The sequence below is a fragment of the Triticum dicoccoides genome, chromosome 6B, assembly GCF_002162155.2.
Source record: "Triticum dicoccoides isolate Atlit2015 ecotype Zavitan chromosome 6B, WEW_v2.0, whole genome shotgun sequence".
Taxonomy (NCBI): Eukaryota; Viridiplantae; Streptophyta; class Magnoliopsida; order Poales; family Poaceae; genus Triticum; species Triticum dicoccoides.
In genome coordinates, this window is record NC_041391.1 from 698498638 (window position 1) to 698570726 (window position 72089).

At 46.6% G+C, this 72089-nt stretch overlaps 1 pseudogene; it reads left to right on the forward strand.

Annotated features, from left to right (window-relative positions):
• The first annotated feature begins 21787 nt into the window (after positions 1 to 21787).
• On the forward strand, positions 21788 to 23035 carry LOC119321545 (annotated as a pseudogene).
• Positions 23036 to 72089: the final 49054 nt, after the last annotated feature.

Genomic DNA, 72089 nt, shown 5'->3' on the forward strand with positions numbered 1-72089 from the left:
CAATCCATCCCTAGGATGACATCCAATCCTTTATTTTCCAACACAATAAGATTTGCGTGAAACTCCAATCCTTCGAACTCAATGACCACATTCTGACAGTAATTCTGAGTAACTTGCTGAATCCCAGGGGACTTGATGGTCATGGATTTCTCCAGGGGAAGCATCGAAAAATTATTTTGCAAAGCAAAACTTTTTGAAATGAAAGAGTGAGAAGCTCCAGAATCAAACAAAACCATTGCAGGTATTGTGTTGACAGGAAACGTACCGAGTACGATATCCGGAGCATTTTGTGCCTCCTCTTTGGTTACGTGGTTCAGATGACCCTTCCTGTGGTTATTGTTGGGATTGAAATTGTTTCGCTTGGGCGCGGAATTGTTGCCGTTGTTCGGCTTTGGGGTTGAATTCCTTGGCTTGGGGCACTGTTTGGCATAGCGCCCTTCTTCTCCACAAGCGTAACAAGTAACGCCGGGGCGATAGGTGAATTCCTTGTCCCTTGCATGAAAATTCTTGATTGGGCGTGAGACATTGGATGAGAATTTGTGTGTCCCACCCTTTTGAAAATCTGTCTTGCTTCGGTGATTGCGAGCATGATTAGTCTGGTCCCTTTTTCGCTTGCGGATATCTTCCAGACTGCGTCTCTCATTTTCCAGAGTAATGGCTTTGTCTACCAGTGTTTTAAAATCAGGAAAAGTGTGCACGGCCAGTTGCCATTTAAGCGCGGGCGCCAGACCGTCAAGGAATTTCTCCATCTTCTTGATTTCAGTCATACGCTCTTCATTGGCGTAGCGGGACAATAGAGTAAATTGACTGTTGTAATCTGACACTGTCATGTTCCTTTGTTTGAGGTCATCGAATTCTCTCTTCTTGATTTTCATAATACTCTTAGGAATGTGTGCACCACAGAAACCTTCCTTGAAATCATCCCAGGTTATGTCATTTTCGTTGGGATGCATGTGCAGAAAATTCTCCCACCACGATGCGGCTGCTCCTGTGAGATAGTGCGGAGCATACAATACCTTCTCGGGGTCTGAACATTTTGCAATAATTAATTTTCTCTCCATATCTTGAAGCCAGTCCTCGGCTTCAAGAGGTTTGTCAGTGTGAGAAAATGTTTGAGGACGTGTCTTCTGTAGCTCAGATAACTTGGAATGCTGTTGATACTGTCCATGATGATTTCCCATGTTGATGACTTGGTTCATCATTTCCCGATGTTGTTGCTGACTCTGCTCATAAAGGTGGCACATTTGTGAAAGTGCCGATTCACTGCCCTGTTGGTTTGACTGTCCCTGAGTGAACTCGTTGCTGGGTGGTGCATCATAATTTTCCTCTGGTGGAATTGGCATGGAGCGAGTCCAAGGACGAGACATTTTTCACTCTAGGGAAATATTTTTGTAAAACTCATAAGAAAAGCGGAAAGAGTCGCAAAAACAAATCCATAAATGCATAAAGCTGGCAAATAAAATTAAATAACTCAGCTTACTTAAGAAAAACAAATCGACTTGATCACGGAGAAGGACTGCTCATTACATATCTTACACGCGGGCGGTAATTATACAATACATCACTCAGGACATGCGTACAAAATACTGACATGTTATTTAGGCTAGTGCACTTCTCCAGATCCTACATGATGCGCAAACAGGCTATTTCTCACAACCTATGTACATATCTTACAAAGCGGTACATTACATGGCAGCTAGGCGTACTCAGGCAGAAATGTTGACGACCTCCTTTGCCCTGCCGAGGGCGAGGCGTAGCGAGGTTGGGGACTCGACTTCCTCCTCGCTAATGGGCTCCATACGTGTAGTGTTGCGCAGAGTGGACGGAGCGGTTGCTAGGGGCGGAGCAACACGTACAGGAGTGGGCGCGAAGGGTGGTGCAGTGCGCGCTGAAGTGGGTGCAATGACTTGGTTGAATTCTTCGGTAGAAGGCAGGCGACGAGTAGGTGTATAAGATGTTGAGGACGAGACCAAAGTCAGTGGCGGTGCGATGGGTAGGAGCTCCCTCCTGTTTGCAGCACAGCCATGAACTGAGTCCATGCGGATAGCTACGAAGTCATCCACCAGGTTGTCGAAGGCTGCCTCCAGGGCCCGGAGATACTCAATGAGCATCTCAAAAGCCTCGTCTCGTTCTCCTCTGGGGCAGGAGTATGCGTAGTGACAGGTGTAAGGCACATGGCATGGAAGATAGCGGTAATGACGAGTCTTCATCACGGGAAGGACATCCCTGAGGCGAGCTATCGCCTCACGGGCTGCCATCTGCATAGCATGCCTCTCCATAGGCATGGCTCTACCCACGAACTGGAAGCGGCGTAACTCACCACGCCCTCCCTTGAACTGCACTGCGGCTTGGTGCATGGTTAGACTGTCGTTGACTCGGTGCTGGCAGAGTGTGAAGACTGGGCGCACGGATGGCCCCATCGCGACCTGAACGATGAAAGAAAGAAGCTTGACGAACCCATCGGGCACGTTGGCGAAGGTCTAAGACTCGCAGCTGTTGTCGGCCATCTACAAAAGTAGGCAAAAATTCTGCATGGTCAGATCATAAATTTATGCTGACTCACAGAAAATGACTACAATTGCAAAAATATAAATTAGCTCTATCATGCTAATAACCAATTAGCGATCGCACCTAGTGGCTTCGTACAGTCAGCCTGGCTCTGGTACCAAGCTTGTCACGACCGGTTTTCCAATAAAAATATTTATTGAGAAGCCAAACTTTTGAGTCCAGTATGAGAGAAATCCTCCTCACTGGTAGACAAATTCTTGATACAATAAGCCAGTAGCATAAAATATATTACAGGGTCGAACTACGGTTGCTCAACCAAATTATTACAAGCATGCCAATAATTATACATAATGGCGGACATGACACAGTGGTGTGGAGACATACTACTGACTCGAGGATAGGGCGGTGGTGGAAAAACACAGCGGGGAGAGAAATACAAGACTCTAAGTCTGTCATCTCATCGAGCGTCGATGTGAGGCTCGATGAATTTATTTGGTAGCGGAAGCAGATATAAAACAGTGACCAAATCCAGGGTCGCACGAGACTGACTGGGACTCCTCTAGGTGTCGGACTCGCTATCAAACTCTTCATCCATGAGATCGCCTTCGTCAGCATCTGGCCAAAACAACAAGCCAGTGAGTACTTTGAAAGTACTCTCAAGACAGTTCGGACGTAAGATATAACAAATGCATGCATGGATGCGTCAAGAATAATTCACCAATGTACATTCAAAAATTAGCATAACAAGGTAAGAAAAAGGGAAACGGCGGTAGTCCGCCTGAAATCCCAACAAAACATAAATAACTACCGATCGGGTGTCTGAAGCGACGCCTCGAAAGGTGAACAAATAAATATAAGGAAATGATGCCACAGTCGGGCGTCTTAGAGACACCACATAAAGGGCTTTAAAAGAAATACCACAGTCGGATGTTGAGGCGACATCACAGAAAGGGCTTTAAAAGAAATGCCACGGTCGGACGTCGGGGCGACATCACAGAAAGGGCTTTATCAGAAAGTAAAATACAACAATGCCACAGTCGGACATCTGAGCGACATCGCAGAAAGGGCTTTAAAGGGAAATAAAATACAACAATGCCACAATCGGACGTCTGAGTGACATCGCAGAAAGGGCTTTTATTCACAAGTAAATATACTCATAATAAACATTTAATTCATAAGAATAAATGGGTTAGTCCATCCACAGGAATAATCATTTAACCGGAATTAGCACTCATGCGAATCACCGGAGTCTCTGCCATCAAAACTGACATTTGATTAGGATAAGATAATATGAATTTGGACATGGAATAGATGATTTGGAGGAATATATGACTCTGCAGAGTTTGTACAAAATTTTTCCCACAGCCAACGGATTTCCGTAGTCACGAAGGACTAGTTCCGTTTACGGTATTTCGGAAGAAAACACAGCTAACCAGTACACACCCATCCTACCTCTCGATGCTAGGAATCACCCTAGACATCGTCCAAGAAAAACTTTTGAGACGGGGAGATCACAATCTCGAATAGCATGGGATCAAATTTATATACGCGCGCTCTAAGGGGTGCCCCCCTCTCGGTCCCAACCGGAAACACCCATGCCCCCTGACCGGATGACTAGCTTTAATCCAGGGCCATGGAACCATCATAACGGCCTCTCCTTTTGTTGTGTACCAGAAAAGCGGTTTGCAACTTACTAAACCATATTCCTTGCGGAAAACATGTGGTAGTACAGGGAAGGAAATGAGAGGAACTGGACCGATACGGTTTGACACTGAAGTCACATAGTCCGGCGTAAGACTGGCATGCTACGACACTGCCATCTCACCCATCCTCATGCCAACACATGGCCATTCATACTCACATCCATCCACTTATGGATCATCGAACTCTCTTACCTCATTATCGCATAAAATAACGTTCATCGATATGCTTCTCAACATGCCATAAAACTAACTAAATGCAAAACATGCCAAGACACTCATCATATCAAAAGTTCAAACATGCTTGCCTGGTTCAGAGTAGTCGGAGCCTAGCTCGGTGAAGTTCGCGGCTCCGTCACCTCCTTCGGTATCTACGGTATAAAGAAAATATATGCGCTATCGTAAATACCAAGGAGTGCACAAAAAGTATTCCAAATATTTTTCAAATAAATCTGATAAAAAACTAGACAGAATTTTAAAGAGAACAGAAAAAGAATCAATCACAAATACTTTCCTGTTTAAAAGTTATAAGGGTTTTTGTCCAGGGACTCATTTGTAATGAAACAGAAAGTTTCTAGGGGCTAGCTTATAAAAACAGAAAACGCTTCGGCAGAAACTACGCCAACCCAAAGGGGAAAGCGCATTTTGCCCAAAGGCGCTTCCAGAAAACGTTTCACTAGAGAGAGCAGAGAGGCTGACGTGGGGTCCCACTCGTCAGGTTTGAACTTCAAACAAAAGGGAGAACGGAGCTCGTCGGCGCCCGAGAGCCGCGGTGGTCGCCGGCGGCGATCCACGGCGAGGCATGGGGATCGGAGGGTACCTCCGTGCTCAGGGCGCCATTCCGCGTCGGTTGGTGGTGGTGGTGGTCGCCGGCGAGTACCACGTCGACGGCGAGCTTTGCTCCGGCGGACGGCGGCTCGGGTGGTCGAGGGACTCGTCGAAGAGGGCTGCAGAGGTCAAATTGAAGAGGGGGTTAGGCTCCTGGTATCTAGAGAGGGTAACGGACGGGGTTTGGGCGCCGGAGATGGCCTCACCGGAGTGAATCGTGGTGGAGGCCGAGGCGGATCGGGGCGGCCGGAGTTGGGGGAGGAGACCTCCTCGAGGACCTCCTAGTGGCCTGGCGTGGCGTTGGTGAGGAGTGGGGATGATGCGTGCACGAGGTTGAGCTCGGGGGCCCTTTTTATAGGCGGCCCGAGGCGGTTGCCGTGAACGGGGATCTCCGGCGAGTGATTACGGCGGTGCCGGGGATGTGCAGTGGGATTAGGGGCTTGGGCTTCGTCATTGAGGTCCATCGGTCCCATTTAGGTGCTAAACAGGCTGGGATTTGGTGTTATGGGTGAGCTTGACGGAACGGGGGTGGCGCGGCCCGTCGGCGGCAGGGAGCACGTTCCGTGCCTGCCGGGCCACGGCGACGGTGCCACGGGCGTGCGCTGGCACGGCAGGGACACGCGGAGAGCCAAGGGGCTTTGGGCGGCGCTGAACGGCGTTCTGCCGTGGTGTGCCTTCTGTCGGCCGCCACAGGAGGTCCCGACGCCGCAGAAGACGCCGGCGAGGGCGTGCCAGCGCGCCACCGACGCCAGGAAGGCTCCACGCACGCGTGTGAAGCTCCGGACAAGAGGAAGGGGCTACGAGCATCGAGCCAAACGCACTGTCTACGCGTGATAGAAACTGACGGACGAAAACGACACTGAAACTGAATTTTTCTGAATTTTGAACAGCAGCAGTGCATGCAAGGTGTTCGACAGAATGAATTTGGCCTCTGGTGATTTTTCCTTGAGCTGATTTTTGGTGGAGTGGCTTCTCATTGCTCAAGTAGGCTGCCTGAATTTTGGTGGAATTTTTGGAGGAGTGTAGATATGAATTTCATCAAATTTGGCAAATCTGGTCCAAACTTGCAGAGACTGAATTTTAAAAAAATTGAAAAGAGGAGGAGTGGATCAAGATGGTTCTGAGTTGTGGGTACAAAGGACTAACCAGGAGAGTTGGTTTGAGGTCAAAACTCAAATGCAAAAGGGTACTTGCTATGAAAATCACTCAGGCTCCAAATAATTTTCAGAATTGATTTGAGAGGAAAAATAATTAGAAAAAAAAATCCAAAACTTGCTTGGATTAGTTGGGACAGAGAACTTAGGTTGATCACAAGGTGTGGGGGAGGTTTTGGAGGGGTTCTATCACATGGGCAAAAATGCAAAGTCATGGGTGGTTTTCAAGATATGAAAATCCCAAATTTTTCATAGAGTTTCATTTTAAAAGAAAAAGATTAAACTCCCAAAATAAATTTGAGAGAGAACCAACAGAGAAGAAGTTTCAAAAGATCAAACACCAAAGTTTGAAAAAATAAAATCCTTGCCAAAGCAAAGGAAGTTTTTAAGAGGAAGGTTTTCTGAAAGAAAAATTTAAATGGCCTCTTTTTTTTCAAAGAAAACCACAAGGTTTTTGATAAAAACCAAATAAAAATTTTTGGAATGTCACAAAGCTTTATTGATATCTGTGTAATCAATACACAGTCTCCACTTCCCATTTGCCTTGCGCACCACGACCGGATTGGCCAACCACGTTGGATGGAGCACTCCTCTTACCAAACCCGCTGCTTCCAGTTTCCGGATCTCTTCAGTAATGAATTCTTGTCGTTCCAAAGCTTGCTTTCTGGCCTTCTGCTTGACGGGCCGCACGTGAGGGCAGACAGCAAGGTGGTGCTCAATCACCTTCCTGGGAACACCGGGGATGTCGGAAGCTTGCCATGCAAACACATCGACATTCACCCGCAGGAAGGTGACGAGCGCGTCTTCCTATTTGTCGTCAAGGGTGGAGCTTATGGTAAAAGCTCCCCCCGTGCCGTCCTCATAGACAGAGACCTTCTTGGTTCCCGGCGGTACGGCCCTGGGCTTCTTGTTCCCGCCGGTGGAGCTCTCTGGCACGTCCTCGACGGCAGCGCTACACTCCGAAGAGGTGCGCTTTCCGGATTGGGTGTCCGAGGTCTCACCGGTCTTCTTCTTCTTCTTCCCTCCTGGGGTCCCAGCGGCAGGAGCAAGTGCCCTAGCGGCGGCAGCTGCTGCAACTGCTTGCTGGTATAGTTGGTCAGCGCAAACCAGCGCATCTTTCCTCTCGGAGGGGATGGTGATGATCGTCATAGGTCCTGGCATCTTCAGGGTGTTGTAGGCGTAGTGTGACGTAGCCATGAACTTGGCCAGCGCTGGGCGGCCAAGGATCCCATTCTAGGGCAAGGGGATCTTGGCAACATCGAACACGATCCTCTTCGTCCTGAAGTTCAGGTTGCTTCCAAAAGTCACGGGCAGCGTGACCTTTCCCTTTGGTTGGCTTCTTCCTGGGTTGGCCCCCTGAAACGTGCCCGTCTCTTCGAGGTCTCCATCAGGAATCTGCAGTTTCTCGATCACGGCAGGCGAGATCAAGTTCAGACCGGCCCCGCCATCGACTAGCATCTTCGTCACCTTGAGGTTACGTATTGTTGGTGAAACCAACAATGGCAAGCACCCAACCGCAGTAGTGTGATCAGGGTGGTCCTCAGTGTCGAAAATGATAGGTGTGCTGGACCACTTCAGCGGCCTTTGGGCATCAAACAACGGCTCTGCCGCTATAATCTCTCGCGCCCACTGTTTGAGCCGGCGGTGAGAAGTGTGCAGCGAGGCGCCGCCGTCGATGCACATGGCCTCTGTAGCTTTCTGAAACTCTTGGTCGCCGGACTCGTCATCCTCGTCGTGATCGTCATCTTCTGGCTTTTTGTCACGGCCCCGGGCGGGCCTCTCCTGTTGCTTATCCTTGCCGCAATGGCCCGCCTGGCCGTCACGCTTCTTGTCGGACCCCTCAGCACCGTCTGGGCCTTTCTCCTTGTCCCGCCTTTCATACTCAGCCCTCTGCTTCTCAGCGAGGAGCTCAACCTATTGGCAGTCCTGGAGAGCATGGCCCTTGGTGCGATGGATCTTGCAGTATCGCTTGTCGGAGTTTCCCGGCTTCTCGGCAGCCGCAAGGCCTGGCAGGCGACACACCCGACAACCTCCTTGCCGGGGTCATCTGCCTTGGTTTTCTTGGTGGAGCCGGCGTCTTCGGATCCCTCGACGGCAAGCACGGCTTTTCCTTTGCGCTTCCTATTGCGGTGCCGGCCTTTCTTCGCCGGGGTGGCATTATCCTCATCTGAGGAGTCGGTTTCCACACCGGCATCTTCGCCAGGGTACTTCCTCCCCTCTTCGGCTCGGGCACATTTGTCAGCAAGAACATAGAGTTCTGCTACATCTCTCACCTTGTTCATTGCCAGCTCTTCGCGCATCTTGCGGTTACGCACGTTCTGGTGGAACGCGCTGATGATGGCGGCAGGGTGAACGTTAGGGATATTGTACTGTACCCGGCTGAACCTCTGAATATACTTGCGGAGACTCTCGCCTCCCTTCTGGGGAATGACGTGCAGGTCGCTTGCTTGGCCATGGGCTTGGTGGCCTCTAGTAAAGGCGCCAACGAACTCATGGCACAAGTCTGACCAGGAGGAAATAGAGTCTACCGGCAAGTGCATCAACCATGACATGGTGTTGGGTTTAAGAGCCAACGGAAAGTAATTCGCAAGCACCTTATCGTCGAGGGCTACGGCAGCTTGCATCGCGATGGTGTAGACGCTGAGGAACTCGGACTGATGGGTCTTGCCACTATATTTTTCGCCCACGTCGGGTTTGAAGGTGCGGTGAGTGGACCACTGGAACTGCCGCAGCTCACGGGTAAAAGCCGGACAGCCTACCTCGTAAGGTAGGCCTCCAGGGCTCCCCGGTGCTGGGTGGCTCACAGCAGGCCCTGCTCGCCTATCTGATTGGTGGTGCGCTCCGCGCCGGTGCTCGATAGTGGTTCGAGCGTCTTCATGTTGTCGTTCCCGAAGAACTTGGCGCTGGTCACAGTGGGCCCGTGGGTCGGACGATGCTACGGAAATCTCGTCGCCCATGACGTCGCGACGGGCTGGCGTCCGTGGTACCGGGCGTGGAGGAGGCGAGTGCATCGTGGTCGCGGCACCGCCGGCTCTCCTGCCACTGGTGCGTGGGACTCCGTCGGAGCGTCGACATGGGGGCTCCACCGGACTCGGTTCGTCTTTGCTAGCCATCGCAACAAGGCTTCGGACAGTGGCTCTCCATTCGTCGAGTTTTCCCATAGTGGGAGGGAAATTGAGGAGCAACTGCGTGCGCGCCAGGGCTTCTGCTGGCGTTGGTGGCAGCGAAACCTGCACGGATCGTGACGCGCTTCGACTTCTGACCATGTCAGAAGGAGTTCCATCACGACCCCGCGATCGCACGCCATCTTCACCAGCGCCTCGGCGGGCGGGCAGGTCTTCTAAATCCCGGGAACGGCGCTCAGGGCTCTTTCCGCGGTGATGCCCGGGGTCCTCGGCGTGATTACGCCGTTCGTCGCGCGCCGCTTGAGAGGAGTGCACCGTCGGTGTCAGCGTGGGAGTCTTGGAAGCCCTCACGTCGGCTTCGGGCGGGGTGGCAGCGATCCCAGAAGGCCCCGTGCCACCCGCGGAGGGCCTGGCTCCTTCTTTAGATTTGGCGGCATGCGGCCCGTTACCAGGCGCACGAATATCGCCGCCTCCCAAACTTCGGCTGCTGGGACGGTGTTGGTGTTCGCGAACGGCTCCCCGGGTCCTTTTCGTGACCGGTCCGCTGCTCGCCCGCGTCGGGATGGAATGTCTGGCTCCCGACGGGCCAACCGCCACCGTCATCTTCTTCTTGGGCGCCATGACGATGAAGAAGCATCGAACTAACTGCTAGAGCCGATTCTCACAACTGTGCCCCCTACCTGGCGCGCCAAAGATGTCGGTGCGAGGACGACACCTATGGGATCATGAGAGTCCCTACTACGGTTGCGGGGCGCGGGGTTGCTAGAAGGGCGGATCAAACAGATAGCACACGGGTTCTTCATCCAGGTTCGGGCCGCGAGGATGCGTAAAACCCTATTCCTGCCTTGATGATTTGTTTATCTGTGTTCTTGAGCTAGTAATGGGGTGTGAGGAGCTCCAAAAAGCCGAATCCTCCTCCTGGTCGCCTTGGGCCTCCTTTTATAGAGAAAAGGGGTTGCCACAGTGGCACACAAGAGGTGGAAAGGGCACAGTGATACGTGTTTATCCCTCGCATTACATGACAAGGCGCATTTAATGCGTCGTGCTTAGGTGTCCTTGCTTTATCAGGGGCGGGGAAGAGCCCAGTCTTGTTCGTCGCCGATCCCTTTCGTGTCGACACGCGCCCTGGCCAGTGGTGCCTGTGGCGCCATGTAGGCAGGCAGGTAGCTGAGGTGGCGCAGCGGTGGGTCTCCACGAAGATCCGCTTGCCGCCATGCACGTGCCTTCTGAACTGGTTGGGTCGGCGGCTGCATGCGAATGGTGGTAGAGGTTGGAATTGGCGTGGGACTGATGGTGGCCCTACGGGTGTCCTTGGCAAGGGCCTCTTCGTAGCCCCGGCAAGGGTCTTGCCGTGGCGCCCGCTGCTATCCCTGACAAGGCTCTTGCCGGGGGCCTTGTGGTCCCCCTTGGCTGGGATCCCGCCAAGGGTCGTCATCTTCTATAGTGTGTATCTGATCTTGAATGTCTTCACAAAGATCTGCATGCCACCACGGGGATGTCTCCCGAATCCTTGCCCCACTGGGGCAGTGAACTCAAGGGTGATTTGCTCCGTAGGTATGGGGCGAGCTGCCACGGCAAGGGTCTTGCCGGATTTGCTAAAACCGCCCCCCGGCAAGGATCTTGCCGGGGGAGTCCGCTTCGTCCCCTTCGCTCTTTGTGGTCTTAGTCTTGGCGTCGTTCTGCTTCTTTCGAGCTTCGGCCTTAACTTGGCTCACCTCCCCTGCCTTGCTCGATGCGGTGGCGTCCGTGGCTCGGACTGCCCGTGCACAGTTATAGGGGTACAAAAAGTGTACCCCTCTTTTTGTACACCGACAGGCTACGAAGTGGGTGGTGGGTGGGCTTTGAATTTCTTCATCATCCGCATCCCATCCTTGCTGACCATAGTCCGGCCAGGGCTCTCCTGATAAAGAGAGAGACTTTAGTGAATTCAGAATGTCGCCGAAGGGCGAGTGTTGAGAGGTGTCCGTAGCGGCGAACTCCATTATTGGCGCCCAATCGGATTCGATCGGCAGGGGCGCAGAAGGTTCGGAGTCCGGGGAGGAGTCCGGCACCTTGGAGTCACGGGCTTCGCAGAGGACAAGGCTGGTGTTCGGCTCGATCGCCGTAGAGATTGCAGCCCCCGAGGCGGTGTCCAACCACCTGTCCTCGATTGGCGCAGTCGGCTCTCAGCTAAGGGTCGGAGCGGACACTGGTGCGGCCTCCTGGGCACTGTTTGGCGGCAGAGCTAGATCATGCCCATCGTGACAGTGCAGCGCGCTCGGCTGTGGCTCGAACCCGTCGAAGATCAAGTCTCCGTGGACGTCAGCCGTGTAGTTCAAGCTTCCAAATCTGACCTGATGGCCAGGGGCGTACATTTCGATCTGCTCCAGATGGCCAAGCGAATTGGCCCGCAGTGCAAAGCCGCCGAATACGAAGATCTGTCCGGGGAGAAAAGTCGTGCCCTGGACCGCATCGTTGTTGATGATAGGAGGAGCCATCGGGCCTAAAGATGACGACCCAAAGGAACTCTCAATGAAAGCACCAATGTCGGTGTCAAAACTGGCGGATCTCGGGTAGGGGGTCCCGAACTGTGCGTCTAGGCGGATGGTAACAAGAGACATGGGACACAATGTTTTTACCCAGGTTCGGGCCCTCTCGATGGAGGTAAAACCCTACTCCTGCTTGATTAATATTAATGATATGGGTAGTACAAGAGTAGATCTACCATGAGATCAGAGAGGCTAAACCCTAGAAGCTAGCCTATGGTATGATTATTGTTCGTCCTACGGACTAAAACCCTCCGGTTTATATAGACACCGGTGAGGGCTAGGGTTACACAGAGTCGGTTACAATGGGAAGAGATCTACATATCCGTATCGCCAAGCTTGCCTTCCACGCCAAGGAAAGTCCCATCCGGACACGGGACGAAGTCTTCAATCTTGTATCTTCATAGTCCAGGAGTCCGGGCAATGGTTATAGTCCGGTCATCCGGACAGCCCCTAATCCAGGACTCCCTCAGCCGTCAACAGGCTGAAAGACACACCGGGCCGGAAACTAGCCCAACATTTAAATGGGTCGCTAAAAGGCCGAAAGATGTACATCTTGAAAATTGGCCCATCCATTAAATGGGCCGTTAACAGGCCGAAATCTCATCGGGCCGATATTGAGCCCAGATATATAGCGGGCTGTTAACGGGCTCGAACTAACGATGGGTTGCAATGGTGTCAAATCTTTAGCGGGCCGTTGACGGGCCGAATTGGCTCATCTCGTATGGGCCGTGGGCTTAAATGGACCTAACACAAGTAGGCCTTATATGGGCTGGCCTGCTAATTTTTACTGGGCCGGCCTTTTCACAGGAATGGGCCTCTATTGGGCCGTGCCACGTGTCGACGTACCATAGGCGTCTTCCGTCCAATGAGTGGATGACATCTGTCCCAACAGTGAGCCGACACGTGTTTCCTCCAACCAATGATGATTTTACACATGGAAAATCCCCATTGGTCGAGGCTGTTAACGGGTTATCGGATCCAAAACCAGACCCAATAGCTTAACGGCATTCCGTTACGGTGGATGCCACGTGTCGGTCACCCTTGATGAAAGCACTTCTGTGACGCGTGATTTATCGTCATGGAAGTGGACACTTCCGTGATGATAATTTTGGTAATGTCATGGAACATTTCTACGACAGCACAGGTATGACTATCTTGATTCTGTCATAAATTTGTCATGGATGTACATGCATGACAAAAAATGCGACCTACTGTGACAAACACGTATCACCATGGAAGTGTATTTTTTTTGTAGTGCACTACACGCACGGACGTGGCGTTTCTCCAGACCAGGCTCAGCATAAACCCTCTCTGGGTGCAGAAAAGTGTGCACAGAAGGCACCAAAGTCAGTAACCTTCTATGGGACGGCATACTCAGTTAAAGAGCCACGACACGGTGGCAAGTGTCATGTGAGGCACGTGCGTGTAGGCGCTGGAGGCACCTAATTGCAGTATCTGCAAGCACCGACCCCATTAAAGCCTCTACAGTCATAGGTATCACTCCCTAGATGCACAAAAGTGTGGTGGCAGAGGCATGGCTGCGAAATCTCAGTTGAAGAGACACAGATGTTGAGTCTGTGGATCCACGTCCCTTGTGTCTCTAGGGGAACGTAAAAGCCACTGCTCGTGGCACGTGAGGCACAAGGGTGTAGGCTCCGGAGGCACCGAAGTCTAGCCTCTACAGGCACGTACGATTGTCAACCCTCTGAATGCACAAAATGACAGTGGCAGAGGCATGGATCCGAATACTCGGCTCCGTAGGCACGGGCGTGCATTCTCTGCAACCACAACGGTCATGGCAAGTGTCATGTGAGGCACGTATATTGAAACACCGGAGGCACAGTAATGAAGCCTCTTCGGCACGAGTGTGGACCGAACAGTCACGGCTTATGCAACGTGAGGCACGTAGATGCAGGCGGGCACCAGAGGCACTATTGGGGAGCCACTACACGCACGGGCGTGGTGTTTCTCCAGGCCTTGCTCAGCATAAACGTTCTCTGGGTGCAGAAAAGTGTGCGCAGAAGGCGCTGAAGTAAGGCCTCTACATGTACGTGTACCCACCTTCTTGGTACTCAGTTAGAAAATCACGATTGTGAAGTTTCTAGAGGAAGTCTGAACTCAAGACGAAGAACAGCAGCCATGTCAAGAGACACATGGTTTTATTGGCCTACGAATCACGGACTTGCTTCGGTATTGGAAAGGTTCCTACCGACGAGTTCATTATCAGTGGGAACATGGTACTGTACTAACAAAGTGTCAGTGTCGTGCCGGTAAAATACTCAGAATCTTTTCGCTAAAACATTCAATGTGCTTGAAGGCACGGAAGTTTGCACAGTCACAACACTTTCATTTGCACAGTCACAACACTTTCTGGTCAAGGATTGTTATGGCAAGCTTACAGATGGTAAATACTACAAGGGTTGTCTGTTCGTGTTTAGACAGAATGCACGTTCAAAAGGGTGCAACAACATGTAAACCTGCAACCTTGAACAACTTACTCCAGCTTTGTGTTCAGCAGTCACAGCTGAATGGGTCCGTCAAATCCAGGTATTCAACACACGTGAGTTTTAAATAAAAGAACCGGTGCTTGCATGCTCCTGACAATATAAGGCGAGCATGTTCAGAAGCCTTTTTGTGCCACATAAGATCCTTTTGATGCTTTTCGTAAAATTCTTCTGTGAAGTCTTGGTCGAAATGGTAGTTAAGCCTCATGGTCTCAAGCTTGCTTGCACTCAGAACAAAGGATCTCATAAATTCAATGTTTACCAAGCAGGGTTCATAGTCATCCAGCGTTACTGTCTTCAAACGAAAGTCATCTCGTTTGACAAACGATTGGTGCTTACGACGCCATGTATTTGTTTCTCCGCAATAGAGTCCTCCCTAGATGTACATGAAGAATGAAAATACTTAAGCTCTAAAAACAGAGATTCTATCGAAAGAGCATCCAGTGTAAAGTATTTATTGGTTTTTTTTGTACATATGGGTGTATGTAATACTAAAACATGTCTAGCCACGGGTGTATCAATTTACAGACGAATGTAAGACAAGCTTTTTAAGACATACAATAGAAGTAGTACAATATGCATGTTATGGGTTTTCAATGTTTGCGAGAATCATCACCTCGATAAACAAGTTCTCAAGGCTTTGAAAGCATTGCATCAGGGAAACGGCCACGTCCACTTCAAAACACACCTTGACGAGCAAAGTCTTGACCGTTTGAAGCACTGTTGACAGGCTAACTGCCGGCAAACCCTGTATGGTGCATGCACAACGATTTTAAAAATTGAACAAAAGGTTCTATTACATGAAATTTGTTTACTCGGACAAATGCAGCTGAAAACTAGGTACCTGGATAATTGTAGGGTTACGTGTGACCTTGGATTCAGAGAAAAAATCATGGAATTTGCCCACAATCTCCAGTTTAGGTGCAGACATGACAGTTATCTGCAAGTTGCTGCTGATAATATCGTTAAGCAATTGCTGAAGTGACGGGGCATCCTCTATAACAAGTTCGCCATGTCCACAGTGAATTCCAATGCTTACAAGGTTACGTGAGTTTATTCGTATGCAATGGCTTTCCATATTCCAAGTAAGCAGAAGGCACCGGAGTGCGGGGCGACTAGAGTGGATTATGCTTTCAAGCGAGATGTCTGATATACCAACGTCCACAAGTGAAAGTCTCTTGAGCAGTGGTAGTTTAAGAGCCTTAACGTAACTATCTAGTATTTGGCAAAGAGCAAAGATGGCAGTGTGTAGGGAGGATGCAAAGCGAGAGAAGGACGCCGGTGCAAAAGGCGCGGATGATGGTTGTGTGAATGGTCGTATGACACACTCTCTCACGAAATCTGGGAACGTGTAATAGAACTCGAGCACCTAGAGATTGTTCAGTTTGTATGATTTCAGCTAGGCGTCGACGGCCGAGGGTCTGGACTAGAGGTAGCATGCTGGTATGCAGAGACGGTGAACTGCGCCCCCATGGGCGGAGAGGATGGCTTCCGGAAGGGTCGTATCGTTAGTGCCAGATTTGCGAGGGCACCGAGTTCCGAAGTGCCTTTCACGGGCGAGCTCCCAGGTAGGAGGCGCCACGGAGATTTTCTCGATACGAACTGTTTCTAGAGGCTTAAAAAGACGAGTGGCAGGGATCTCACGGCAGTCGAGATTCAGAGGAGTGGTGGGCCATAAAGGACGCCATCGACGAGCGAGGATGCAAGTACGGATGCTATCCCTGATGGGGAGACGAGAGATGATCTCACCTATGATGACGTCCGGGAGATCGCCGATGCGGTCGGGACGAGTTTTTGTCCCGTGCTCCTCAGATCCGGTGGGCGGACCCTCACCGGTCCCCGCCGGTACCGCCAAACACCCAGCGGAATGCATCGTCGGTGGCATGAGCCTTGCCCTCTTGGTACGAGAAGCATTAGACTCCATCTAGGAGCGACGGGTGCGGTGGATCTAGAAAGACAGTTTGGAGGATGGAGGTGTTGCGAAACACCATTTATCAAAAAAAAGTAGTAGTATATTTTAAGTGATGTCGCTGCGAGAATAGTGACATCGGACAGTGGCAACAAGTCGGACTCCATGCCTCCAATTGATTCATGCACATGCCTCTCCGAGCAGCGTGTCACTACAAACATACTGAACACGAACGCACGATTGCAGCTCTTCTTTTTGACATGAGACGCACGACCGCAAGTCTTCTTTCTTATATGGCACCGTGCCTCCACTTGCTCGACCAACGTGCCTATCTGAGGACACGACTCAGCTGAAATAATGACAACTGGGAGGGACGGCCGAACCCTCTTATACTACATGACCGTGCCTTCACTAACTTCACGGTTGTGCCTCTCTTACTACACAAAGTCAGCTAAGTTAACCAAAGCATAGAGGCATGACCATGAGTCTTCTTAACACAGGACTGAACCTGCACTAGGTTCATGTGCCTCTCTGAGCAAACATGTTGAACCAAGAGACACACCCACAACAACAACAAGAAGAACAACCAGAACAACAACAACAGTGACAACAACCACGTTTAGGATCGCATCTGCTTTCAGTACCATAGTCTGAATAAGAATTTCAACTGATAAGTTCTATTAGGCATGTATTACGAGGATTTGAACTGCACTCATAGTTTGAAATAACACACGTACGATACTTAACTTAATACCATAGTAGTTCAAATTTATGTGGTCTAAAGACCGGTGATCACAAGTGAGAGCAAGTCCTCCCCGCGCACAGTGTGCCACTCAATACTGATGAGTACAATGCAATCAACTATTAGCCTAGCTGCATTTGCAAAAGCAGAAATCCCGTGATCGCCATCCTTCCATCTTTGTGTATACAGTAGGTGCCAGGCAAATCAATGCTGCTGAAAATTTGAACAAGCGTGATGCTGCCCTTGAGAGGCACATATCCAAGCTTCATCCTAAGATCATTGGTAACAATAGCTGGGATTTTCTGTACAATAACAAATTATTCTGGCATTAGATTACGAAGACACGCATGTTGACTGTGGTTTAGAGAAAGAAACAACGACGTACCAAACGGTCTGTGTGAACGTTGGTGAAACATAGACGGTGCACAAAGGTAATGGCAGGGATGTGTTTAGCATTTAGGACTAGTTTAATCATGCAAGCCATGTCGATATAGGAAAGTTTTATGCCCCGGATGTAGACTGTCTCGTCTATGTAGCTCCTTTTCGATAAACTGAAGCCTTCGAGGGCTAAGTAAATACAACCATGTATTATTCACCATGTGTGAAGCAGTGAATAGAGCAGTTAAAACTAAAATAAACGAATATTGGCTTTTAAAAGGGAAATTACAATTTTAAACTACATTGTGAGTACAAAGAAAGATTTAATACATTATATCACAGAGATTAAGCACATAGATATCAACGGCATGCCACAGTAAAATTATAATAGATAAATGTTAAACCAGAACAAATATTGATAAGTGATCAGAACGTACCAACGGAAGGTTTGGGAAACACTTTGTGACCTCCTCGAGATTCACTCAACATCAAGTCAATCGGAAAGAAGAAATCTTCTGGTTGCAAATCCAATTTTATAATATCACCATAAAACTGATCATAGTCATGTATCAACTTTTCCCATCTAGGTCCATGAAATTTAGACATGTGGTTGCAATCTGTAAACTTAATCTTGTAAGACAATTCCTCAGTAGTGCCGAACACAAGGTCAAAATCTTCGTCTTCAAAACCATCCTCAAAAGCTTCATCTTTCCATAAAGAGATCAAAGAAAGGACCTGGTTCCGGTAGTAGCATTGGACATACTGCATAAAAGTAAAATTAAGACAAAGGTAAATAAATGTTTTACTGATTTTCAGAAAAAAAATGCATGAAAGTGTTTTTTTCCTTGAAATTTCCTGGCTTTCAGGCACGGGCATAGGCACCATCTATGACATTTAATTAAACCTATACAAAACAATTGAACTTCTAATTACATTACATCAAAGCCTATAAAATAAAAACAAGGCATGACTCATAAGAACGAGGCAAAGACAATCAACAAAGATTGGGCAACATCAGATTCAACACTGGGACATTTGAGGTTCCCGCAAACATCACACGCCATCTTTGTCAGCGAGATGTAACAATATGTAAGACTCGGGTTCATTAATTATTAAAAAAATTGTTTCAACACTCCGCTAATGGCACAAAGAATTAGAGGACTATATATCACTGATACACGCTTGTTTCAACGAGTAAGATAGAGCGGAACGAATGCTGCAACGGTGATATCCCTCGATATTAGTGTCTCTGTAAAAAAATGAAAAAACATGCACAGACCTCGTCAAATCTACAAGCTTGCAATGAACTAACTGGAAAAAAATCAACGGTTACCCTCCAAGATTATTCCCCTATAGAACCTCTTAAAAGAGGTAAGATATTAACACAAAAACTAATAATAAAAGGGTAACATAAAACAAGAATCCATCTAAAAAACACAGTGCGGAACGCGTAAGTATTAAGCAAAGGGGAGAAAACTTACTGTATTTCAGAGCAAGTGGGCGAATCGTAGATCCATCTATGTGGACTGTAGAGTGAGGAAGACGAAGCAAGAAAGATGGAAGGAACCAGAGCAGAAGGGGAGCGGAAGAGCAAGTGACTCGGGAGAGAAGACGAACAAAACGATGTAGTTATGGAGTAATTATGGAGAGGGAAGTAATTTTTTGTACTCGCTCGCCAAAGCTGAAACTAGTACTAACAATAGTAAATTGCTCCTTGCCATCCCAGCGCAAAAAAAAGGACGGGTGGGGTGGCTGGTGGTTGGTGGGTCTGGCGAGTAGGTGGAGTATTTGGTCGAGCCGGACCATGTCGAAGTCCTCTCGCTCTCTGACTGTATCTCTTCCCTCTCTCTCTCTCTCTCGCTCTACCTCTCTCTCTCTCCTCTCGAATTCGACGTCACCTACGGCATCACATCTGCTCACATCCTCCGGGCCATGTCGACACAAAAGTTCGGACAAGAGCGGAGGAAGGAAGGCTTGAACTTCCTTGAGCTGGATTTTGATTTCTATGTAGGTGATTTACTGCTACATGAGGAGCGTTGAAATGGGGTTTGTTTTCCAAACAAAAGATCTGAGCTATAAACATTCATGTGTCCTTTTAGGAGAACCCTGATACCATCCAGGACCATGATTTCTGTGGCAAAGAGCTCAACCGTCCTCTCTATAGTGTTCTCCACGATACCAAGCCTCTCAGGTGTGTGGCTTTTGAAGGAAGTGACACGGGGAGGAGGTTCTACGGCTGTTCTGTGAAAATTAGTCACTTTCGAAAATCCGAGCTACTTTCTTATTGAATCAAACTGTTTGTATATAGGACTTGTAGTCTTCCAAAGAAGACTTATTTCTTCTTGTGTTTTCCGGTTGATTGTAGAAAACATTGTGTAGTTCTTTTAGTTTACATAAAAGGCTAAAGGTCACTACTTATTTTACATCACTAAAAACAAAAGAAGTGATCTAGACACTCTCATGTTTGTTTACAAATGGGACTTCTGTTTAATGGTTAGTATATTCTTCAAAAAAATCTCTAAATAACTTGACTTCATAGGTAGCTCCAGATTAATTCAAGCTGGCTTAAAAGAAACTAAGTACAATTATGAAATAAATCCGCGGACAAGGTGGGCGAAGTACCATAATTAGTGTTGTGGGTACCTAACCATTGACGCGCCACATTGCACAAACACGGTTCATAGTTAGTTGAATGAGGTTATGAAGCAAGTATATGTGAACTTTATTATATTCCAGAACTCGTGCAACACTGTAATAATAGTCTTTGTTTATTTTGTTCCTTTTTGTTCGCAGAGAGGCGTGAACTGTGGAGTCGTCGAATGGGTTGACCGCCTGTCGGGGATATACCTCGCGGTATGACCCGGCCGGAGTTGTAACCCGGCCGGGACTTGGTAAACCGGCGAGTGTTAAACCGGCAGACAGTTAAGACAGATGGCTAAGACAAACGGTAAACCGGCGAGTGTTAAACCGGCAGACAGTTGAGATAGATGGCTAAAACAGACGGTAAACCGGCGAGTGTTCAACCGGCAGAGTGAAGACAGATGGTAGCACCGGCAGGTGTTGAGTCAATCATAACCGGCAGACAATGTTAAACCGGCAGACGTTAAGAAGCCCAGGAAGGGAAGTCAAAATAGTGTAAGTCTTAGTCCGAGATGGACTCTACATGTAACCCACCCCTCTAACTTATATAAGGAGGGGCAGGGCTCCCCAAAAGAGACAAGAAACAGAAAACAATCTCTAGGGCTAGATACAACTAGAGGAGAGCCGGTTTACGGCGACTCCCTCATGATGATAATGAGATCTAGCCTCAAACAACATGTAGGGTTGTTACTGGATGATGTTTCCCGGGGCCTGAAGCTGTCTAAACCCTTGTCTTGTGTTGCGTCTCTCGATTCCGCTCAACCCCTCTCAAGCTACCACATAGATGCATTGGCCTCGCGACTAAGTCCTCATACTAAGGACATCTGACGTCTTAATTCCACGATAGTTGGCGCCCACCATGGGGCACGCGCATGATGGTGTTGAGTTCTTGAAGGGATCTCTCCTAGGGATCGAGAAGTTTGCAATTTCCGGATGAAGAGCCGATTCGGAAGGATACGCATCGGCGTCGAGTTCATCAGTCCATAATTATAATCTGTGAGATTCAAAAAGTTCAAGTAAATTAGGTGGCGATATGTTTATGTCGTAAGTCGCCAAGAAATCAGCAGTCGGGTTTGATTGCTATTATGTCAACATCAGCAGTCGTAAAGGGTCAAATCTTGAAATCGTTGGTCAACTTTTCTATGGTTACTTCCACATCGAGACACGCCGACACATAAAGAGGAGAAAGGAAGATTACGACAAAGACTCAGATGTAAGTTTTTTCAAGGCTCCTACGACCCGGAAACAGAGATGACAGCGACCCGGACTCGCAGCCGCAGGCCTCATCCACCGCGACCCCGGACTCGCCTCACCTCGCTGAAACGATTGGCCTGACTCTGGTCGAATTGACCCGATTACCACCGTCCTCGCCGACTAATTCCAGACAACCACGACGCACCTCACCCCGGGCCGCTCGACACGCCAAGCCGCACTGAGCTGCCACATCCTCGTTCCAGCAAACCAAAGTAGCCTTAAACCACTGTGGTTACCTGCAAACTGGAGCTTCCGAGAGCTACCACTCCGCCTTGCTGATGTCCCGGTGTTGAACCGCCGCCAGGTCAAGATGACCCGGCCATAACGTTGCAGCAACGGTCGCCGCCGAGCCGCCTACACCCAGAGCTGTCTCGCCTCTGCCGTAGTAGCTGCAGGCTCGGCTGAGCCTTCCCTTCTGTCGCGCCTATTGATCCGCCTCGCCGGATGAGCGCCAGTTCCAAGCGCGCCTGCCGGCCTCCGTTGCCCCACCGTCAAAGTGCCTCCACGAGGCGGTCCGATGCCTCGGGGCGGCCCCCTTCGCCGCTGCCGTGGTCAAGCTAGTCTGCCCAGCTCAAACCGCCGACCACCTCCGCTTTACGCCATTGTGGAAAGCCGCCAAGTCGACTCCGCCACAGCCTCGCCTTCAAGCTGCGACGGTGGCCTAGATCTGCCCGCCAACGCCCCTGTCAATGGCGGCGCAGACGGCGGCGGGCCGTACATCCCCGCGGAGCTGGTCCCGGACATCGTGAAGCACCTAATGAGCCTGCACGACTTCTTCGCTCTCTGCGCCGGTTGCCGCGCCTACCGCGCCGTCCTACCCACGTGTCGGTACCTGCTCGTGCTCTAGCCGCCGCACCTCCTCGTGCCCCACACCGCCGACCCCTCGCTGTCCCTCTTCAAGGTCCTCGAGCCCGGCTGCGCCGCCTTCTCGCTCGCCCTCTTCCACGTCCCCGACTGCCGCCTCTTCCGCTTCCGCGCCCGCCTCCCCTTTGCCAGGACCGGCGGGGTCCTCACCTCAGACGGCGCCCGCGTCGCTGCCGTCGACGGCGCCACCGGCGAGATCCTCGTCACCGATCTCCTCTCCGGCGTGCAGGCCCGCCTCCCCAGGCCCCCGCTGGAGTACAGCCGCGTCATCCTCAGCGGCGGCTACGTCTTCGCCCCGGTGAAGGGCCGCACAGAGATCCAGTACTGCAGCCTCTGGTACGCCCACTCGGTCGTCGCGTCCTATGGCGGCGACTTTGAGATCCAGGACTGGTGCATCGTCAACGGCGCCCTCTACAGGCTCCTCCCCTCCTGCGGGCTTGTGATGGCTTTGCTCCCCAAGGAAAACACAATGGATCTCTAGATGCTTGGGGGTGAATTCGACGAGGACCTTGACGAGACTCTGAAGGAGGCCGTAGGCGGATCATTGCTGGGGGAGTGCGGTGGCGAGCCCCTGCTTATCTGCAAGGTGGGGCGCATCGATCCGGAATACAAGATTTTCCGATGGGATTTCAATGTGGGGAAGTGGGTGATGACAACGAGCCTAGGTGGGCCGACGTTGTTTATTGGCTACGACGATTTCATCGCGTGCCTTGGTCCAGATGTTCCAGGGATCCGTGCCGACTGTGTGTATGGATCATTGCCATGGAGTGGGGCATGGAGCGAGTATTCTCTTATCGACGGGACCTGTAAATGCTTCCCTGTATAGTATCCAGGTGAACCAGGGGTTGGTTTCGGGAGGCCGCAGGTTTGGGTGCTTTTAAGCTTGTTCTGCGACTACTGAGCTTTAATGGAGTCATGCACCAAGCCGTCGCCCCTGCGGTCTGGTCTACATCAACGTGTCAGCCGGCTTATAAAATGCCGCGGACGACTCGCCCGTCCGCCTCTCGCAGCCGATTCACGTGTCCGCGCCGGCTTACAACGCCGTGGCCGACTCGCGGTCCGCGCTGGCTTACAAACGTCGCGGCCAACTCACCCGTCTGCACCGGTTTACCACGCCGCGGCCGGTTCACCCATGAGTGACTTCAACTTCACCTAGCGATCATCAATTTCATGGCGGATTATTTCCGGCCTGGCGCATCAGGTGATATCCGTATAAAATATATTTTTATTGGTACATATTATTTATTGTCAAAGAGCAGTTTATCTTTGTCTTGGTCTGCAATATTGTTGATGCAGGACAATTGTTCACTACATCAAAATGACGTGGTTAACTCGCCCGTCCGCACCGGTTTGCAACACCGCTGGCCAGATTACTGACGCAAATCATATGGGGCCATTCACAACCCGCCACAGTCGACCTCAAGTTTTCATGGATCCACATCGCGTTATCAAACGCCAAGGATATACAATGAGTGTTGCGAAAATCAGTAACTCGCCACCTTGCTTCCAACTTCAACATATGACAGTGTTCTGCTGTTCAGCTATATGCCGGTTTACATCACGGCCAAGTATGAAGAATCTCAAGCCAACTCCCCGAGTCGTCTTAAGACTCGGGGGCTACGATGACATGACTCAGCAAATCTTGCCAGTTTCAGCAAATTTAAGAACCCCAGGACAATGGAGGAAAAAATAACCCGGTCCCGGAGGCTACTGCTATATTGATGAAAATAAAAGGCCGTCAGAAATATTCTGGCTCACAATGATGATTCCGGTTTACAATCTGGTTCAAAGGAAGTCAGTCTCACTGAAGCTCTCAAATCCGGTTTAAGAATTTCCGGTTCAAAAAGGAATTAACTTCTCGCAAGTTCGAGTTTAAAGGCCGTCAGAAAATTTCCGGCTGAAAATGAAGATTCCGGTTTAAAATCCGGTTCAATGGAAAGATGTCTCCTATAAAGCTTTGAAGCTATCAATATCCGGTTCAAAATCCCGGTACAAGAAGAATTTATCTCTTGCAAAAAGTTAAATGTTGCCGAAGAGGACCTGTTGCCATGATGCACGGCATAAACATGGGTATCCCGCCTTATTGGCTTATCATATTATTGGTTACATGGGGGCTTCAGCTGACAAAGTGGAGTTATGTCCATTATTCCGGCTATCACGCATAACAAAGCTTGGGAGCTTCACACCCAAGGGGCCAAAGAGAGTCTTGTTGCTATGCACAGCTCAAACATAGGCACCCATTGAGCACAGCTCACAAAGTTACTTGGGGGCTCTTTGTGCACTGCAACAAAGAGTTTGAAAGGACCCTTGTAATATGCTATCAAGCACGCCTTGGAAGCCTGGTGTATTCACCTAAAACCCCGGGTTAACCTGCCTTCATCAAGTAAGCTACTCCTATCCAGGTAATACTGGCATGACCCGCCGAACGTTTGACAAGTCAATCTTATACAGACCCTGAACTTGTCAAAGTTAAAACGACAATTGGTTAGTTGGAGGTCCATCTTAAAAGGCTTTGTCAAATGGTTTAACTCAGCAGCCTGGCAGCCCATGAAAAGCCTCGAATTTGGGCCTGGCAGCCCTTGAAAAGCCTCGACTACACGATTTTATTTGCCTTTGTCAAGATTTTTCTCTTTTGTGAAATTTTATGTTGAACCGGCGTCTATTGACCCGGCATGACTATCAGTCATCAAATTAGCCTGGTGTTCATTAACCCGGCTCGACTTTCAACTACAAGTTGTCAGTACATAATCACTTATAATCCGGTGTTTATTGACCTAGCATGGCTTTGAACTATAAGTCGCCAGTATATATTTGGATTGCACCATTGGAATTATGCGCTTATAAATCATTGGGTATATTATTCAAGTAGCCAACATGGCTGGATTTATATTATGGTAATCAATAACCAATATTATGATTGAGGTTTTCAAAGTCGCTTCAGCGCACTGGATATTATTTTATCAATGGGTATGATTTATTCTACAATTTCAGGAACAGTCCCGAGTCGCTACAGGCTTACAACCCGACACTTGGGGGCTACATTATTCAAATATGCAAGTCTCATGTCACTGCAAGCATGCACCATGACACTTGGGGGCTAATGCAAAGTCATTTTTTCCTCACCTTATTGAAGACCCGACTCATTACATTAGAATGAGGCGGCCCTTGGGGGCTACCAATTGTCTCTGTCAACAATTTAAGGTACAAAGCTTTTTATCCATTACATTGAAGGGTCCACTCCTCAGTTGATCAAGCACAAAGGCTCTTAACCTTGTGGACGTGAATTCAAGCCCCATGATGGGGGTTACATCATATGATGTTATTTTCATTGAAATACATATCAAAGTCCCAGCTCAATGTTATCTTACTGAGCCGGCCCTTGGGGGCTACACGTTGCTGTTCAAAGTGTACAAGATTATATTTACAAAGTCCCTGCTCATTATTGCATAATGACCCGGCCCTTGGGGGCTACACTGGTTGAAGTTTTTATGAGCATCAGGCAATTACAAGTCCCATGTTGCTGCAAGCATGACAACCCGACACTTGGGGGCTACATATGTGGAATAATCAATTCTGACTAGTGATTGAGATGAACAACCTGGATTTCTTCAAGATTGTGATATTTATATTAAAGCAAGTCTTAAGCTGTTGATATGCTACCTTCTTAAGACATGGGGGATACAAGTGATAGGCATATAAGAGGTATATTTTCAAGCTAGATGTTAACTACAAGTATGACCCGGTGCTATCAATATTTATAAACCGGTTATCTTGGCAATGATAAACCGGCAAGTTCTACGTCCTTAAACCGGTTGAAGATCAGATGAGTATTTCAAGGACCAATATTGTTTTTAAGCATTGGGAGCATGAATCAAAGGAGTTATTCTTCACAATATATTTTCTATGAGAAACCAATGTCAGCAAGTTGATTATGAAGATGGCATATTAAACCGGATTTTCTAGAAGAAGGAAGTGACAAGGACTTAAGGATGATCAGAGTCAGTTTAACATGGATAAATCCAAATTAAACTGGGGGCTAATGTCGGGGATATACCCCGCGGTATGACCCGACCAGAGTGGACTACTCCGGCCGGGACTTGGAAAACCGGTGAGTGTTAAACCGGCAGACAGTTAAGACAGATGGCTAAGACAGACGGTAAACCGGCGAGTGTTAAACCGGCAGACAGTTAAGAGAGATGGCTAAGAAAGACGGTAAACCGGCGAGTGTTAAACCGGCAGAGTTAAGACAGATGGTAGCACCAGCAGGTGTTGAGTCAATCATAACCCGGCAGACAATGTTAAACCGATAGATAATGTTAAACCGGTAGACAATGTTAAACCGGCAGACAATGTTAAACCGGCAGACGTTAAGAAGCCTAGGAAGGAAGTCAAAATAGTGTAAGTCTTAGTCCGAGATGGACTCTACATGTAACCCGCCCCTTTAACTTATATAAGGAGGGGCAGGGCTCCCCAAAAGAGACAAGAAACAAAAAACAATCTCCAGGGCTAGACACAACTAGAGGAGAGCCGGTTTACGGTGACTCCCTCGTGATGATAATGAGATCTAGCCTCAAACAACATGTAGGGTTGTTACTAGATGATGTTTCCCGGGGCCCGAATCTGTCTAAACCCTTGTCTTGTGTTGCATCTCTCGATTCCTCTCAACCCCTCTCAAGCTACCACATAGATGCGTTGGCCCCGCGACTAAGTCCTCATACTAAGGACATCTGACGTGTTAATTCCACGACACCGCCCATGGCCTGTCATTATGCAGAGGTGCCTACTCAAGCTCTGGGGGATGTTGCAAGCAAAGCATGAAGAGATAAGCAGGCTTAAAATGGATATTGAACAAGTGAACCTTAAGCTCGAGAACCTTGTTGCAGCTGTGGAAAGAAGTAATGTAACTACCATGAAGATTGACAGGCAGAAGAAGCAGATGGGTATCATTGATAAAGACGGCAAGCACATTAAGAGGTCTCTCACAAGTGCCATTCATAATCTTAAGGACGACAAGGGTGATATTAAGCAGGACAGGGATTTTCTGAAGGAGGAGGTGCATAAGCTGAAGGAGAATAGAAGCAAGATGCAAAGCGTCATATGTGATCTTTTGGGGCAAGGGTTTGCGATCACTGATGACCTCCTGATGATCAAGGCAATCCTCGAAGAATGATCATTAACAGTTGCCTTCTTTCAAAATGTTGCAGGGGATACTCGTCTAGTATAAGTTTATGCTTGGACATGGTTACTTGACTAAAGGCATGTATCTCATTTTTTGCACTCTCTCAGAGGGTGTGTGACGGTCTACGCACATCAAATATTGATCTCCTGGATATTTTATATTTCAAAGAAACATGCTGCTAGCGAGGCGCATCCAGAATATTTCGTCTTGCATCGTTCCATGAGGCATGGGTTACTGTAATTTAGCAAGGCACATATGTCGCTTTGGCAGGCTTACGGAACCATGCCTCTGATAACCTGGCACTGACTTGTCAAAGGCACAGTCCTATGTGAGACAGAATCACCGCACTAGCACTGACACACATAAAATCTACAATCTACAGAGTCATGCTTAGTCCTGATGTGGACGCACATCTGCGCCTCCGTGACTCGATAGTTTGTACTCAGACATAAACTCGTTCACGGACATGCGTTTACACTAAAGGCACATACAATCTAAGGTCACTGGGAGCACGGTTTGAGATTAAGCAGAGCCACGGCCATGTGCACTTATAGTCTACCACCAAAGGAGGTAGTGCCGGCCGGTCACTACAAACGCACTGGCTCTCATGCACTAGACGCACGTTCCTTGCAGAACAGGCAATGCAGTGCCTCTTCTCTTCCAACTGTTTTTGTTCCCTGGTCGACTACTGCACAGAATGTTTTTGTAGCATCGCGATAGTGACATAAACTATCAAATTTTCAGAACAGCAGGTGCATAGCACAAAAGCATTGTTATAACAAGCTTACAAAACGGTGCAAAAGGCGAATGGATTGTTTGGTCATGTTTAGACATAACACGGTCTCAGATTGGTGCAACAGCATCTAACTGTACTAGCTTGAGGAACTAACTTCAGCCCTGTGTCCAGCAGCCACAAGTAAACAGATCTGACAAATCCAGGCATTCAACATGCATGTGTTTCAAATCCAAGCACAGATGATTGCAGCATGCTGATAACTTGAGATGGGCGTGTTTGGAAGCTTTATTCTCCCACGGGAACAACTTCTGTAGCTCTTCGTAAAATTCTTGCGTGAAGTCTGAGGGAAAGCGAAACTTAATCCTCATGGTCCCTAACTCTGTTGCATTCAGAATAAAGAACCTCACAAACTCAGTGTTCCTCTCACTCTTTTCATAATCCTCCAGCGTTACTGTCTTTAAATGAATGATGTGTTCTTTGAGAAACTCGCGGTGCTTGCGACACCAAATATTTCTTGCACCATCAGGAACGTTTCCTCCCTGAAAACGCATAAAGGTTGAAAGATACTCAAGGTCTATCGAAGGACAAAATGAACGATAAATTCCATGACCCCTGTCCCAATCAGTTTGCCGAACACTTCCCTAGATACGGATGTATGTATAATAAAAACAAAAACATGCCTAGGCATAGGGTGTATCCATTGCAAACAAAATTTAAGACAAGCTTTTTGAGATGCAAGGAGTGTTGCACTACGCAAGGTATGAGCTTTTCATTGGGCGTGAGAATCATCACCTGAACAAACAAGTTCTCCAGATTTGGAAGGCACTTAAGCAAGTGAACGACCATGTCCACTACATAAGACATGGCCAAAAACAAGGTTTTGACAGATTGCCGCATTGTAGATAGGCTGGCCGTCGCCAAACCCTTCACATAACATAGAAAATAAAACATAAAATTATTACAACAAAAGGTTGGATGACATGAAAATACTTTCTCAAGGAAATGCAGCTGGAATTGTTGTGAAATGTCAGTACCATAAGACCTGTGGAGCCAAGCGACATCCTGAATTTTCCCAATGTCTTTAGTTTAGGTGCAGAGATGATGAATACCTGCATGTTATTGCTCTGGAGATCATGGATCAACCTTTGAAATGAGGGGGCATCCTCGATGATGAATTCTCCTTTCTCACCACGGATGCCGATGCTTACAAGGTTAGGTGAATTTATAGTGATCCGATGCCTTTCTCTATTGCAAACAAGCAGTAGGCACTCGAGTGCAGGGCAACTAGAGTTGATCATGCTTTGCAATGAGAAGTCTGATATATCAACCTCAACAAGCGAAAGTCTCTTGACCAGTGGTAGTTCAAGTACCTCTACATAATGGTCTGGTATCTGGCAACATGCGAAGCTGACAGTGCGCAGAGAATAGGAAAGCCCAAAGACGGACTTCGGTAATGAGGGCGTAGATGAAGAGCATGTGTGTGATAGTTTGACAGTTTTTTCACGAATCATGGAAACAGGTAGTAAAACTCAAGCACCTGGAGATTGTTCAATCTAGGGGACTCAAGCCAGGCATGGACAGTAGAGGGTCTGCATTGGAGGTAGCACACTGGTATACAAAGGTGGAGAACTGCACCCACATGGCTGGAGAAGATGGACTCTGGAAGGGACGAACCATCATCAAGAACTATTTTTCCCTGATGCCAAGTTCCGATGTATCGTATGCGAGCAAGCTCCTCGCTGTAGGCAGAGGCCCTACTGATGATTTTGATATGAACTGTTTCTAGAGGGTTAAAAGGATGTGGGACAGGGATCTCACGGCAGTCCAGATTCAGAGGAACATTGGGCCAAACAGGGCGCCAACGACGTGCGAGGATTTGAGTACGAACACCTTCCTTAGTGGACAGACAGGAGATGATCTCACTGAGGACACCGTCCGCGAGGTCGCTGATGCGGTCCGGACCAGACTGCTCTTCTTGATCCTCGGATCCAGTAGGCGCACCCTCGCCGCTTCCAGCCGCTACCTCCAAACCACCGGAAGAGGTCGTCGCTGATGGCGCGAGCCTCGCCCTCTTGGTGCTCGGGGCACCAGAGTGAACCTCCATCTCCGTCTCCATTGCTGGGATCGCACGGCCTACGAGCGCTGCTATTTTTGGCGTGGATCTGGAAAGACGGCTAAGCGTAACTGGGGTTGGGAAGGAAGGGGAGAGGAGTGGAGGAATCTGTTCAAGATCGACAAAAACAAATGATCGAACTCCTCTCTTTGCATTAGATGAAGTGCTACAGATAGCACTAGAATAGGTGTTTTCAGGGGGCGTCGGTTAGGACGGAACCGAGGCGACTGCATAAAGAAACCGCCGGAAAATATCACTATTAATATTGATATTATTCCCCCCGCAAAATAATACATATTGAAATGATTTGTTTCCTGTTTGAGGAAGGAAACAAGGCACAGCCTTTTAGAATAGGGGAGCACCCTGCATGCCATAGAGGAATGTTCGTCGATCGGAGTAGCAAGAGTAGGTTGTACATACACCATGCTTCTCTGTAGTGCAACGTTACTGTCATTAAGGGCTGCAGAGTGACAGCCGACTGTCCGTGTTACAATTGTTTTTGTTGTAAGATTTTTCCTCCAATGCACAAGGGCGACTTTCGATGTTTAGTAGCGTCACGGTCCTTTACGCATGAAGGCGACTTTCTGTGTGTTAGTGTTTCAGGTCATAGGCACGGTTGTCCAGCCCACAAACACATTGGCCTTTTATTATCCAGAGTCACGTTCGTGTATCTTTGTGTTCCAAATGATTCCGTTGACTCTATAACCAGGAGAGGCACGGTATTGCGGCCCAGACAGGCATGCTTGCGTTTTACGCGGGGTCACGTTCGTGCGTTTATAGCGGAAACCCGCGACAGCCGCCTCATCCTTGATTCAGTGTTTCGGGTTACAGGCACGGGCATGAAGCGCTCAAAGGCATGGTCGGTGGTATTACATAGAGTCACGCTAGCCTGTGACTCTATCAGACAGAGATGCACGGGCGTTTAGCCCATGGAGATGAACCTTTGTCTTACGCACAGCCACGGACGTTTACTCTGCGGGGCACGAGACACAGATTGTCCTATACGAGAGACACTATTTTTTAAAGTGTGTTTCCTTGTATTTAAAAGCATAGATGTAAAGTCCATATAGACACAATTCAGTACCGAGTTGTGTCACGCTTCTTTCTTGATAAAGGCATCGACGTTCGAGGCTATCTCTGTTTCAGTGTCAAGGGTCACAAGCAAGCACGGGCATACAACCCTCAAAGGCATGGCGTGCTATTATATAGAGTCACGCACAAAGGTTTTCTGATTGTATTCCGAATGAGTCGGTGGGCTCGGTCAAAAGGAGAGGCATGGACGTCAAGCCCATGGAGGCATAGTTTGTTCTTACTCGGAGTCACGTTTGTGCGTTTATTACAGAAACCTAATAGAATCGGGCAACTGTCCTTGTTACAATTGTTTTCGTTGTAAGATTTTACCTCAAATGCACGAAGGCGACTTTATATGTTTAGTAGCGTCACGGTCCTATACGCATGAAGAGGACTTCCTGTGTGTGAGTGTTTCAGGTCACAGGCACGGTTGTCAAGCCCATAAATGCACGAAGGTGACTTTATATGTTTAGCAGTGCCACTGCCCTTTACGCATGAAGACGACTTTCTGTGTGTCAGTGTTTCAGGTCACAGGCACGGTTTTCAAGCCCACAAACACATGACCTGTAATTATCCAGAGTCACCTTCGTGTCTCTTTGTGTTCCAAATGCATCCGTTGACTATATTACCAGGACAGGCATGGTCGGGGCACCGAGGGAGGCATGCTTGTGTTTAATGTGGAGCCACGTTCGTGCGTTGATTGCGGAAACCCAACATTTCGACGGGCGTTTCCACCTACTCGGGTGTGAACGCCATGTGGCGCCGCCACGAAAACCCAAGGGTCCGACGGCCATCTCCTCCGGTGACGCTGGTTTGGCTCGTCACCCAAGGCCAGGCTCCGGCTATTTAAGGCGGACAAATGGATTCTCAAAACCCTAGCCACACACTCTTCCCCCCTTTGTCCGCTGCCAGGCCATCCATTCCTCTTGCTGATCTCTATCCTGACCCTCTCCGCCATGGCTGGTCAGGAGGAGACTACTGCGGAACCCGGTGTCCAAACATTGTAGGAGATCCAAGCTGGCGAGGGCTCCTCATTGTGAGTTCACTTTGCTTCCGCTTCATTCGTTTTTCCTTTCCTTCGGCTACTTGATTTAGTAGTGAAACATAAATAAGCCAAACGGAGTCTAGAAACCCTAGCCACATCCCCTTCATCCTTTTGTCCGCCTCCAGGCCATCCAATCATCTTGTTGTTCTCTATCCTAAGACTCTCATCCACTACTATGCAGAAGGAGACTACTCCAGAGCGCTGTGTCCGGTCGCAGCAGGAGATCTCGGCTGGTGAGTGTTCCTCGTCTCTAAGTTCGCTCTGCTTCGGCTTCATTCGTTTTTTCTTTCTGTCGGCTACCTGATTTAGTTGTGAAACATGGATCATTGTGGTGAGCTTCATCCTAATGTTGATGAGGGTGCATCAACCTGACACCTTCTCCTTTGACCAGCTGAATAATCTGTTCAATACTGTGGATGACTTCATCAAGACATCCGCGAAGTTGGACGACGAGAATAGAGCCATGATTGCACATCTTATGGATGAGAAGGCGCAGCTCAAACTTGAGCGCGTTAAGCTGAAGCTGGAATCATACGTTATGAAGAAACAGATCGAGGAACTTCACGCCGAGCAACCAAAAAAGAAGTCTCGCCAGACTAAGTAGACAGCAGCGACCCTGATCCACGTATCTGAAGCTATTAAGCAGTGAACTAAAAGTTTCTTATTTTGTCTCGCGTTACCTCGTGTAGCCAGTAACTTTGATAACAAATGTGTTTTGCTTTCCTGGGTCACGTTCATTCCAAGTTTATGGGTACAGATGAACATTAACATAATGGCCAGTTCTAGAGACGTTGTTTTTAAAAGCACGGACGTGAAGTCTCTGCAACAAAAGCTTTTGAACCAACCAAAGTCATGTCTTGTGCACACATGAAGGCGTGGACATTCCTTCCTTTTGTTGTTTCAATGTTTCGGGTCACAGTCACGGGCATAAAGAGCTCAAAGGCATGGTCGGTGGTATTACATAGAGTCACGCTCTCCTGTGACTCTATCAGACGGAGACCCACGGGCGTTTAGCCCACGGAGATGAGACTTTGTCTTACGCATAGCCACGGGCGTTTACTTTGTGAGACACGGAATGGCCTATGTGAGGGACACTGTTTTAAAAATCTTATTTCCTTGTATTTAAAAGCACGGACGTGAACTCCCTACGAACACGGTTCCATATTGAGCTGTGTCACGCTTCTTTCTTGATGTTAAGTATATTGTTTGATAAAGGCATGGACATCGTGGTTGTTTGTGTTTCAGTGTTAAGAGTCACAGGCACGGGCATAAAATGCTCAAAGGCGTGGTCAGTGGTATTACATGGAGTCATGCTCACAGATCGAGAGGGAGCACGGTCGCCTCTTCCTTCTGCTCCGATGACAAGCACACAACGAGTAGGTGGCGTCGCCGGCGGAGCCACTTTGGACCTCTTGGTACTATGAGCAGCGCATTCCATCTCCACCTCCATTGCTGCCGTGGCGCCGCCTACAACCATTGTTCAGTGAGGTGGATCTGGAAGAGGCACGATAAGAAGCCAATTGAGCCATACTGTAATATTAGGCAGAATCATGTTCATGCGTTTATTGCGCAAACCGTACATTTCATTAGCTGTACGGGCTTGAAGTCTCTGCAGCCACGGTTATGTGCGTTTGTGACTTTCTGTATTTCAGTGATAAGGGTCGTAGACACTAGCGTCAAATCCACAAAGGCATTGTGTGGTATTATATAGAGTCATGTTCGCTTTTGTATATTCTCCGGATGATTCCGTCGACTCGTTTAGATGGAGAGGCACGAACGAGAAGCCCATGGAGGCATACTTCAGTATTAGGCACAGTCACGTTCGAGCGTTTACTGCACAAACCGGACACGAGATAGACACTTAGGTTAGGTCTTCACTGCGCACGTACAAAAAACACAAGAGCTTAACAGAGGAGGAGGAGAAGATCTCAGAAAAAAACGAGCATGAGGCACAGTGCAAGGAAATAATTCCAGATGTCACCACTGGCGCGCGTTTTTTAAAAGCATGGGCTAGCACTCTCTGCAGCCACGGTTATGTACGTTTGTGACTCTCTGTGTTTCAGTCATTAGGTTCACACGCACATGCGTCAAATCCACAAAGGCATCATGTGGTATTATATAGAGTCATGTTCGGTTGTGTTTGTGTTCTGAATGATTCAATTGACTCATTCAGACGGAGAGGCACGGATGAGAAGCCCATGGAGGCATACTTTAGTATTAGGCAGGGTCATAATCATGCGTTTATTATGCATGGTCGTTTGTATTACATAGAGTCATGCTGGCCTGTGAGACTCGATCAGGCGGAGATGCACGGGCGTTTACTCTGTGAGGCATGGAATTGCCTATACGAGACACTGTTTTTAAAGCGTGTTTCCTTGTATTTAGAAGCATGGATGTGAAGTCCATACAAACACGGTTTAGTACCAAGTTGCGTCATGCTTCTTTCTTGATAAAGGCGTCGACGTTCGAGGCTATCTCCATTTCAGTGTCAAGGGTCACAAGCAAACACGGGCATACAACCCTCAAAGGCATGGCGTGCTATTATATAGAGTGACGCTCAAAGGTTTTCTGATTGTATTCCAAATGAGTTGGTGGACTCGGTCAAAAGCAGAGGCACGGGCGTCCAATCCACGGAGGCATGGTTTTTTCTTACCCAGAGTCACGTTAGTGCCGCCGCTATTCGGGTGTGAATGCCACGTGCCGCCGCTACGGAGACCCAAGGGTCCGACGGGCGTCTCCTCCGCTGACACCGGTCTAGCTCGTTGCCCGAGGCCAGGCTCCGGCTATTTAAGGCGGACCAAGGGAGTCTCGAAACCCTAGCCACACCCTTTTCTTGGACTGTCCAGATCCTCGCCACATAAAGCGGCACTCGCAGGCCGCGCGATCCCGGCAATGGAGACGAAGATGGAGGTTCACTCCGGTGCCCCGAGCACCAAGAGGGCGAGGCTCGCGCCACCGGCGATGCCTTCTTCTGATGGTTTGGCGGTAGCGGCTGGAAGCGGCGAGGGTGCACCTACTGGATCCGAGAATCAAGAAGAGCAGTCTGGTCCGGATCGCATCAGCGACCTCCCGGACGGTGTCCTTGGTGAGATCATCTTCCATCTCCTGTTTGGTGCGCTGTCCTCTGAATTTGGACTGCCGTGAGATACTTGTCCCATGTCTCTTTAACCCCCTAGACCAAGTACATTTTGAGTTGGTCACCTCGTATTCCGCCACACCGGAGGAACTCGTCCGCGTAACATTCACTGGAACTTTTTTTACAGGAGAACATGTCGGTGAAGATAATTTGTATGATGATTCGTACCTTCCAGAGACCATCCTCTCCAGCCGTCAGAGCACAGTTCACCACCTCTGCATTCCGGCTTCCTACCTCCACTGCAGGCACTCCATAGTCGACGCCTGGCTTCGATCCCCAAGACTGGATAATCTCTAGGTGCTTGAGTTTTACTACCTGTTCCCACCATGCTTGAGAGAATAGGACATAGGGACACTCGCATGCCCTTTGCTGATGCCATCACCACCAGCATTAAACCCTCAGATTTCCTCCTCTCTCCAAACCATCGCCTTTGCTCTTTGCAAGTTACCAGACAATTATGTACGGGTGCTTAAACTACCACTGCTCAGGAGACTCTCGCTAGTAGATGTTGATGTATCAGAAGTCTCATTACAAAGCATCATCATCTCTACTTCTCCTACACTTGAGTCTCTGCTGCTTGTTTGGACAGTCAGGCACCATTGCATCAGAATAAACTCTCCTAACCTTATGAGCATCAGCATTTCTGGTATCTATGGGAAAATTGTTATAGAAGATGCCTCGTCACTTCAACGGTTGCTTTGTGATAGTGATTGCAAGAAGTTGCGGATAGTTATCACCTCTGCACCTAAACTACAGGTCATGGGCAAATTATCTAATATTTTCTCTAAATCCGGCATCACAATAATTATTCAGGTACTGACTTTCAACAATACTTTCACCTCCATTCATTGGTACAAACAAGTTCCATGCAATTCAACCTTTACTCTACTAATATTATATTTTATTCCACTTGAAGTGTTTGCCGACGGTCAGCACATCCACAGTGGTTCATTCTGTCAAGATGTTGTCTATCAGCATGGATTATGACCTGCACGCAGTCTTTTCCTTGGTGCAACACTTCTGAAGCTTGGAGAACTTGTATATCGAGGTGATTCTTCTCACACAAATTGTAAACACATACCATGCATGGTGTAGAACTCCAATCAACAACAACAAAAAATGTCACTTACATTTGTATGTAATGGACAAAGCTCTATATAGTCATGGACAAGTATTAGGACAAAACTAAAAAAAGCTTTTATCACAACAGAGGTTATAGAATTATTCCTTCACTTGCTCTCCCAGTAGAATCACTCTTTATGGAGCTTAACCATTTCAAATCTTCATGTTTATTCAGGAAATAGCCTCTAATGAAGAAAGTCTTGCGAACGACTGTTCTTGCAAGCACCATCATGACGTTCGTTTGAAGTCGCTGACGCTGGAGAGCTATGTTCAATGCGAGAAACGCATTCGATTTGCGACATTCTTTATTCTCAACGCAGCACAGCTGCAGACTATGAGGATAAAGTTTCTTCGTCAGGAAGACTTCATAGAAGAATTCTACAAACAGCAACAAGACGTGCTTCAGTGGGACAAAAAGGCTTCTAAACATGCTTGCCTTAGGTTGTTGCCAAGTTGCAAACACAGGAACTTGGATCTAAGGCACGCATGCGTCGAGCACCTGGATTTAAAGGATCCATTCACTTGTAAGTGCTGAAAATAGTCTTGGAGTGAGATGTTGCCACCACTTTTCGGTTTGGAATTTACGTAGGTGTGGTGAAACAATGCCCATACCTTTTTGCTCAATATGTAACCTTGCCAACAGTGAACACGGTATTTCGGTCTATGGCTAAACGATCTTTTTCTCATGCCGTACATTTCACTAGCTGAACGGGCTTCAAGTCTCTTGCAGCCACGGCTATGTACGTTTTTGACTGTCTGTGTTTCAGTGATAAGGGTCACGGGCACGGGCGTCAAATCATCAAAGGCATCGTGTGGTAGTATATAGAGTCATGTTCGCTTGTGTCTGTTTCCCGAATGATTCTGTCGACTCATTTAGACGGAGAGGCACGTACGAGAAGCCCATAGAGGCATACTTTGGTATTAGGCAGAGTCACGTTCATGCGTTTATTGCGCAAGCCGCACATTTCATTAGCTAAACGGACTTCAATTCTCTGCAGGCGGCTACGTACGTTTGTGACTTTCTGTGTTTCAGTGATAAGGGTCACAGGCACAGGCGTCAAATCCACAAAGGCATCATGTGGTATTATATAGAGTCATGTTCGCTTGTGCTTGTGTTTGTGTTCCGAATGATTCAGTGAACCACAGTTTGTCAGCAAACACATAGACGATCATGCTTGTCACACGGGCACGACCATGGCAAGCACATGGTTTGCCACCTACCACACGACGGTCGTGAAGTGATACGACGCGCACTGTTCTACATGCCGCACAGGATTCTTACACAGCAAACACCGTGAACCTACTGCCAGGCACTATATCCATTTGTGAAATAGAAACGCAAACATGTTCGCCTGATTTTCAGTGTTTCAGTCATTAGGATCACAGCCACAGGCGTCAAATTCACAAAGGCATCATGTGGTATTATATAGAGTCATGTTCGCCTGTGTCTGTTTCTCGGATGATTTCGTCGACTCATTTAGATGGAGAGGCACGGACGAGAAGCCCATGGAGACATACTTCAGTATTAGGCAGAGTCACGTTCGAGGGTTTACTGCAGAAACATAACAAAATTGGATTCAGATGTGAACCCTCACTATTTATTTTGTGAGGCAATGAATCGTCGATCCGAGAGACACTGTCCTTAAAAGAAAACCATGGTTCTGTACCAAAGAGCCACTATCAAACGAATGGAAGTCAAGCAACGAGGGCCACACTTTTAGTAGTATAAAAAGCACTTTATCAGCTGGTGTTGCTTCTTTTCTACACGCACAGTAGGGTGGGTGTGGAAGGCACGTTATTGAAGCACACAACGAACATCACGATGTCACGACAAGGTCAAAAGCATGGTTGTGAGTCTGCGGTGTCACGGCTAGAATCCTTGAAACGCATTTGGGTGTGGCCTGTTAAGTAGAAACTCGATTGTGCGGTCACCAAAGGCACTACTTAACGCCCCGCGAAACAGGTTTGGTTGAACGCTGGGGCGGCTATCTATGCTTTGAGCTCTTTTCATCTCTCATGTGTCGCAGCAGAGACGCATGGTTGTCTTCTTACACCATCCAGCTTCATATAGAAACGGCTGCAAAAATTTACCCGCAAACCTATCGCCCTTATAATATTTTCTCAGCTGAGTAATAAAAATACCTAAACAAGCAAAATCTCTTCTGCTTAAATTTGCTTCGTTTCCACAACTTCACCAAATAAACTTACAAGCCGTTTTTTATAACCACAGAACAAGGAGCAGAAATAGTGCAGCGGCTCAAATGTAGCTCCATCAGTGCAAGGCTCAACAGCAGCTCCTCAGTGTGTATGGCAAGTACATACGAGAAGCACTGCTCTACCTGCAGCACAGGCACGGATGTGCATCCATTCTATGCATGACAGGTACATACGAGAGGCACTGTCGTACATACAACACAGGTACGGTTACACGTATAGCGAGCATTTCTCCACTGAAAAATTAAAACTACTTTATATATTTTGACCTTCGTGCCACAGCATTTTATAGTCCTTCGTCCCATACAAAGCCGCAAAACCACACACTTCCTTCATGGCTGCACGCAACACAAAAACAGACAAGCCTACACACAGTGCAAAGACTACAACGGTTCTCTGATAAAGTTTACATAAAACCCAAGCTCCTCTTTCAGACAAGCCTACACAGGATGCAAAGAGAACGCAACAACAAATAACTCCATACACCTGGACAAGTAACACAAGGCCTGATTTCAGCATCCACACCTGAACGGAACCGTCAAATCCAGGTATTCAATACTCCTCGTTCTTAAATGCAGACGCACATGGCTGCAACTTGATGATAATATAAGACGTGCACGTTTAGAAGCCCTTCTATGCCACTCCAGAACCTTTTGTTGCTTTTTGTAAAATATTCCCGTGAACTCTGCGGGAGAGGAGGAAAACTTAATGGTCATGGTCTCCAGATCCTTTGCACTAAGAACAAAGAACATCGCAAAACCATCGTAACTCCCGGAGCGAACATAATCTTCCAGTGATATTGTCTTCAGACAAATGTCGTGATGTTTGAGAAACTGCCGATACTTACGACGCCATTTGTTTTTTCACCATGAGAAATTGACAATCCCTAAAATATAAATGATAGGTTGAAAATATTTAGCGCCTATAAAAAGAGTTACAAACCATGAAAAAACCAAATGAAACAATTAGTTCTACCACCTCCGTAACAAGAAGTTAGACATAGACTTGTCTATGTATGGATGTATCCAACTATAAATCATGTGTAGATACAGGTGCATCAATTTCAGTCAAAATTAAGAAAAGCATTTTGAAAAAGAACGAGTACTTCAGTATGCACATTTCTGAAGATCATCACCTCGACAAACAAGTACTCCAGTTTTGGAAAGCACTGCGGCAATTCAACGACAATGTCCACCTTATAATCCATCTACATAAGCAAGGTCTTGACAGACTGACACATTCTTGTTAGACTGACTGCCTTCAAACCCTTGATAAAAAGTAACAGAAGGTGGATCACAAAACAAATAGAATAAAGGTTGGATGAAATAAAACTTGTTTTCTCACAAACAAAGTGAAGCTGGAAGTATCGTGAAAACTCAATACCTCAATACACGTGGGATGACATGGATACAGTTCAAACATAGAGACACTGGTTAACTCCAAGTCCTGACTCTGCATGAAGAATAGAACATACCATAAAATTAATAGAACAAACATCCGAACAAGTGCAACTATGTTCCAGTATGAAGGAAAGGCAGTACCTCAAGACGCGTCGAGGGGGGCACGAACACGAATTCACCCAACGCCTCCAGTTTAGGTGCAGAGACAACAATTATCGAACAGTCGTCGACCAGACAATCAGCAATCAACCGTCGAACCGAAGGGGCATCCTCAATAATGAGTTCTCCGTATGGACAACGAATGCTAATGCTTACAAGGTTAGACGAGTTTATTGTGACGCGATGACCTCCTATATTGCAAACAAACAGGAGAGACTCAAGTCCGGGGCAACTAGAGTGGATTATACTTTGCAGCGAGGCATCTGATATATCAACTTCCACAAGCGAGAGTCTTTTCACTAGTGGTAGCTTAAGCGTCCCAACGTAATTGTCCGGTATTTGGGAAAGAGCGAAGGCGAGAGTGTGGAGAGAGGAAAAAAACCAAAACACGGACTCCGGTGCCAAGGGCATAGATGAAGTGCATAGATCCAGTAATGTTACCTCTTGCATCAGAAACCTTGGGCAGAGGTAGTAGAACTCAAGAACCTGGATATTGTTCAGCTCCGAGGATCGGAGCCAGGCATCAATGGTGGCGGGTCTGCACTATAAGTAGCACGCCGGGATACAGAGGCGGCTAACAGAGCCAGCATGGCCGGACAGAATGGATTCCGTAAGACTGACAACATCAAAGACAGGATTTTGACCGGAATAGCATTTGCGAACGCACTCCTTGGTGAAGGCGGACAGATGAGATATGGTCTCGATTTGAACTTTTTCTCCATCGTTATAAAGACGAGAGACCGAGATCTCGCAGCAGTCGAGATTCAGAGGAGCGATAGACCACAAAGGACGCCATTGACGTGTGAGAATTCGAGTATGGATGCCATCCTTGATGGGAAGACGAGAGATGATCTCACCTAGGATGCCGTCAGCGAGATCGCTGATGCGGTCCGCACGACATCCCTCTTCTTCCTCCTCGGACCGAGAGGGAGCATGGTTGCCGCTTCCATCCCCTTCGACGACCAGAACACCACCAGAAGGCGGCGTCGCCAGAGGCACCACTCTCGACCTCTTGATGCTACGAGCAGCGCTTTCCATCTCCACCTCCGTTGCAGGGGTGGTGCCGCCCACGACCAGTGCTCACTGAGGTGGATCTGGAGAAATGGATTACAGCCTGTCAATCCATGAAACGACTTAAATACCCGCGACGGGGAGCGGAGGGGTCCAGATTAATTACCTCTTTTTTTTCTTTTGACAGGATGGTCGGGGTTAATTACTACTCGCAATGAGTAAAAGGTAGGTGGTTGCTTGAAACATTAAATAGAGCCACGGCTTTCAAGGTACGAGATGAATGGTTGAAGACACAGACCAGGCACGGGCGTGCCCGTCCGTGTTTTAATTATTTACGGCACACATTCAATAGAAGAATTTGTTTGACACCGCAAGCACGGTTCTACAGTCATCTTCCCTCTGCGAGCAGCAAAATTTTCCACGGGCACATTGACAAATTAAGTCACTACAAGATTCAAGGCCGTGCCTCTGTTTTGCAGATGATCCTGCTGAAACGCTCAGGGACAAAACCAATGAAGCATGGCAGAGGCACGGCTTGTCACGTACCAGACACACGGTCCTCCCTTCGACATTGTAACGCACTGTCCTACATGCCACACAGGCATGTAGAACAGTTCGGGTCTACGTTCGTGTCTCTTTGTGTTCCAAATGATTTCGTTGACTCTATCACCAGAGGAGGCATGGTATGTCGGACCAGAGAGGCATGATTACATTTTACGCGGAGTCACAATTGTCATAGGCACGGGCATGAAGCACTCAAAGGCATGGTCGGTGGTATTACATAGAGTCACGCTAACCTTTGTCTTACGCACAGCCACGGGCGTTTACTCTATGAGGAACGGAATGGCCTATATGAGAGACGTTCTTTTTAAAAGCTTATTTCCTTGTATTTAAAAGCACGAACGTACAGTCCATAGTATGTTATTCGGGTGTGAACGCCACGTGACACCGCTCCGAAAACCCAAGGGTCCGACGGGCATCTCCTCCGGTGACGCCGCTCTCGCTCGTAGCCCGAGGCCAGGCTCCGGGTATTTAAGCAAGACGGGGTCTCGAAACCCTAGCCACACCCTCTTCCACCCTTTGCCCGCTGCCAGGCCATCCATTCCTCTTGCTGCTCTCCATCCCGACCCTCTCCTCCATGGCTGCGTAGGAGGACACTACTGCAGAACCCCGTGTCCAAACACTAGAGGGGATCAAGCCTGGCGAGGGTTCCTCATCTGTAAGTTCACTCTGCTTCTGCTTCTTTCCTTTTTTCTTTCCTTCGGCTACTTGATTTAGTTGTGAAACATGAATAAGTCAGACGGAATCTCGAAACCCTAGCCACACCCCCTTCATCCTTTTATCCGCCTCCAGGACATCCGCTCCTCTTGTTGTTCTCTTCCCTGACACTCTCCGCCATGGCTGTGCAGGATGACACTACTCCAGAGAGCCGTGACTAGATGTAGGAGGAGATCTCGGCTGGCGAGACTTCCTCATTTGTAAGTTCACTCTGCTTCCATTTCATTCGTTCTTTATTTCATTCAGCTACCCGGATTAGTTGTGAAACGTGAATCATTGTGGTGAACTTCATCCTAACTTGATGATAGTGCGTCCTGCCATCAATCTGACACCTTCTATTTTCTGCAGGTGAAGAACAAGTGGGAGGCTACGGAAACTCACCTCTTAAATATCGTGGAGCTATGCACGAGGTTGTACCATCATGGGGATGATAAGACGAAGGCGAAGCTCAAACCTGACTATGACAAGTTGAAGCTGGACACATACGTTATGATAAAAGAGATCAACGAACTTCGCGACCAGCGACCCTAATAGTTGTATTTGAAGCAATTAAGTAGTGGACTAAAAGTTTCTTATTATGTCTTGCGTTACCTTGTAGTCAGTTAACAAACGTGATTTGGTTTCCTGGGTCACGTTCCTTCCATGTTTATGGGTACAGATGTGAACATTAACGTAATGGCCGATTGGAGCGCTATTTTTAAAAGCTTGGGCGTCAAGTCTATGCAGCCAAGATTCTTTGTACCAACTAGAGTCATGTCTCGTGCACACGTGAAGGCGTGGACATTCCTGCCTTTATTTGTTTCAGTGTTTCGGGTCAAAGGCACGGGCATGAAGCGCTCAAAGGCATGGTTGGTGGTATTACATAGAGTCACGCTAGCCTGTGACTCTATCATACGGAGATGCACAGGCGTTTAGCCCACGGAGATGAACGTTTGTATTATGCATAGCCACGGGCGTTTACTCTCTGAGGAACGGAATGACCTTTGTGAGGGACGCTGTTTTTAAAATCGTATTTCCTTGTATTTAAAAGCACGGACGTGAACTCCCTACGCACAAGTTTCCGTATTGAGTTGCGTCACACTTCTTTCTTGATGTGTTACGTATATTATGCAATATAAAAGACGTGGACGTTCGTGGCTATCTGTATTTCATTGTTTCACAATGAAGCACGGGCATGCTTTTCAACAAAGCACAAGCACGTCTCGATTTGCAGAAACAGCACTATCGTGGTTCTACAAGACGCTATGTTCTAGGCTGTGCAGCATGTTTCCACCCAAACATTCACCACACGGTCACGAACATACACAGAGGAAGTGTCGTGCGGTGATAACAGATGTACCCTTACAGGTACAAGAGGCACGAGGAGGCATATTGATTAACATCATCAGAAATGAATCACATTATACATGTGCACGCATATAGAGAGATGCACAAAAAGTGGACTACAAGAGGCACGAGGATGCATATTGATTAACATCACCAGAAATGAATCACATTATACAAGCCTGTCTTTGTGGATCTGTTCGACGCCGGAAGCACGGTTCTACAGTCATCTTGCCTCTGCAAGCAGCAAAATATTCCAGGGGCACGTTGACAATTAAGTCACTAGAAGATTCAAGGTTGTGCCTCTGCTTTGCAGATGATTCTGCTTAAACACGGACAAAACCAAGTAAGTGAAGTCATGGCAGAAGCACTGTTCTACATGCCACACAGGCACGGCCATGATTCCACAATCATACTTGTTTGGTCCATCACAAAGTAAGTGTCGTGCAGTGATAACAGACGCACAGTCTTACAGGCACAAGAGGCACGAACGCCTCTGTATTGTAAAATATTTCAGCTAACAAGTTATTTGGATATGCACGATTGTCACATCACACGTGAATGCGTGTTCCAAGTGATTTTATTCGCTCGCTCTATTCACAAAAGGAAATCCAAACTTACAGACGGTGCACAAAAACATTAAAACTTGTTTGTTTTTTGAGCTTCTGAGTTGCTTCCTGACTGAAGAGCACAAAAACAAGTTCCTCACAACCTCACAGACAGTGCATAAAGTACAAGATGGAAATCCAAACTGGTAAGCACACAACAACACCTATCTGTGATAGCCGGATAACCGTTTTCAACATTCACAAGTCAATGGATCCGGCAAATCCATGATTGGGCACTAGTTTGTCCAGATGTGTACTTTTAAATCCAAGTTCATATGCCTACAATACCCTGACAATATAAGACGAGCACGTCTAGAAGCCTTGTTGCCCCATTGAAGCACCTCTTCTTGACGTTTATAAAATCCTTCAGTGATGTTGTCTGGGGGGGAGAAACTTAAGCCTCATAGTCTCCAACTCCTTTGCATTCAGAATAAAGAACGTTGCAAATTCAATGTTTTTGTTGCAGTGTACATATTTTTCCAGTGTTACTGTCTTCAGACGAATGTCATGCTGTTTGAGAAACAGCCGGTGCTTGTGGCGCCACTTGTTTGTTACACCTTCCTCACGGCAGACTCGTCCCTGGAAATGCATAAAGAGTGAGTATACTTGAGGACTACAAGGGGAAAGAGAGGCCTCCAATATAGTACACTATGCATTGTTTGTGCTTTTAATGCATCTGGAAATCATTTTACCTCGATAAACAAGTTCTCTAGGCTAGGAAAGCATGTCATCAAGGCAACAACCTTGTTCAGATTTAATGACATGTGGATAAGCAGGGTCTTCACAGATTGAACCGCCATCGATAGGCTGACAACAGACAAAGCCTGCACCAAGCACATATCATAAAACTAGATGGATAAAAGTTTACATGGAATGAAACTCGGGCAGTGGAATGAATGCAACTAAAGAGTATATAGTGCAAAAGGTGAGTACCTCGATAACTGTAGATCCAAAAACAATCTTGGATTCAGGAAATCCTTCGTAAAACTTGCCCAGACACTCGAGTTTAGGTGCAAAGAAAATAGTTATCTGCAACTGCCGGCTCTGAATATCGTGAATCAGTCGTTTAAGTGAGGGTGCATCCTCAACAACGAGTTCACCATTCTCACAAAGGATACAAATGAGTTCAACTTTGGCTGAGTTTATTCTGATGCAGTGGTCCAGGTTATTGCAAACAAGCAGGAGCCACTCAAGGGCAGGGCAACCATGGTTGATTATGCTTTGCAGTGAGACATCTGATATATCAACCTCCAAAAACGAAAGCCTCTTAAGGAGTGGAAGTTTGAACAATTGTGCATACTCATCAGGTATCTGGCAAAGAGCAAATGTGACGGTGTGCAGCGAGGAAAACAGCAACATGGAAGTCGGTAGCGAGGCCGCGGACGAACAGAATTCGTGCGGTAGTGTGATGGTTTTTCCCACGAAACCTGGGAACATGTCGTAGAACTTGAGAACCTGTAGATTCTTCAGTCTTGGGGATCGAAGCCAGGCGTCGACTGTAGAGGGTCTGCAGTGGAGGTAGCACGCGGGAATGTAGAGGCGATGGACTGTGCCCCCATGGCCGAAGGGGATGGCTTCCGGAAGGCACGAACCACCAACGTCAGGCTGAAAATTGCACCGAGTTCCAAAATATCTAATGCGAATGACATCCTTGCTGGGGAGCATCGAGGCTACGTCGATTTGAACTGTTTCTAGAGGCTTAAAAAGACGACCGACAGGGATCTCACTGCAGTCATGATTCAGAGGAGCGGCGCACCATAGAGGGCGCCACCGACGTGCGAGGATTTGAGTGCGGGTGCCCTCCTTAGTGTACAGACGGGAAATGATCCCACCAGGACATCGTCCGGGAGGTCACTGATGCGGTTCGGGCAAGACTCCTGCTTCTCCAAACCACTGAGCGGGCCCGTGCCGCTTCTGGCCACTACGGCCATGCCGCCAGAGGATGAAGTCGCCGATGGCCCAAACCTCGCCTTCTTGTTGCTCGGGGCACCTGGCTGGATCTCCATCCCTGTCTCCGTTGCTGGATTCGCGCCGCCTGCAAGCACCGCTATATGTGGCGTGGATCTGGAAAAACTACTAGGTCTTCAATGCGGGCAGACCCCACGTGTCAGGAAAGGAGGGGAGGGGACGTTGACCAATTGGACGACAACTATAAATTATATCTTTCCTTCACTGTTGCGATGGAAAACAAAGAACGGTCATTTTCCTTCACTATTGCGGAAGAAAACATACACAGGCATGGGTGGACAGCCCAACAAAGCATGGTGTGGTATTATACAGAGTCATGTTTGCTTGGGTTTGTGTTCCAAATGATTCCGTCGACTCGCTCAGACGGAGAGGCACGGATGTTTCGGCTCATAGGCACGAGCATGCAATGCTCAAGGGAATGGTCCGTGGTATTACATAGAATCATGCTCGCCTGTGACTCGATCAGACGGAGATGCACGGGTGTTTAGCCCACAGAACTGAACCTTTGTGTTACGCACAGCCACGGGCGCTTACCCTGTGAGGCACGGAATGCCCTACGTCAGAGACACTGACTCCTTGTATTTAAAAGCACGGACTTGAATTCCATAAGGACACGGCTCCGTATTGAGTCGCGTAACGCTTCTTTCTAGATTCTACGTATATTATTCGATAAAGGCATGGACATTCGTGCATGTCTGTGTTTCAGGGTCGCAAGCACGGGCATTAAGTGCTTAAAGGCATGGCGAGCTATTATATACAGTCACGCACAAAGATTTTCTGTTTGTATTCCGAATGGCTCGGTGGACTCAGTCAGAAGAAGAGGCACGCACGTGACGACCACAGAGGCATGGGCATGTATGTGTGTTTATTACGGAAACCTAACAGAATCGGGTTTATATGTCAACACTTTCTGCTTACTCTATGAGACACGTAACAGCCAATTCGAGAGACAGAAAGGGGCACACGTTTATTGGCGCATTTCCACATGACTGGCGACTATGACATAAAGTAGCATAAACATAAAAAGACAGAAAGTAGAATGATTTCATCAGTTGCAAGCTCCTTCGTGGCTGCTCACAGCACAAAGACAAACAAAGCCTACAAACAGTGCAAACAGAACAACAGTTGTTCGACAAGGTTTACACAAAATGCAAACTCCAAAACTTCAAGACAATAAGATACTCCCAAGAACATGAGCAACCATCTCAAGACCTATTCTTCAGCATGAACATCTAAATGGATCCGTCAAATCGAGATATTCAACACTCCTATTTTTTAAATACTGACGCATGTGGGTGCAACTTGGTAATAATCGAAGACGACCGTGTTTAGAAGCCTTATTGTGCCACTTCAGAACCCTTTGTTGCTCCTCGTAAAATACTTCTGTGAACTCCGCGGGAGGGTACACAAACTTAATGTCAATGCTATCCAGATCTTTTGCACACAGAACAAAGAACACCGCAAATTCCTCGTTACCCCGGCAAGGAATATAATCTTCTAGCGTTGCTGTCTTTAGACAAATGTCGTGATGTTTGAGAAACTGCCGGTGCCTACGACGCCATACTTTTTTTCAGAACGACACGTCAACCGTCCCTAAAAAATACATGAAATGTTGAAAATACTTAGCGTGCATAGAAAAAGATATGTATGTATGTATGTATCCACTTCAGTAAAATTTAACATAAACATTTTGAAATGGAAGGAGAACTATAGTATGCACATTTCTCAAGATCATCACCTCGACAGACAAGTTCTCCAGTTTTGGAAAGCACTGCAGCAATTCAACGACAATGTCCACCTTATAATCGATGTAGATGAACAAGGTCTTGACAGATTGCCGCATTGTTGTAAGACTGACTGCCCCAAAATGCTTCATAAAAATTAACAGAAGATGTGTCACAAAACTAATAGATTAAAGGTTGGACGAAATAAAATTCCTTTCCTCTCAAACAAGATGAAGCTGGAAGTATTGTCAGAACTCAATACCGCAAGACATGTGAGACGACATGGATACGGATCAGGTGCAGAGACACCGGTTACCTCCAAATCCTCACCCTGAATGAAGCAAAGAACATAGTTCAACAAATTAATGGAACTAACATCGGAACAAGTCATCACCCTGTTCCAGAATCAGGGAAAGTCAGTACCTCAACACGTGTGGGCGGAGACACGAACGCGAATTCACCCAGCGTCTCCAGTTTAGGTGGAGAGACAACAGTAATCGAAAAGTGGTCGTCCTCTTTATCGCAAATCAACCGTTGAAGCAAAGGCGCATCCTCAATAATGAGTTTTCCGTAGTTACAACAAATGCCAATGCTTACAAGGTTATACGTGTTTATTGTGATGCGACGAACTCCCTCACTGAAAATAAGCAGCAGAGACTCAAGTGCAGGGCAACTAGAGTGGACTATGCTTTGAAGCGAGACCTCTGATATATGAACTTCCACAAGCGATAGTCTTTTCACCAGCGGTAGCTTAAGCGTCCCTGCATAATTGTCTGGTATATTGCAAAGAGCAAAGCCGAGTGTGTTCAAACAGGAGGAAAACCGAAACACAGACTCCGGCGCTGAGGGCATGATGAATACACCCAGCGGTGTGACCTCTTGCATCGCGAATCCTGGAAACAGATAGTAGAACTCAACAATCTGGAGATTGTTGAGCTTTGAGGATCGGAGCCAGGCAGCAACGCTGGCAGGTCTGCACCGCAGGTAGCACGCCGGGTTAGAGAGGCGGCTTACTGAGCCAGCATGACTGGACAGGATGAATTCCGGAAGACTGACAACATTAACGACAGAATTTCGAGAGCGCTGAGTTCCTGTATAACATCTGAAGACGGCCTCGGTGACGGTGGATAGCTTCAAGATGATGACAATATGAACTGTTTCTCCATCGTTAAAAGACGGGCAAGAGAGATCTCGCGACAGTCGAGATTCAAAGGAGCGGTGAGCCATAAAGGATGCCACCTATGAGCGAGGATTCGAGTACGGATGCCCTCCTTGATGGGGAGACGAGAGATGATCTCACTTAGGACGGTGTCCGAGAGGTTGCTGATGAGGTCCAAACGAGACCCCTCTTCTTCATCCTTGGATCGAGGAAGAGCACACTTGCCGCTTCCCTCCCCTAGGGCGACCAGCACACCACCAGAAGGCGGTGTCGTGGATGGCACCACTCTCGCCCTCTTGGAGCTAGGAGTAGCACATTCCATCTCCATCTCCATCTCCATTGCAGGGGTCGCACCGGACACGACAAGTTCTCAGTGAGGTGGATCTAGAAAAATGGATTATAACCCGTTGACCCACGAAACAACTTAAATACCGAGGGGGACAGGAAAGGTACAAATTAATTACCTCTCCTTTATTTTTCCCGTAAATTGTATATGCCTCCTTGAAACATTAAATACAGTCACGGCTTTGATTATGCGAGATGCATTGTTGAACACATAGACCAGGCACGGGCGTGCCGCTCTGTGTTTTAATTTTTTACGGCACGTACATACATTAAAAGAATCTGTTACACGCTGGAAGCAGGGGTGGGCAGCACACAAAGACATCATGTGATGTTATATAAAGTCATGTTAGCTCGTGTCTGTGTTCCGAACGATTCCGGCGACTCGTTTAGATGGAGAGGCACGGACGTGAACCCGTGGAGGCATGTTGTGGTATTACATAGTGTCACGTCCGTGCATTTACTGCAGAAATACAACGGAATTGGATTCAGATGTGAACCCTCGTTGTTTACTTTCTGAGGCAATGAATGGACGATCCGAGAAACACTGTCCTTAAAAGCACGGGCAAGAACTCTGTACAACCACGGTTCTGTACCAAGGAGCCACTGTCAAACGCACTGTAGTGAAGCAACGAGGACCATGCTTTTAGTAATAGAAGAAGCACTCTATCGGCTGGCGTTGCTCCTTTGTTAGGCGCACAGTAGGACGGCTGTGGGAGGCACGCTTTTCAGGCAGAGAACGAACGTCACAATGCCATGACAAGGTGAAATCATGGTTGTATAGATGCACTATTGAACAGTCACAGCTTTGATTATACAATATGCACTGTTGAACACGCAGACTAGGAACAGGTGTGCCCCTCCGAGTTTTAATTTTTTATGACACATACATACATTAAAAGAATCTGTTCCACGCCGGAAGCAAGGGTGGGCAGCACACAAAGGCATCGTGCGGTATTATATAGAGTCATGTAAACTTGTGTTTGTCTTCCGAACGATCCCGTCGACTCGTTCAAACGGAGAGGCACAGGATGTAAACACGTGGAGGCATGGTGTGGTATTACATAGAGTCACGTCCGTGCGTTTACCATGCAACCGTGAGAGTCACGGTTGAACATTCACCAGTGGCATGGTTGTGGCTGCCCGTGCCCTTTAGTTATTTTTATCTCTCTGTCATGCAGCAGAGAAGCATGCTTGTATGCTTACAACATCCACGTTCAGAAACCGACACGGCTGCAGAAAATAACAAGGAAACCTGTGCCTCTGATGTTTTTCTCTGTCGAGTAAAAATACATAAAGAAATAAAAGGCGTTCTTATTTAAATTTGTTTTCTTTCAATAACTACAGCAAATTAACTTACAAGTTGTTCTTATAACCATACAACGAGAAAATAAACAATCGACACCAGCCCGCCCTCCCCACCAATCACTTGCTATTTCATCGCTCCACGTGCAGCCTTATTTTTGAATGTTCAGCGATCCATTCTTCCTTCTCGGCACTTGTGTAACCCCACCCTTCTGCATGCCTATTCAACCTATTTGCCTGTAATATTAACATTCATACATAAAAACAAAGCGAAAGATTGCGGTCATCACTGTTTTTTGCTTACGTCCTGTTTAGGCTGCATTACTACCTTTTAATTTTTCTATTTGTACTGCTCTCCGGTACCAAAAAGTCTCCACTCAGACCTTTCCTTTCTGAAAATGGACTGCGCAGATTCCGTGCCTTGTCCCGGGCTTCCCTGCACGCATTCTGTGTGCCTGGCTTGTGTGATGTTCGATTCTGGCATAGATGCAAGACTTTGGTAAATGCTCCCTACTATCAGTGGGGTTGTTGGAGTTGCTGGCGTCTGATGTCTTGCTCCTGGGCTTGGAGCGCATTGTACTAAGCCGTTTGATGTCCTCGATGGTGTTGTCGGTGTTGTCAGCCATTTCATTGACCTTGCCCTCTTCTCCTGCTGCAATTTACTCTTCTCCTCTTTAATCCTCATCCTCTCCTGTACTTCTGGGTTATCCAGGCAGTTTGTTTTCCTTTGACCCTTTACTCGACAACGGCCGCACTTGCATGCAGCTTTGTTGCCTTTTCCTTTCTTCTCAGAACCAGCTTTCATTCGATCTCCTTTTTTCGTGCCCTTTGAGCCAATCATGGGAGGGTTCTTGAGAGTTTCGGCAAGAATGCATGTGTCTGGTTCCTCAGCAAGTGCTGCCATGACTTTTATTTTTCATATCTACTGTACACTCACGCAGAACATTGTATCCCTTCTCTTTTCTGCAAGCATTTGAGTAGATATCCGACAACTCAGTGTAAGCGAGGCCGAATCTCATGGTTTCATCATCTTGTGTGGTCATGCTATCACCTTGACTTGTAGACAAAAATTTTAGACTCTCTGATAGATTCCTGGTCCATCTGGGGATGACAAAGGATTTTGGAAGTTGATCGATCATGCCTGTTTGGTCCATCACCTTAAGCACATGGCAGCACTGAATGCCATCCCTACTCATTTTCTTGAAGCTGCAACTGTATATTTCTTTTTGCTCATCCACATCTACCCTGAACTCAGACCTGTCAAATTCCTCGCCCGGATATGGTTTCCACACTTTTTCTCCAGGCTCAGTAATCCTTTTTAAAAAATATTGCCTCCCCTTTTCCAGGTCAGAGCACTTGAAGTAAGTCTGGTTCCATAGCTCCAGCTGGAATTTCCTGAAAATTTCATTGGTGTATACTTGACTTGCTTGTCTTTCAATTGGAAAACCCGCCTCTAGTGATGGCGCCTTCTCTTCTGTTCGGTGTCTTTTCTTGTCAACTGTGGCGAGGCAATTCTGCTGAATCATGTGATACGCATTAACAAACCTTTTTATAGTGTCACTGTGCTCAACCTAATTCTTCCGCATCGAATTCGTGCTCTCACTGCGAGTGGTTGTTGACGAGAAAGGATAGAAGCAGTCCTTGAAGTAAGCCGGCACCCAAAAATTTCGGAGTTCCCATAGCGTGTTCAAGTGTTTGTTGTCTTCCGCCTTGTGCATGGAAATTGCTGCTTTCCAGGCACGCTCAAACTCGTCTTGATTTAGTGAGTTTTTGACGATTCGAAATAAATCATCAGACATCCCTGGGTGCTGCGCAAACACTACTGCGTTATTTTCCTTCAGGTTCTTCCTAATATGCCACTAGTAGAACCTGTGCCTCGTTCTCTAAAGAGCTTCCTTTATTTCAGTCTTCATCGCCTGGTCCTGGTCTATTATTATATATTTCGGCTCTTTACCTCCCATTGCCTTGACAAACATGCTTAGGAGCCACTTGAATGACCCTATTTTCTCATCTTTCAAAAGGCCTAGTCCAAACAGGACCGTCGACCCATGGTTGTCGACACCTATAATTGGTGCAAATGGCAAGCCATATATATTCGTAGAGAATGTCATGTCAAAAGACACGAAATCTCCAAATAGATCATAATTCATCTTGCACAAGGAGTCTGTCCAAACAGGCTCCGCACTACATTGTTCTCTGTCTCTTCCACATGGTGGAATCCCGGCCTCCGCCTCTGCATATCGGCAAACAGTTTCATGGTGTCCTCGATATCAGTGATGTGCTCTCCAGCCCTGTCCCGGCATGCAATGTTGCTTATGTCAATCGTGTCAAACATAATTTCTCGCCTCGGTCTCCCCATGGCAGTAAAACTCTGCATAACCTTCCTCGGTTCTAACCTCGCCTTCTGCAGCACTTGTATAAAGAATTTCTCCTGAGGTGTCATCTTCTTATAGCATATCATGAACTTCAGCATCCAATCTGATGGGTGAAGTTGGTGGTCGTGCTCTAGGCACACGTTCTTCAAATACCATTTCTTCCTATCCGCATCCCTCTTGGCTATTATTTGGACTGGGTAGCTTGTCCGGATCAAGCAATTGCTCCTTCTCTCCTTAACATGTCTCTCAGTTGTTTTATTCTGCCATTCCTTGGTGCACTGAAACACCTACTTGTCAAGCTGCTGATCATATGTCGATCTTTTGCTTGTTGATCGCTTGGCAGCAAAGCCAACCTTTCTTGCATATCTGCAGAAGAAGAAAAAGCACTCATCCAATGATCCAAATACCATACCACCCTCTGGTTCGAGCGCTTCGGTGACCTCCTAAATCGTTGGGTATATGCCTTCTTTGAACATGTTGTCCATTTCTTTCTCTACAATGGTCGGCGGCGCCATGGTGATTCTGTCTATCGTGTCTTCATTCGTCTGATCGCATTCACTTCTGAAGACATCAGTTTCATCGCCAGCCACAGGTCCACTTACAGCGGAGCTGCTGCTGCTCTGTTGTTTGTCACACGCAGCAGCATCGTTTCTGCATGGCTGGGTCAAATCCATAAATGACTCTGCCTCTCCACTATCGCATTGTGCAATGTTGCTCCCTGTTTCTCTGGCACTCGTGCAACCATGGGACTGTGCTGCTTCTACCATGCAATCCGTGCTGGCGATGTACGCTACTTGCTGCTCAGAACGTTGCGTTCCTTTCAAAATGGATGGAGAACTATGATAGTACTTTGCCTCATTTGTTATCCCCCCCGCCAAATCCTGAACACATAGCACGAAACAGAATTAGATATCTAGAGCAACATATGCATTTTTTTAATTTCTAATAAGCGGTACACCAGAGGCACTGTTCACATTACACCCAGCAGCACGAGCGTGACCATGCTACACACACATCTGGACAAAGAGGCACATATGTGCTTCTGCTTACACCATACAACCGGAGAGGCACAACAACATCCTATACAATAGAACAACTGCATATACAGCCGCACCAGACGGACAGCCATCCTCCTGTTTTGCACTTTACCCTGTTCTTCCATAAAATTGTTTGTGCGTTGAATTGAAAAAGCATAGTTCCGACATCACCTTTGCTTTCCCATGCCTCTCTTGTCCAGCAAATCTTGGCGACAACCTCCGTGCATTGGTAATTTCGCTGACTATTCTGAATGCCATCGAAGATCCTTTGGAAGGACCCCTCATGTTGAACGCCGCAGGTGATCCTTTTGAAGGAACCTGCCTTATGTTTTCATCCATCTATGGACTACTACGATACTTGCTTCCTTGCTCGTACACCTGCATGTGCAAGATACTACAATTTAAATATACTAGACGAAAACAAAGAAAAAATTGCTCACAAAAAAATATACATTTGCTTTAAATGTTGTTGCACGTTCATATTTGTTGTCACTTGTATTGCTTTCTGGTGCTGCTGAACAGTAAAGTTTATTCCTCCTATGTTTGATTTTGTCGTTGGACTCTTCTTGCCTGCGCAGACCGTACCGAATCCTTGAACATTAATGCTTTTGTTGCCAATGATCCTTCTGCTTGCATCAAGGCAAATTCTGTTACCATGTACCTCTTCATTATGACCGCCTTCAAACGCTGGGGCGTCACAACGCCCGCTCTGCACCTTTGTGGACAAATGTGTCTTGAAAGCAAAAAAATAATTAGAGGCACGTGCGAGTATTACAAAGAATTAGCACATAAAACTTCCACGTACGTTCAAAACCAGCGTTTGAAGTTTTCGTCGTTACCTGCACAATCTGCTTAGTGGAGTCTCTGCTGCTTAGAATGCTCCTCTTCGCAGGTGTCTGCTGCACACCATGCTCCTGGTTGGACGTTTGCCAAGAACTTGTGTCTCACTCTTGACTCCAATTACTCCAACCCACATGGCATGTGCGTGTTTGACAGCATCTGCATCCTTGATCTTCTTCTCATTTTGTAGTGATTTTTTTTCTTCCACCTCTCGATACTCAACTGCAGAGTAGATGCACAGGATAAACAGATATTACAGCATTCATCCAGGATATATTAATCATTTTTGTTGTTCTTAATGATCTACTAATTGGTGTTCTCAGTGGTGGCACTTGACAGCAAACGTCACAGAAATAAAAGACCAAACCCTAATGTTCAACTGCCTTGCTATTACATGCCTCCCATAATCCTTGCCGATGTCGTTCAAAGACCGACCGTCCCTGTTGTCCTAACCAGATGACGCACTCCTGAACATCTGCCCGAAAAAGTTATAAACCCGTAGTATCAGTGTTGAAAATTTTCAAAGTCGATCTCAATCTTTCTTACTAACGTACTACACTTACCACGCAACAGAGATATATTTATACTTCTACATAATTGACATATATAAATATATACATATATTAATTTTTAATTAAACTACAACCTCAGCCAAAGTGTGATCCTCTGATGCTAGTTTGCTTGTGCAACAGTTAACACAAAGATAACCATTCAAACGTAACAAAAGTAAAAAGCTCGTATTACAAGGACGAGAGTACACAAAACAAAAAACAAACTCAAATCAGAGCTACAATGTAAAACTAAACAGTTTTATTCTATGAATCCCGACCACGAGAAATTCATCCACGAATTGAATCTCGTGTATCAAGAATCGCCATGCAAAGGTGCGTTGATAAATTTTCTACTAACCTTTGATTGCCGAATCTTATGCGCTGATTGTTCGGAACTCACACCTTTCTAAATTGTGGGGGGATCTGCTTCCCTGCAGTTTGTCAGCGATCTCCTTCAATGATTTTGAATCTGGGAGAGAGAGAAAAGAGAAAGAGAGACGGAGAGAGAGATAGAGAGAGATAGAGGGGGAAAGAGAGAGGCTACTTTGATTTTTTGCATGCAGGAGAAGAATAACCTGATAGGTGGGGTGAGTTTTGGGACGCATGAGAGATGCACATGTTTTTTCAGCGTGATGAGATGTGGTAGGTTGACTTCACTTGACCGTCGACGAGACTGACAAGTGGGCTCTCAGTTACTAATTCCTCTAAGTCTCTCACTAACTTGTGTGGTCGGCCTTATATGAGTCCTATGAGGAGTACCTCCATCTGGGGTGAGAAAATGTGGTAGGTGGACTTCGAAGTCATACTAACATGTGGGCTCTCAAATAGTTCCTCCAAGTACTTGACTAACTTGTGGGGTCGTCTGCAAGATGAGTTCTAGATCTTTCTCCATCTAGCATCGGTGGCGACAGGCGAGGCATATTCTAGCTCTCAAAAGGAAAGCCAATCCTGATCCCTCCACAGAGTTCGCTCGTCATTGAAAATTTATCAGTCTCCTTCATCTCACTCGCCGTGGATCTCCTGTTCAGGTAATCCATTGCATCATCACCATGATTATGCCACCGATTCAATGTTTGAACAAAAAAATTATCGGTACTAGCAATTCCGCGGGCTGCGTACACACCGCATCTGCGCAACACAGCATGTGGGGCGCGATTTGAATATCGGTTCCGGATCCAATTATCTACAGCTGGTCTGTGCTCAAACTGTTGCGTCGTCTTAATAGTAAAAGGGTTATGGATTTAAAATTAGGACTCAGCTGACCTCACTTTAATCATGCCAACTGCATTCTTGCGCCGTGGTTTTGCTAAGTTGAGATATATCTCCAGCCATGCAAAACTTAAGCACTCTCGTGACCACATATTATATTAGTTGTGGAGCTCAATGAAACTGTAGTCAAAATTCACTATCCTGATCCCTAACATGAGGTCGCAGGTCAAATGATAGTATAGATCCGCAATCTATAGCAAAGATCCAAAGGACTTACGTCCCTTTTTTGCAAAGCAGTTACTAACTCAGAGTTAGAAACCGTCTTACATGGACCAAGCTGTTGATGATGGTCTCACATGGACTGCTAACAACTGTCTTACATAGTTGACCTGGTAACGATGATGTCTCGTGACCTCTTATGTAGAGTTCGATGAGATGGACTCCACCCCACAGCTGTCGAAGACTCAGTCCCAGTCTGTCGATGGCACAAAGATTGTCACCCAAGATTTCATGGTTCATGACCAGCTAGAAACAGAGAGACTAAGGATCGAGTTAAAACGTGCAGCGCACAAAAAGCTTGTTGAGGAGTACAGGGCAAAGAAGCAGCTTGCTGCCTCGAAGTAGGTGTTTTTTATCATGCATGTTGCGTGTGTCGTTGAAATTCCTTTCGAAATCAATGCCTCTCATTCTAGCTACATTTTTAATCACGGCTTAAGTATTTGTCTCTGTTTTGCTGACTCAGTGTTTGTATGTAAGCTTCTGGCAGAAAAGCATGTGGTTCAACAATACATTTGCTAAAGGTCATTTCTTATCTTTGTCCACAGAGCTGTTACAATGGGTGAATATGAAGAAGAGTTCAGCACAAAACTTAGCTTCCAGAAATTCATTACTGTCTGTGAAAAGCTAACAGAACCACAAAAGCAGCTTGTCAGAGATATTGGATTTGGATACCTTCTAGATCTATGCTGTCGCGAGCTTCCAAGGTGTTTCGTTCGCTGGCTTGTCCGCTATTTTGATTGCCCTTCTAGGTGTTTCATACTACCTAGTGGATACAGATTCCTCATCAACTCATACACAGTGCACCGGATCTTAGGAATTCCACTTGGCGGGCAGATTATCCCTAGAAAATGCTCAGAAGCTTTCAGATGTCAGGTTAAGTCTGAAACTCGGTGTGCTGGGCACGCTCCAAACATCAGAGAGTTAACTGATCTCATAACCCCAGAGCTGACAAGAGAAGTGTTTCAACGGGTTTTCGTGATGTTTGCAACAGCGGTATTTCTATGCCCAACGACATATGACTGCGTTAGCCCCGACTATTTAGCCGCTCTAGAAGGACCAACAAGTAACATATCATCATATGATTGGTCCAATGTTGTCACAGAGAAACTGGTGGCATCACTCCAGACCCTCAAGGACAAAGGATTCGCAGGCGCTCTGTGTGGCTGCCTCATGATTCCAGTGGTTCGTTCACTAACTTGTACATTTCTTTATACCCACAAGCAGCTACAAGAACATGATTCATTTTTACCTCTTCCCCACTTGCAGATAACGTATTTTGAGTACCTAGATATGAAGATTATGGACCTGGAACCTGACACTCCTGCAAACTTGTCATGTGGGACACAGAGGCCATTAAGAATTATGCTACCATAGACAGCCTGTCAACAGAGGACGGAATTTTTGGGAAACACATGGTGAGTCAACTTTTCATCATTTTCCTTTGGCGAAGTTTCCGACTCAACATAAGGACTTAGCTGGAATGTATTAACTTGACTTGATTGTAATTGTTTCCTTTTCCGCATGGCAGCTGAAAGACATTAGGCGCACGCCTTTCCAACCACCGCCTGGCTTTCAGGCGCCATTTTTCCAAATGAGTCCTAGACTAGAATCCTACATAGAAGAATTTGTGCCTCAAGAAAACTTTGTTCCGTAAGTGATTTCCAGCTACTGCACCTGATTTTATGTTTGAAATGATGCTCCCTAAGTTTTTACGAAAAAGATACATGTCCTATTGTGTTCATCCAGACAGTTTCCTATAGTACGTTAGTTGTGCTTTTGTGTTAAAACTAGAAGTGTTTCATATAGGACGTTTGCTGTCCTTTCGTGCTCATCCAGATAGTTTCCTATAGTACGTTAGCTGTGCTTTTCTGTTAAAACCAGAAGTGCTTCCTACAGGACATTAGCCGTGCTTTTGTGTTTAATATAGAAGTGCTTCCTATACTACCTTAGTTGTGCTTTTGTGTTAAATATAAAGGTGCTTCCCATACTACCTTAGCTGTGCTTTTGTGTTAAATACAAAAGTGCTTCCTATAGTACCTTAGTTGTGCTTTTGTGTTAAATATAAAAGTGCTTCCCATACTACCTTAGCTGTGCTTTTGTGTTAAATACAAAAGTGCTTCCTATAGTACCTTAGCTGTGCTTTTGTGCTAAAACTAGAAGTGCTTCCTATAGTACGTTAGTTGTGCTTTTGTGTTAAATATAAAAGTGCTTCCTATATAGTACGTTAGTTGTGCTTTTGTGTTAAACATAGGAGTGCTTCCTACAGGACGTTAGCCGTGCCTTTGTGTTTAATATAGAAGTGCTTCCTATACTACCTTAGTTGTGCTTTTGTGTTAAATACAAAAGTGCTTCCTATAGTACCTTAGTTGTGCTTTTGTGCTAAAACTAGAAGTGCTTCCTACAGGACGTTAGCTGTGCCTTTGTGTTAAATATAGAAGTGCTTCCAAAAGTACGTTAGCTATCTTTTTGTGTTAAATATAAAAGTGCTTCTTATATAGTACGTTAGCTGTGATTTTATGTTCAATATAGCATTGCTTCCCTGCAGCAGTAGGTCAACCATGCTTCGTACAATACGTTGGGTGTGCTCTTTTAAGGAATGTGTTGACCATGATTCATGGACCTTGTTACCCGCGCTTCCCCGCAGCATATCATGTGTGATTCTGGAATTCCTGACAGAACATACAATAGCTCACAAGATATTTTTCATTTTCGGTATTAATAACTAATTTTCATTTCCGGTATTAAAAATTTCTGATGTTTTTTTCCAATTACAGGCCAAGGTGAAAACTGTAAAAGTTATCAATGAAATGTACACAGAACTTTTCTCGCGGTTTCAACCAGTTCTCGAGTAGAAATTGGATAAGCTCCTTTCACTTGGTAGGGATCTTAGTGCAAAAGAAACCAAGACCAGAGACCGGGGCGTTTATTGTAACTTGCAACAGGACAACTCGAATGAAAAAGAAACTTTTTCATCAGCCCCTTCAACATACTCTATGCTTCCAAGTTCTACCACGACAAGCAGTAGTTCTTCCAGCAGTGGCTAGACCAGTGTCCTTCATGCCACGTCATACTCCCTGGAAAATTTAAAGGATTGCTGCGATACCCATGACCCAGACTCCCAAAATCCATACGACAAAGAGCAGTCCCAAATTCGTCTATCTTCACAGCTAAAATCATCAGCTCAGATTAAGCTGCTACTAGAGGTGAACAGGATCGACCACAACAAAGAGGACATTGATGAACAAGCCAAGATTCATCTGGAAAAAGTGCATAACCATCTACAGAACTGCCTTGATGGCTTGCTGGTTCATGAGCCATTCGTGCCAACCTCTGAGATGCTGGAGAGCGGGGCAATTATAATGACAGGTGAAAATTCGTCTGAGTGTTCTGTACGGATTGAAACCCAAAATTCTGCTGGAGGATCTGCAGACCACAACTCTCTGACAAGCCCACTGGAAAAACTCTTGGAGGAAACAACAAAACCTACTGCAACAGAAACATCAACCTCGCACTATGCGGTTGACAAACAGTTACTGACTGGTCCAATCTCAACGGATACACTTGGAGCACATGTTCATCACATTGGGAAAACGTCACCAACTACTGCACGGTCCAGCGGTTCTGATAGCGCTCACAAAAATTCTTCAACCAACACAAAGAGCCTCACTGTATCCCAACCTGCACAAAAGTTAAACATTGTCACTAAACAACGTTCTTCTTCACTGCCAGAAGCTAAGGTCCATCTTTTTTCAATTTTGAGAGATGAGAAGACGATTGTTGAAACTGAATGCACCAGAGCTACTTCCTCCCTTGCTCCTAGAGTAGCCGTCACCACTAATTCTGACAGCGGTTCTGCCACAGTACTGGACACGAGAAAAGCACTTCCATCCACTAGTGATACTCCAATCATTACTATCACATCTATCGATGCGAAAGACAATAACATTGCAGAAGAACATGAACAATGTACCAAACAACCACGTATTGATCCCACAGACAGCGTCCCTCTTACCACAACCGCACATCTGCCAGAACTAGAAGCACAAATGGCAGCTCACAAGAGGTCCTTACAGCAGTCAGAAGATCCAGGAAACAATAATACGACACCTCCTAAGAAAAAAGTTAGAATACTGGAGCCTCCACATAATTCAACAGAAATTGCAACCAATCAGTCTCTACAGGATGACAACCCCAGAGGCCTCCTTGATGCTGGATTCATTGATGATGATGAAATATGGTCTGACCCATCTATCTATGAACAACTTGACAGAGTCGTTGAAGAAAAGAAGAAGCAACCCTTTCATAACCAAGTAGCATCCCAACAATGCCAACCTGATACTATCTCACACTTGACCAAGAATTCAACCTCGTCATCCAGATCTTGCCTTTCTAACTATGAAGAGCCACATATGCCGAGCAGATTAGGCTCAATACCAGGCGGTAGCCACCTCTCACAGACTTTTGATACGTCATACTCCACAAGTTTAACTCAAACTGTCTTGTCCGGCAGTTTGCCAGCAACTGCTTTGTCCCAACACTACCAACCAGTTCCTACTCTCAAAAACAACTACTACCGACGTCCTGGTGCTCAGAATAACGGCAGCTCAAACAGCAGCCAACACTCACCTTATGCAATGAACAACCAAAGTCACAAATAGTACCACCAACAAACCCCTGTCCACAATGCCCACTACCCCCAACACAATGATGCTTAGAATAACAGCACTGCACGGTGCCAGCAACGCCAACCTCAAGAGCAGAACCATCAGCAACCACAGACAAGCGAGTCTCGTGGGCAAAGTTACAGTGCCTTGCAACAACAGTTCAACAGCATGCAGTATTCCGGCCATCCTCTTCAACATTTTCCAACAGATATTCCTTCGAGCTCAACCGGTGATCCAACTGCCAGAACATTACAAATGCGCATGCAGCACCAACCACAAGGCCTAATAGTCCAAAGAAACAACAATTGTAATGAGGGTCATCTGCAACTTAGTAATGGTCAAATGAACTCCGGTGTTCATGTCTTCCAGCCTCATCAACATCATCCTCAGCTAGAACAGACTCGATTCACTCACCAAGGGAATGGCCATCAAGATCACTGCCAACTTTTGGAAATAAGAGATTCTACAACGCATGAGAAAGAAGTGTATGAAACAATCATCGACAGTACACCAGGCATCAGTCAAAATGATAGGTAATGAATTAGTTCTTCCTCTTACAGTAATGTTTTGATCCTTTCTTTTACTACTGCAATGCATTCTGCCTGAAGCTTTCAAATTAAAGAGTTTCAGCTCGATTATTCTACTATTGCAATTGAATACTCATCAACTCTAATGTTAAATAATAAAATCATACGATTTAAAATGCATTTATCTTTTTTGGCAGCAAGAGGATATTCTACGTCGACCGACGTTGGGCCGATCATCGAACTTTAGGTTTGTCAATGAAGGTATACGGATATATCAACTCATTCGTGGTCGATGCTTACTCAGAGTTGCTGATGAAAGAACAATTCTACGCAACGCCAACATCTGTGCACAAGCATATAATGTACATTGACGCCTCTGTATGTTCTTGCTTCTCATAAATAATAATAACAAACCACATTTACTACTACTAGCACGCTGACTGATGCAGCTTCAATTTACTGCAGGATAAATTTCAAATTCTAGGAGCAAGCACTGAACTACTCAAGGAACAAATTGCAGAAAAAACTATTGGGTTTAGGCTGCCAAACAAATGCAACATCGTGAGTTCACCCTACTCACTCCATATGTCCAGTGTTTGTCTTCAATTCTACCAGATTTTCTTGTTACAATGATATAACTTCCCGTTAATTGTTTTAGGTCTTAATACCTGTGAGAAAGAAATCACATTTTATCTACCTCATAATCATGAATCTTGCAATGTGTCACTTCGAAATTCGGTGTCCTTATATCAATTGCGACGGTATAAAGGAACACTCGGACATTGTCATCGAAAACTTCAAGAGAGCTTACCATTCTGCTTACAACAACTATCCTCACACAATGGCCTCCTTTCATGTCAAACATGTGCAGAGTGTATGTAACTCAAACAGAGAGTGAGTTTCTTTTAACTATAGCTCTACCTCATTTACACCATGCATTTTTTGTTCCACTACATATCCCATATCTACTGTCCACCTTCTAACCAATAACATAATGCTCTCAAATTTCAGGGATGACAGTGCTATTTACACCATGCATTTGATGCCCCTCATTAATTTCAATAATAATTCATTTTTTATCAAATGTAAGTTCACTTTCATTGACAACACATCAACATACGTTCATCCAAGCCAGCTAAACATCAGTTTTACAATAAATCTTATTAGTTTGTGCGCTTATTTGTTTTGGAGATCCATGTGAAACCGATGAGAGAACAACTAACTTACAAAATGATAACATCGAACTACAACAAAGGCCATGTATTTGAGGCACTGAGCATCGTACTCAACAAACACAACATCCGGCGCGAAAGAAGAAGATTTGGAAGAAGATGACTACTTCTTAAATGTGCCTTAATTTAGATGGAGGCATTCGAACATTGTTTCAGCCATATCGACTCATGTAATCACAACAATGTTTCAGCTATTTTTGTGTCAGTCCAATATATCTGCTATGGATCCCATTAACCACAATTGTGCATTCAAATGGTCAAGTCTTAAATTCCTGACATCGTATTTTTCGAAAATAAGAATCGTATTTTTTTCGAAAAGTTGTAAAGATCATATTCAAGACATCAATTCCTTGCACTAGAACACCACTCACTTCGACAAGACATAAAAAAGAAACAATTGGAACATAGAGGAAAAACACTATCGATTCATAAGCATCTGACGAAGGAGCTAAATGACTCACCTCCAGTAATGCTGGTCATAGAGGCACTATCGTGCCTCTTATCCACGTAGAACGTGCCACTCTTAACACAGACAACTAACCTGACACACACAAGTACGCCACTAGTTAACACAAGACCGTCCCCTTGATAGCTTAACACCAGTCCCTCTACAAAGCCAACAAGTCATGGAAGCACGACCGTGACTTCAACCGAAAAAGGTCCGTGACCTCACAAGTTTCACCAAAGAATCTCTCTCAGCAAGTAAGTGAAAGCAGACATTTTGAAAGAAAGACACAACCGTGCCTTTGAATAACAGCGTATACGTGCCTCTCCGAACAAGCGTGTCAGAGAAAGCATTTGCGAACGACACACACAACTCTGCCTCAACATAACATAGGACATGCCTCCACTAACTAGACAGACATGAATTCACTAGCCAGACTAACTAGAAATATTACAGAACATACAACCATGACAGTGACTCATACTAACATAACGCAGTGCCTCTCCGAATTTAGTACCCAAAGGAAGGATAACGCCTCTGCCAAACATACGACAATGCATTCAATACCTTCACGGCAATGCCTTGCAAAATCAAAGCACCACCACAATAATTGGAACACAGAAACGTAGCCATCACTAACACAATACTCCCACAACAACTCTCACACTGGATTATCGTCCCCAAAACAGACAACATATATTGAAAAAGGCAGCACAGTGAGAAAATCTGAAGAATCTTAAACACACTCAAGTTATGCATAAAAACATTTCAAACACAAAACCACAACCGTATATTCGTTATAAAAACAAGCGTGCCAAACACAGTACAAACACAAAGTGAAAGTGACGCCCCTACCTGTCAGTGTGACCATATTGAGAGAAAAACTGAAGCAGCTAGCAAACTAATAACACCAGAGCGTGCCTTGCCTAAAACAATAACAATGCATCCCTGAGCAGACGGCTGTGTGCTTCCTAGATTCACGAAAGTGCACATCTGAGTGGTCCTCTTAATACAACTCATCTTATAACAACAAATAGCAAGAAATCATAGAGGAAAATATTCTTGAAGGCACCCAGTCATGAAAAACATGATGGAACGAAAACAAACTTAAATTTCCAAACCAGTCAACTCCATCTGGTTCAAAATAAAACCACCACAATTACAAATTCATCAGTCGATGTAATATTACACAATACAATAACTATCAAATAACCAATTCATCACAAAATCCTCAGAAACGTCCTCGCCATCTGACATCAGGAAGACAGCAACAATGCAGGATGTCCCTCATCGACAGAAACCGGCGGTACAGCTCATAGCTCACATACCCTTCCTAAAGGAAAATAAAACGATAACATCAATGTACAAAAAAAATAAAAAAAACGTATTGTTCTTGCAACAAAGGCAGAAACTAACAAAAATGAAATCTTCACTTACAGTAGCTCCATATTTCAGGTGATCAAAGGTGAGTGGCTTCCAATCCCAGTAGTGACGAAGAAGTTCTGGAAAAGAGGACTCCAGCTTGGAGTAAGATTCATCAATGATGGCTCCTGCTAAGTCCTCCATGGAATCCCTTTCTTGATCGCCTTTTATCATGAACTTCTCTTGGATGTCAACGTGGCACCCTTCTGGAATTCTGATGAAATCTTGAAAAAGAGCATCTCTAATATTCCTGACGCCCACACTAGAGAAAGTTATACCTCTATTCTCAAGGAAATCCATCAGGACAGGGCACTCCGTCCTGGCCTTGCAGAAGTGATAGACCAAAACATGATTCCGCATAGCCAGTTGCATGACGGCGACTTTTCTACGCCCATACCAATCCTTTCGTGTGAACTCCATGCCGAGACCAACAAACTTGTACTTCTCCTCGCGCAACCAGTCCTCGTACAAGGCAATGATCTCCTCCACCTTGCCAGGCTCGTTGGCGTACCACACGTTGAGCTTCGTGTTACCATCAGTAACTATCGGATGGTACTCGATGGTGTTCAAAAAGTCATCCATGGCAGCGAGCAGCAAGGTGCCAATGGAGACTCCTCAGACCCTGCGACAAGGTTAGGGAGTGGTAAGGAGGGTGGGAACTGCCTGATGTTCTGCGGCTACAATACGACATGGAGACCTCACAAACACGGCCAGCATTTAACCTTGGCGAGGGGCGTTTGGGTTACCATACGCATTAACATGTGAACTAGGAGCAGCATATAGACGGTTGTGCTTTCGAAGCTCATGGAACCATGCACTTCCTAAAGTCACGGCTGTGCACAAATAATTGATACCGCGGAGAAACCGAGGAGCCTCTAACTTTATTTTATGGTAACTGACACACTGAATAGTCACATCGAACAGCCACCACATCGGTCATCGATTCCTCCTTTGAACAAAGACCACCGACAGAAGAATCCAATGAAGCAAACGATCAGCCTGCCGTACACCTTATATCCGAAGGCCAGAACTCATCCGTCCCTCATCTAGCTAGATTCACACCATCTGTCCCTTGAGAGTCAAGGCTGGTTTCACGTGAGGCACGGGTATGCAAGCACAAGACGCACATACATGTCTATTCCACAGGCACGGGCGTACAACTGTTGGAGATATTGGTCGGTATCACAACAGGCACGTACACATGCAGGCAGAATCTCGCCGGAAACACGTCAATGCAGGCAACGAAGGCATGGAAACATAGCCTCTACAGGCATGTGCATCGGCTTCACGAGCCACGTGATCTTTTCCGTCTTGTTTTTCAGTCTCGACCTAAATCCTCTAGATACAAATCATCTGAATGCAAAAAAGAGACCTCGAAGAGGCACCGGTGAGAACACTCTATTCGAGAGTCATGGCATGTATCACGTGAGATACATCAATACTTGAAGCAAATCAACGGCACAAGTCGGAGAGCAACAGTTTTAAAGTCTCCGGACGCACAGGCGTGTAGAAGCATAGGCACGACGAGTAACGGCCACCGCATCCCCTCACGGATGGGCGTCTGACACCACGGGCACGAAGAGTCACAGCCAGAGTGTCCCCTGAGAAACGTGAATGCAGGCACAGGAGGCACGGAACTGCAGCGTATACAGGCACGGAACTGCGGCTTCTTGGTGCACATGCACGGCTTTGGAAATGGCGTTCACGAGGCACGGGTACAAACCAGCTGGATGCACAAAAGAGTGATGGCAGAGGCACGGTTGTGCAGTCTCAAGAGAAACTACCGTGTGACACCAGCACATACAGACATCACATGTGTCACGTGAGGTACAGAAATAGCGGAAAAGAAGCCACAGGAGTGAAACCTCCACAGACACAGATGTCGGGCTTCTAAAGGCATGGTCCCGAAGAACACAAAGACAGGGTACTGAAATGTTGCCTCGTATGTTAGAGACATGCCACTCTCGTGCAAATGTGTAAAACACAACAATACAAACACAAACAAATGGCGCTGAATATAAGCCAAACAAAAAACACGCTTCTCCCAAACAATACATATGTGTCACGTCATTGACGGACGTCTGCACCAGAGGCACGTAGAGTCACAGCCGCATGACGCCTGAGACACGCAAATGCACGTACAGGAGACACGGAATTGAAGTGTATACAGTCACGCAATTGCGGCTTCTCGGAGTTCTCGAGGCACGGGTACAAACCAGCTGGATGCACAAAAGAGTGATGGCAGAGGCACGGTTGTGCAGTCTCAAGAGAAACTGCCGTGTGACACCAGCACATACAGACATCACGTGTGTCACGTGAGGTACAGAAATAGCGGAAAAGAAGCCACGGGAGTGAAGCCTCCGCAGACACGGATGCCGGGCTTCTAAAGGCACGGTCCCAAAGAACATAAAGATAGGGTACTGAAATGTTGCCTCGTACGTTAGCAGACATGCCACTCTCGTGCGAATGTGTAAAACACAACAATATAAACACAAACAAACGGCGCTGAATATAAGCCAAACAAAAAACACGCTTCTCCCAAACAATACATATGTGTCACGTCACGGACGGACGTCTGCACTAGAGGCACGTAGAGTTACAGCCAGCATGACGCCGGAGACATGCAAATGCACGTACAGGAGACATGGAAGTGAAGCGTATACAGTCACGCAATTGCGGCTTCTCGGAGTTCTCGAGGCACGGGTACAAACCAGCTGGATGCACAAAAGAGTGATGGCAGAGGCACGGGTGTGCAGTCTCAAGAGAAACTGTCGTGTGACACCAGCACATCCAGACATCACATGTGTCACGTGAGGTATAGAAATAGAGGAAAAGAAGCCACGGGAGTGAAGCCTCCGCAGACACGGATGTCGGGCTTCTAAAGGCACGGTCCCAAAGAACACAAAGACAGGGTACTGAAATGTTGCCTCATACGTTAGCAGACATGCCACACTCTCGTGTGAATGTGTAAAACACAACAATACAAACACAAACAAACGATGCTGAATATAAGCCAAACAAAAAACACGCTTCTCCCAAACAATACATATGCGTCACATCACGGACGGACGTATGCACCAGAGGCACGTAGAGTCACAGCCAGCATGACGCCTGAGACACGCAAATGCACATACAGGAGACACGGAATTGAAGCGTATACGGTCACGCAATTGTGGCTTCTCGGAGTTCTCAAGGCACGGGTACAAACCAGTTGGATGCACAAAAGAGTGATGGCAGAGGCACGGTTGTGCAGTCTCAAGAGAAACTGTCGTGTGACACCAGCACATACAGACATCATGTGTGTCACGTGAGGTCCAGAAATAGTGGAAAAGAAGCCACGGGAGTGAAGCCTCTGCAGACATGGATGTTGGGCTTCTAAAGGCGCGGTCCCAAAGAACACAAAGACAGGGTACTGAAATGTTGCCTCGTACGTTAGCAGACGTGCCTCTCTTGTGCGAACGTGTAAAAGACAACAATTCAAACACAAACAAACGGCACTGAATATAAGCCAAACACAAAGCACGCTTCTCCCAAACAATACATATGCGCCACTTCGACAGGTTACCTAAATGTACATGAACTCGCGCAAACGTCAACAATGAACTTGTAACATCAAAAAACATAAAAAATTTATTTTCACATAACATGAGACAAGCCAAACACGATACTGAATAACAAAATGGTACTCCATAGGATTGAACGAAAAGTACTCATTAATTATAAAAAAAGAAATGAAAGTCTTCCAGGAGTCCATTCCGCTCAGAAACGTCCACACAAACATCCACCGTGACCATTCTACTCAGTTGGAGTTCTACTCCGAAACATCAACGACCTCTGCGGTCGGGAAGACAATGGGGATGCATCATGTCCTTCAACGACAAAACTCTGTGGTAGAGCTCGTAGCTCACATACCCATCCTAAAACAAAAAACAGATGAGAATGAAGATATACGTAAAGAGGAAAAAGTACTATTGTTGCAGGAAAACAAAAATATAACGACAGAAAATCATAAAAAAATGAAGTTTTCACTTACAATTGCCGCATATTTCAGGTGTTCAAGGGAAAGCGGCTTCCATTCCCAGTAGTCATGCAGACGTTTGGGAAAAGATGACTTCATACTCAAGTAAGATTTGTTTATGATGGCTCCTGCCAAATCTGCCATGGAATCCCTTGGATTGGCTCCTTTGATCATGAGCTCCTCTTGAAGATCGATGTGACACTCTCTTGGGATTTTGAGGGAACTGTTTGCGAGAACATCCCTATCGTTCCTGACGTCGACACTAGTGAAAATGATACCTTTGTTCCGAAGGAAATCCTTTAGAGGAGCGCACTCCGTCCTGGCCTTGCACAAGTGATAGACAAGAACATGCTTGCACATCGCCAGTTGCATGACGGCGACTTTTCTACTACGATCAAAATAATCCTCTCGTGTGTACTCCAGATCAAGACCAACAAACTTGTACCTGTCCTCACGCCGCCATTCCTCATAAAGAGAAATAATCTCCTCCACCTTGTAGGGCTCGTTGGTGTACAACACCTCGAGCCTGGTATTACCATCGGCATCTATAAAGAGACGCTCAGTATTGTTCCTGAAGTCATCCATGGAAAAGAGGGTGACACGATACTGGAGTCTGACTGTGCTTCTCGTACGAGGCGAGGATGATGGGAGCTACTTGCACTTCTCTGGAGAGAATAAGACGCGATAACCTCCTGGAATAGATCACTACTTAACCTTGGGGAGAGACGACTCAGTTACCATGTGCCCATTAAATTGCATCGGGGACGGTATGAATGGATGGTTGTGCTTCTACAGCTTATGAAACCATGCACTTCAAAAGTCACGGCTGCCATGCTATAATCGAGGAGCCTCTAGGTTAACTCTAGCACAGTATCTGGCGCAATGAATACTAACAATAAATAGCCATCCCATCGGCCACCAGCACATCTTTTGACCGAGAGAACAATGAGAGGATGCAAACTAGATGACCCTGTCGTACAAATACTACACGGGGAGTGAACCAAATTAGAAGCATGGTTCGGCCAGCACAAAAGACACACGCGTGCCTCCACTTTGCTTAAAGACAAACCTCAGTGATATCAACGGACCTGCATCTATATGCATGCGTACCACCGAAAACATTGCCAAGACAAAAGCACGTCCATGCTTCTGACATACAGATAACTGTGTGCTATCATACATATTCCCGCCTAAACCCAACGTACATAAAAACAGTGGCTCCCTGGGTCAACGACTACTTGAATTTTTTTTGCAATAACAGAGTCACGAACCGTGGCTCCATTCCAGATGCAAAAGTGCCTCTCTTTAGGAACCATCATGCCTCCCGTCAATTTGCCTCCCTCGATGTATCGACCATGCCTCTCCTGCTACAACGACCACGCATCTAATAACATCATCACCGTTCCTCTCTTAAAAACACACCCAACCATACCTGATTAAACATGTGATTAAAAAAATTAAAACACAGAAGCATGAGTATGCTTTTCAGCATGTATAACCGTGCCTCACAAAAAGTATGTAAGGCAGGATAGGCACGTAAAAGACTCCGCTCGGAGGCAGCACAGCTGGACAACTATAATAGGAGGCAGCTGGATGAGTCAAACATCTCGTGTCCCCATAACACCTCGGAATGCACGCACACCACCTACAACCAGCATTCATTCCATTTTGCAGAATAAAAAATAAAACAAGAAGCACTCATTACTACTCTTGCTCTCTCCCGTCTCCTTTATATTTCAATAAGCTCCGACTCCCTCAGCCACATCACAACTCATTTGCCTTCTCTGTCGCCTGCTTCTAGGGTTCGTCCTTCTTCTCCGTCGCCTGCTTCTAAGGTTTGTGCTTCTTCCCAGCACTCAATCGATTAATTTCCAAGCCATGATTCTCTCCTACATTGCTGGTCGTGGGTGCTTGCCCTAAGCTTCCCATCACAACCCATCTGCCTTATCCGACCACCTACTTCTAGGGTTCATGCTTCTTCCCCGCACACAGTCTCATTTCAAACAAGTTATTGTAGAGTTTTTATTGGGTCTCTCGATTAACTTCTAAGCCATACTTCTCTCTGCTAGCCGTGTGTGCTTGCCCTAAGCTTCCCCTACCCCAATCTCCGTTCATCAACCCTCGTTCTTCTTCTCTCCCAGGTAAAAAGCATATGCGTAAGCAGCATGCTCTGATCCGTATTTACGTTTTACGTTTTGGTTTTTCATTTGATAGTTATTGAAGCATAAGATCCGGTACAACGACTTCATTCTCTAAAGGAATATAAAAACCATTTGAAAATCTAAACAAGTGTTCTAAACTCTGTCATACTGATTTTCTGGAAGGAGTAGATGAGAAGATTTCTGGTAAATTTGTAGTTGTTGTCTGCCTTCATACGGATATTTTAATATGGCTAACATAGTTGAAGCTAGTCGTTGTCTACCTTCAACGTTGAAGCTTGTTTTTAAATTGTTATCATGTTCT